This window comes from Hesperophylax consimilis, chromosome 14 (assembly GCF_061612785.1).
Source record: "Hesperophylax consimilis isolate HC1 chromosome 14, BYU_Hcon_1.0, whole genome shotgun sequence".
In the NCBI taxonomy this organism is placed as follows: Eukaryota; Metazoa; Arthropoda; class Insecta; order Trichoptera; family Limnephilidae; genus Hesperophylax; species Hesperophylax consimilis.
The window spans coordinates 35,496,828-35,568,916 of NC_142849.1; the positions used below are offsets into that span (position 1 = coordinate 35,496,828).

General features: G+C 34.1%; 2 protein-coding genes across 2 annotated transcripts; both read left to right on the forward strand.

The window, feature by feature from the left end:
- Positions 1–5,487: 5,487 nt before the first annotated feature.
- Positions 5,488–9,572, forward strand: LOC149418238 (protein CREG1-like). Its single transcript, XM_089639379.1, has 6 exons — positions 5,488–5,528; positions 6,532–6,722; positions 7,161–7,315; positions 7,530–7,649; positions 8,223–8,304; positions 8,990–9,572. Coding segments are annotated over exons 1-6 (657 nt in total). The 5' UTR covers positions 5,488–5,526; the 3' UTR covers positions 9,097–9,572.
- Positions 9,573–29,586: 20,014 nt separating this feature from the next.
- On the forward strand, positions 29,587–32,895 carry LOC149418239 (protein CREG1-like). The gene is made up of 5 exons (XM_089639392.1): positions 29,587–29,627; positions 30,981–31,171; positions 31,747–31,901; positions 32,120–32,239; positions 32,803–32,895. Coding segments are annotated over exons 1-5 (561 nt in total). The 5' UTR covers positions 29,587–29,625.
- Positions 32,896–72,089: the final 39,194 nt, after the last annotated feature.

Sequence of the window (72,089 nt, forward strand, 5' to 3'; positions counted from 1 at the left end):
GTTCGCCGATGATTGTAAGATTTTTAAAATTATCCACACATTACTTGATTCAATACTCCTTCAAAATGATATCAACAGAGTTTCTAAATGGTGCACTGACAATAGAATGTTTCTGAATTCTTTAAAATGTGTCCACATAACTTTTACACGTAAACGCAACTCAATCTCAACTCAATATTTTATCGACGGTACTAAACTCCAGGAAGTCACAACCATTCGGGACCTAGGCGTAATATTTGATAAAAAACTAACTTTCACACCTCATATCGACAGCATTATTTCTAGATCCCTAAAAATGCTAGGATTTATCAAACGAAATAGTAAAAATTTTCAGAATCCCAAATCAAAAATAACGCTATACAATTCCTTCACCCGCAACGTGTTGGAGTACGCAAGTTCTATATGGAGTCCAACCTACAAAGTTCATATTCAGCGAATAGAGCGGGTTCAAAAACATTTTATGTACCACCTAGCGTATTGTGATAAGCGAGCTCGATCACTTCCTCATTACACCGATAGACTAAATTTCTACAATGTACGCACCCTTGAACAGAGAAGACTAAATATTGATTTAAATTTCCTTTTCAAAATTATTAATGCTCTAATAAACTGCCCTTTTTTACTCTATCAAATTATGTTCAACGTTCCTAGAATTGGTTCCCGACTAATACATTATATTCCGTTACATATCAAAAAATATAAAACTAAGCTGGGGTATGACTCACCTTTACCAAGAATGTGCCGTTATTTTAACGAGACATATAAAAGTCATCCCATTGATTTGTCAATGTCATCACTGGCCACCTTCAAATCATACGTAAACAAGACTTAAAGCTACCTATCGTGTTGATCTATAAAATAATTACTGTTGCTGTTATGAAATGTATATGTAAGTGTATGTATTTGTGTATACATGTATGCATGTAGGTGCATACATGTACATTATTCTTTACGTATAGTTTTGTGTTCATCAATGTTGTGTTTGTCTGTAATTAGTGATAGTATCAACCAAGTTTAATTAGTGTAATTGAATTTCGAGAGCTTTGATATGAATCACTGTTGACAATCCTAAGAAAAAAAAAAAAAAAAAAAAAAAAAAACTGGTTTCAGAAAAATGCTACCCATAACGAGACATATAAAAGTCATCCCATTGATTTGTCAATGTCATCACTGGCCACCTTCAAATCATACGTAAACAAGACTTAAAGCTACCTATCGTGTTGATCTATAAAATAATTACTGTTGCTGTTATGAAATGTATATGTAAGTGTATGTATTTGTGTATACATGTATGCATGTAGGTGCATACATGTACATTATTCTTTACGTATAGTTTTGTGTTCATCAATGTTGTGTTTGTCTGTAATTAGTGATAGTATCAACCAAGTTTAATTAGTGTAATTGAATTTCGAGAGCTTTGATATGAATCACTGTTGACAATCCTAAGAAAAAAAAAAAAAAAAAAAAAAAAAAAACTGGTTTCAGAAAAATGCTACCCATAACGCGATATTTAACAAGTTTTAAAAGTAGGAAACCTTTTCATAACTTCCCATACTAAAATTTCCTATAGAAATTCCGTAATAATGTTTAAAAAATAACAAAGAAAAATTACGATATGTAAGTACGTCTTGCAACAGGTTTTTGGCTATTAATGCAATATTTAACACAATTAGCTGAACCCAGGAAAATATTAAACACATAGGGATGGCTAAAATAAGTCAATCTAGAATTTTATGCAAGGATTTTGGAATATGAAAATAGAATAACCAACACAAACATTACGTAGAACTGGAAACAAACAGGACAATAAATTAAAAATATTAATTTATCATAAAACTGCATGATAACCCTAATGATCCGTGTGGAGATATTTGGATATGCATAAATAAGTTGAGGAAAATGTAATTTTTTTACTTTTGTCCTTAAAGACCTTACCCGGCACAGGTGCCAATAACAATGTGTTTTTGTACTTACGTCTTCTTCCCACAGAATGAAGAGTTCTCATTTATTCTACCCATTTAACTTGTTTGTCATGTACCTTTGTATAAGCTTATTATTGTTTAATTTTATAATAATTATTATCCATTTCAAATCTTCAAGTTTGTAAGTTGTGGTCATCATACCTGTTTTATGCAATGACGTTTAAAAAAGGCAGGGTAAAACCTTGTAAGTTTTATTAATCCCTTGTTAATATTGAAGTGAGCTACAAACTCAAGGTTATAAGCCTACCGGAAATACCAAAATAATTAGATATTCGTCAGTCTTAAAGGACTTTGTAACAAAGGTAATTAATATAATTGATTAAATACCCAGTAGACCATCCATACCCCAAGAATAATTTCTACCAGTCTGAAGATGGCTTTAACGAGCTGAAAACGGTTACGGTCAATAAAATTAAAGTGGAAAAAAGTTTCATATTTGTTTTATTATAATATGTTATATTTAAATTCCACCATGAATTATCAGTTACAAAAATAGAAATATTTAAATTTATTATGTCATAACCTTCTTTGTTGTATTAAGTTGATGACGCTCATAAAATATGTTTTTTTTTTTCAATTTAATTTAATTTAAATTTTTTATTTTATTTAGGAAACAAACAGTTATTTATAGCAGCAATTATTTACAATATTATACCAATAATGTTTCATTAATTCTAGTCATTGATTCAATATTTGCACCCATCCAATATATTTATAAATTACGAAGAAATATAAAGAATAAACATTATATGGAATTACAAAATGTTATAAAAACAATTAAAGACAGTTAGTAGTAATTCAGTTTTCACATGATTATAATAAAAAAAATAGACAAAGATGATAAGATTATTTCACAAAATAAAAAATTGAGTTATCAGTTTAGTAATTTGCATTTTATATGTTTTCAAGAAAAAAAAATAAAAAAAATATATGATTTTAGATTTTCCCGGCCAAACGTATTTTTGTTATGTGTTTTTGGGGTGTTATGCCGTGTTTCGCTAACTCCTTCTTTAGCCAACGTTTCAATAATACATCTGCCCTGATGATGGACATTGCAATGCTCTCCGAAACGTTGGCTAAAGAAGGAGTTAGCGAAACACGGCATAACACCCCAAAAACAAATGGCAAAAAAACGTTTTATGTAGTTTATAAATAATGTAAACAAGAGAGGCCTTAGATGAGAACCATGAGGTACCCCTGAGGGAATAGTTATAATTTGTGACATGTAACCTTTTAAGGCAACAGCTTGACTTTTATTTGTAATATAAGCGGAGAACCATCTCAGAAAATTTCCACGTACACCAATTTTCAAGAGCTTATCTAATAGTATGTCGTGATTTACTTTGTCAAATGCTTTCGAATAATCTGTGTAAATGGAATCAACCTGTTTCCCACTATCCATAGAGTTGAGAACAAAATCAGTAAAATGTCCTAGATTCGATTCAACAGATCTGCCTTGAAAAACCCATGTTGGTTGAGGCTAATAATAGTATTTTTGCCAAAGTTTAAAAGTTGGTCATGTACGATTTTTTCCATGATTTTACTTAAGATACATAGTTTAGAGATAGGTCTATAATTTTCTATATCATGTTTATCCACTTTTTTAAAAACGGGCGATACAAATACTTTTTTCCAAATACTAGGAAATACACCTTCTTTAAAAGTTTTTTAAAAAGCACTGTTACGGGAGTAACTAGTTTTTCAGCACAATTAACAATGTAAATTGTGTATAATTACAAAATAATCATTTAGAACTTTTCAACTTAAAATATATATTTGTAGCGTCGAGAAAAATCTAGATTAACTAATTAATAATAAACCGCTCGACCTACTTAGTACCTACTCCCGAATTATGTACCTGCAGTCCAAACCGCAACGTAAACAAAGTAATCTACGTACTACAAGACCTACTTGTCTAACGACAACAATAATATCGCAAGTCGGTCTTATACATTACGAGAACTCGCCAGAAGGTTCGAGTCTACGGCCTATGCATAATTGCCGCGCTATCGAAGGTTCCTGAAACAAACAGTCTGTGCGAGTGCCTAGGATTTAGTTGCCGTCCATCTACCTACTGCTACCGTCGGCCGTGTAGTATAAATATGCCCGACGCAGCGAGTCAGTCAGTCAGTCATCTTTCAGCCGTCAGTTTACAAATTTCACGGGGGACAACTGGTGCGCCCCGCGCCCCTCCGCAAAGGACGTATACCCGGCTTCGCCCGTACCATCATGGACTCTATCGGGACATAATCTTAGCGCCTTGTCCAGATCGCCGTCCCTGGCAAGCGCCACTCGGATTACAAGCGCCCTGGTTCCAGCGTCTCTGACCAGCGCTTCTTCCACGCCATCATGACCATCACGAGGACACGCAGCATCCTCACTGGTCACGCCGTTCCCGTTCAACCGCCTACAAGGTCCGCCACACCTTCGGCCGTCTCGTCAGCACTGGAGTGCCTGAAGACCTACGTTCTTCGCCAGTGCCTGACCTTCATCGAGTCCCGGTCACCAGCGCCCGGCGTCGACTCACTGACCCGCGCTTGACCAGCACATCACCGCAGCGTCCGGAGAATACATCTGTCCTACGTCCACTCTCGTCACGGCTACCTGACTCATCAATAAAACACAATGACCTTCACTACACGCCTTTTATTTCGTGCCTTCACCACTGATCTCCAAATATTACTTATTATACACCCTGCATTTACTGTATACCTCTGTCTTAAGTCAGTTACTTAAGATATATATATGGTTACATATTTTTTTTTACACATGAGTTTATACATATTTTTTCCGTCCTATATTGTATTTCTTAAACAGGATCTCGATTTGCTTTGTCCTTTACTTATGTTTCTTATACTATTAGTATTGTATGCAAAAGCCGAAATGCGTTAATTATACATAAATAAATATTAAGAAATTATAACCATTAAACAGTTTTTTATATAATACTGCCGCCATGATGAGTTTTTACTTGTGACGGCATACTAACACATTCTTTTAATATGCGTACATACCTCAGCACAGGTTCTCGTAGTGAGGTGTTAACAAAACACTCCCACTAACCCACACAGGCACCGATTTTTAATATCCTTGATCCTTATTTAATCTTCACACCAAATGAAACTGTGCTGTCATTATTTTTTTTAAATATATATATTTTTTGTTTTCTAAGAAAACAAATTTGGAATAATACATTTATTTAGATAATAGATAGGTAGTCCCGCGAAACTGCCATATGGTTGATTTCTGCAGATTCTAACTCAATATAAATTCATTTAAATGTATATATATATATAAAGATATACATACTTTCAAAGCTAAAAAAATATTTTAATAGCCTTCCTGAAGATTAAATAATTTAGTAAATAAATAAATAAATTTAATTTTATTAACATTTTTAAAGAAATGGTTGTCAACGCATGTCTTTTTGTGAATAATATTATTATCGATATCTCTAACTCCACTATATATACCGTAATATTGGCTCTTTTTAAATCAGTTCGATAATTGGTCGATGGTTTGGACGTTTGGATAAATTACCAAAATGTAAGTTTTTGTCATTCCATTTCAAACCAATTTGCATAATTTTAGCCGAGTGCATTGCAATAGTTGGATCTCTCAAATACATATTTAAAAATAATTTTTAACTTTCCCTTGTTCTCACTGACTCTCTCAGTTCTCTCAAAAAACATAAACCCAGTCCTCTTTTTCATTCTGATGATCCCCTAGTAAGCCTTATTCGAATGCTGATAGCCTCCATTCAAAAACCGTAACTGTTTTATTGGTTTCCTGGACATGTTGACATCGTGCGGATTCCTTGGTAAAATAGGAACAAAATCCAACCTTTGTAAACCACATTTCTCTAGCTGAAATTTTTTCTTGTTTCTTGGCACATTGCTAGTCAATCCAATGGATGCCTCAATACAAAGGACTATCACATTAAAACCTTGATTTCAACGGTTTCAACAATTCCCCATTTCTCCAAAAACTAATTTAACGCACTTATTCGAATAAGGATTAGACGATGTTTTGTTCCTTCTCACCCATTTAAAATTATAGTGCTTGTTTTCTCATATTGTATATTCTGTGGGAACTTTAGATCACATATTTTCTGGTTTTCTCTCTCCAAAAAAATATCTTCTCTTCTATCTAGTTTTATCTTAAATTGCCTCCCCTCCATTCATTATTTCTATCCATATATTTTCTATGTATGAACTAGACTCCAATCTTCCAAATAATTTTAAAGTTTGTCAATTTAAACAAAATAGAAATGTAATTCATCTTCCGCCCCACAATAATTTGTTAATATGAAAGGTGAAAGCCAGAAAGAAAAATGATAATACACTATGAAAACTAGTTCATATTTATCAGAATATACAGAAAATATATTCATAATAGCATGTCTCTATTTATTACATATATAAATATAATCGGGATAGGAGGCAATCAAATTTGGTTTCATTGCTAAAAATTTTTATTATTATTGACCTTAAAATTTTGAACAGACCTTTTCACTAAACATAATCCATTTCCTCTAATGTTAATCCAGGCATTTAAAAATGTGGATCTTAAGCGTTGTCTTGCTGGCTTTTGTATCAATGGCAACCAGCGGAGGGACTAGTACTGAAACGCACTTGGAAGGAACCAACAGGGACAAGACGACAGGTGCCATTAATGCACCATCTCCACCCGACCACAATGATCTCGTCGCAATGGCAAGATACGTCATGCACCAAGCAGGTGATTTAGCTTTCTTGCTTATTCTTATGGTTTAATAGTAGGAATGCTGAGACTCTCCAGTCATTAGACAGCTTCTAGGATTGCATTTGGCAGTATCAATGAGCCCACGGGAACTGGCGAAGAAGAAGTATTCCTGTTGGCGTCATGTATCTTTTATCAGGAGATTTTTCAATGTGTATGAGTGTTTCAGGCTAATAATTATTGCTTTTAAAATTAGAAGAATTACTTTAACAATTCTCCGTGTTTAAACTTGTTCCACACTCATGCAATACACACACACAGTCTTAAACTTTTATCTATTCTTATTCTCTTTGTGCTAAGTGTGTAGGTGTCTTATAAATGGCTAATTAATATTTTCCAAAAATCTTTATCTTTCCTGCAACTTGTGTAATACATAAACTAGGTGCATTTAACTACATTTTTTTATACTTATTATAGATTGGACGTCTCTCGCCACTTTGTCAACAATATCGGAAGCACAAAACTACCCCTTTAGCAGCGTGGTGTCCATGAGTGATGGGACTGTACAAAACTCAACCGGAGTTCCATATTTTTACTTAACACTTCTGGACTTCCCAAGTAAAGACCTCGAAGTAAGTAATGCTTGCAAGCAAATTTTATATACAGTGAGAAGCAATAAATATATTGCCCTTTATTGATTCCTCGCAAGTATGATTTACATTGGTTAATGTATTAGGCAGCCTTTCAATTGACTCTTAAAATTTATGATCAGTTTCTGACCTCAGACTTGGCAGCCAACTCTGTTCTGGATACCTTGCATATACCTCAATGTATATTACTTTACAGATTGATAACAGATGTTCAATATCTGTATCCCTGATGCAAACTGACTTCTGCAAATCTAAGAACTACCAGGCTGATGATCCTAGGTGCGCGAGAGTAATGGTAACTGGACGAATGGAAAAGGTATATAATTTTATATTACTAACGCACACCCGTGAAAAATTTAATAAAAAGAAATACACATTTTAAATATAGAATTAAGAAAAAAATCTGGTAAAAAAATATTATTCACGGTGTCCGGAAACTCGTAGTACCAGTGGAAAATTGGTGAAATTACATCATGTAGAGATTAAAAAAAACTTTTTTGTTTCGAACTGAATATTTGGCTTTTTGTATGTTTTCGGCAAGTAAAAGGTAAAAAAAACCTTTTTGGGCCGAGTCAATATATATATATATATATATCATATTTATCCATTTAAAAATACATTAAACAGCTAATATTAACCCCCAGCGAGTGATTCTTTTGAAATTCCACCCAAAAAGTTACTCGAAAAGTTTTACTACCAAATAGATTCCAAAAGCGATGTAGATTTATCAATTTCCCATTTGTACTACGAGTTTGCGGACTTCGTTTGTTGGAGGTAGATATTTTTTTGTATGTAGATGTTCAAAATATAATATTGATTGATGAATTGTGATGGTTATTGTGCTGTGAAATAAGTTGTAGAATAATATTTTGTTTGTATTTGTTTTCAGATGATAAATGGAACAGCTGAATACGATTTTGCAAAGGAAGCATTATTCTCAAGACATCCCTTAATGCCACATTTACCAACAAGTAAGATTTAAAATAAAATATTATTTTGTGATTTACTCGGGCTGACTTTATTATTCGAGAAATGCGAATAAGAAAGTCCAAATAAACACTACAATTTCACATTTGAATAAAGAATCTTGAGAGAACCGTTTACCGTTTCGTAATACGGCCACCAACTTGGAACTGAAATAAAACTTACAAACAAATTTACAGTTTGTCAAAATGCCAAACGGTCGAGAGCCGAGATACATACGTGCGGAGCGACTGGCTATTGTCCTACTTTTTTGTCAAAACGAATTTAAACGCGGACAACGCGGCCGGGCGCGGTGGTAGGGGTAAGACACTATCCTGCGCAGATAGCTTTCCCATCAATCTCTGGGACAGTGTCTTGGTTCATTGTCCTGTCTTCCAAATTACTGTTCACCCTAGGACAGAAACAGAATTGTTCAATTCTCGTGTGATAGTTCCTTACTTGAGGACTGTTCAATAGCTTACGATGGAAATATTTGTATTGACCTAGAAATTCAGAACAGAAAAAAACGGGCAAATTTTATGACGAAATGATTTTTATTCTTTCTTAATTCCGTTTTCGGCCATAAGATTAGTGATACTGTTATCACAAACAGACCAATTCCCAAATAGGCGCACATTTGATTTGTCGGTGATTTAAGCGAAATTTTGGAATTGATTGTTTTTCTATTTTCAGATCATGGATTTTACGTTGCAAAGTTGGTCATGGAGCAAATTTTACTTATGGCCTGGTTCGGAGCACCTTCTCACATTCCTATTGAGCAATATTTAGCCTTCCAATAGAGACATTATAAAGGTACCTGTCTAACATGGTGACTAAAATATTTAATGACCTTAAAATTATAGCAACTATCCATATCCTTCTTATATTCCCATTGATACATATTTAGCCTTCTACTAATGATATTATAAAAATACTTGTCTGATAAAATGAAAACAAAATTGATTAACCTTAAAACACGATGTAACCATTCATATTTTGACCGGTCAGTGTGTGAGTTTACATCGTGTTTGAGTCCCAGGCGTGGTACGTTCAAGTCCTCAACTACACAAGCAACATTTTCCGCTTAGTGTGGTGGTAGTAGAAGATTTTCATAATATATTGTCAGGTTATTCGTAACTTGGAAATGTTTTTTTTTCTGTTATGAAAAAAAAATCAATATGTGTACATTTATATATATATTTATGTGTGTAATCGTTTTTTGTAAAACTAATATAAAATGTAATAAATGAAGAATCGTCTTTGTGCAAATGCATAATGTATTTTTTATTAATACCGCATAAGATACCCAAATTCCCGAAGCAAATGACATTGCATTGATATTCGAAGAAAAATCTATTTAATCTATAAAATCTATCAACTGCTGCCATCCGACAGGATCCAGTTAGACTATGGCATCCCCAATCGGGGTATGTTGTGAGACTGAAGATTACGAGGAAGGGGTTGTGATGGGGGGAGGAAGGTGGGGATATACGTGGCTTCTCAGATATTTTCACCAAACACGGCCAAAGCCATTTCAAACAAAATATCAATTCTGAATGGTGGTCTTATCCTAGAGCGAAACTGAGAGTCTCTTTCACTCTGGAAAGTGCAGCCAATAATTATTCCATACAGAGTACCCGGGGGTACAGTGCACCAATTTCGGCGGTTGATTTAACATGATTTTAGAAGTAGAAAAAAAAAAATAACTTTTTTCGAAACTCTTTTTATTTTAGAGTAGTTTTTAGGTACTTTAGTACTTCTACTATCATGTAGAATCAAATACCGAAGCTATCACACTTTCCCCCGGACACCCTGCATATTATTTTAATGCGTAAATTGTGAAATAACTCAAATTAATCAAATATATTTTATTGCGCACACCGGGATTTGAACCCGCGACCGCCAGCTTGCTTGTCGCAAGCCTTACTCTTCGACTACGGAGGCCGTCGAAATTATTAATTTAATTTATAAAAATGATAATTAATTATTTAACAACTATTATACCTATATAGCGTGACTTTAAAATCGTTCTTTGATTTAAAATAGTGAAAAAACATTTAAAAAAAAAACAAATGCTGTCGTCTTATATCAGTTAATAAAGTTTTTGTTTCATCATTTTCCATGACTTTATATAACTTTTTAAAGATGTGATGAATTACCATTGAGATGATATATCCGGTTACCGGTAAAAATATTTTCAAAATGCAAGTACGACTATTTGAGTACATGTACACTAATGTACATCATTGGGGGAAAACAATGAAGAATTAATAAATATTTTTAACAATCAATTGAACAATGTATTAAGATGGATGAAAATAAATATGAATAAATTTAATACAAAAACACAAAATGTATTATAATTGGACATAAGAACACATGCAGTAAAAGCAAAATTGAAATTGATGGTGAAATAATTGAAAATGTTACTGATATGAAATACTTCTTGGAAAGGAGTTGAGGAGTTTTAGGAAGGAATTTAGCTGCCAACGAGATGGACTTCCTATGGGGGCTCCCGTCAGCCCGCTTATTGCAGAAATTTTTATGAATAAATTTTGTAGACAATATTTTGATCTTAAATCGCCATTGTTAAAATATATATTACTATGGAAACGCGAAATGTAGATGATATTATTTGTACATGGACTGACACAGAGCCCCAGCTAAATTCCTTCCTAAGACTCCTCAACTCCTTAAATAATCAGATCTAATTCAGACTAGAAGTAGGTATAAAATAAACACTTAACTTTCTAGATCTCATCGCATCGATTGTTGATAATAGAATCCGTTTTAAAATATTTAAAAAAACCTACCTTCACAGACACTATAATCCATAATACGTCTTATCATCCAATCTCCCATAAACATTCAGCATTCCACTCTAAATGCTCGGCAATTGCCGATTTGTAAAGGTGGCCGAGTTTACATGCTTGAAATTGTTCTGATATTCTTTTGGAGATCGTCCGTTGTCTGGCCTACATAAACCCTGTCGCATCAGGAACAGCTGAGCTTATAAACTCCATCTGTTACAAGAGTAATTCTGTATCCACTGGTATCCAGTCTCGATGCTTTCTTTTCTCAGTACCTTGGAGATTCTGTCCGTCACATTGGGGTAGATTTGGTTTTTATGATTTGCCTTACCATTCCGCTCTGATGCGTAGGTTAGCTTTATAAGTTACTCTCCGATTTTTGGTTCTTCTCATATTCTGGTTGCTCGGGTAACCAATATGGATAAGTCCTCTTTTCTGCGCTGGGTGGTGTTCAAGGGCGGATCCAGCTTTGGCGCCAGGGGGGGGTCACGTAGTCGTGGTCAAGTTTTTTTTTTTTTTTTTAAAGAAAGACAAACATTCCCGGGTTACGAATAACCCAACAATAACTCCTACCACCACCACAGAAAGCCGAAAATGCTTGCTTGTGTTGTGATGGAGGACTTAGGTCCGGTCAGTTACAGTTACAAGAAGTTATAATTTAATTTTGATAATAATATATACAAGTAAAAAGTAGGTATTGTTGGATATGGTAACACTAGGTATATCATTAAGATTGTCTTTTGCTCCGCAAGCCCGGGCGGCGTAGGCTCGTGTAATGTCAATTGTCAACCAATACAGTACAGATTACAATTATTAATCGTGTTCTTATTTCACCACAATATAACATGGTGTCAGGTGTGTCTTCAACATAGTATTGTGTTTAGGAATCTTGCAACTTTTTGAATTTCCTTTTCCTCGTTGTAGTTATTCGCCATCATATATAAAAGAAATGATTGCTTAAAACGTTTCCATTCTGAAGAATTTGTTACAAATATTAAAAATGTGTCCACTTCCGAAGTTATTAATTCATCATCTAGAAAAATAAAATCTGGTACTTACCGCTAAGTCCGCTAACTTTATAGTTATACACGGGTTATAAAGTTTTAAAATCGTTGAACGTAAAATATATTAATTGTAAGGTATTGTTTTATTAATCTAAAATATAAATAACTTGCATCCCTCGTGCGGCATTATTTTATTTTTTTTAAATTCAATTATAATTTCGACGAAATAAATTAAAATGTTAGCCTTGGGCAAAACCTTGATGAACGAGGTTGTGTCTCGCCTTAAGAATTGCTTTAGGAAGTATAGGAAGGCTGGTAATTCGCGCGGGCGCGTTAGACCTGTCCAGACCTGTCAAAAAACTTCCGAAAGAATAAGTTCTGTAACTTACTAAAATTACGTTAAGTGACTTTTGGTGTCGTTTACATTGGGAATTTGGCCAAACTCGCCTCAAGAGCGATTTACAGGAAAAAAACTTACGAGTCTAACCCCAGCCTTAGAACATTAACAAATAACATTTGAGTTTAAACACACATACACTGGCATAATGAAGAAACTGATTTGATTACTTACCATTTCTTGTAATGAATTGAATTTGCAGCAACAATTTTTAAGAACACTATTACTTATATTGGAACTTATTGTTTTTAACTTAGTAAACAAATAAAAGTAAACACTTTATTAATAAAGTTTAGTCGTTCCGATTGAGGTTAGGTTTTGCTAGACGCTAGACGTTAAGGCGGCGATACACATGCCTGTAAAATGGAACAGTAGCTTGCATGCATGTTAATGGCATGTACAAGTTACTGGCGAAATGAGAATACACATGCAAGTTAAACTTGCATGCAAGTTGCGTCCTTGCATGCCTGTATTTGCAAGACGTATACACATGCCAGTCACTAGACAGTACGTGTCTCAAATCACTCTGAGACTGAGTAGTCTCAAGCTTTTTGGCAATGGAAAACATTCAAAGTGAATTAAATATCATCGTATTGCAATTGGCAGTACAATGTGTGTCTAATTTAATGAGAGAAAAGCTACTGGCATGCCCGTACCTGTCGCGACGTTCACACATGCCGGTTTCATAGCCCCCCTCGTCCCCTCCCTTAACTTGCATGCCAGTAAATCAAATGTTGTGCAATCTACTTGCAAGGCAGGTACAGGCATGCAAGTTAGCATATACACATGATAGTAGCTGGCATGTGCAAGGAGCTTGCATGCAAGTGTGCCAGCTACAGGCATGTGTATTCCCGGCTATAGTCGAAACAAAGCGCGCGCAAGCGTCACACGTGGTTACACGAAATGTGTCATAATAATATGAAAGGTGGCGGCCGAAGCGCGCGCCGGTGGCGGTGCGCGGTGACGCGGTAACATTCGAATTTTCGATGCGTTCGTTCCCGAATAATGCGTTTGCCGTCAAACAAAGTATTATATTAAATTAATTAAATATTGAAAGTACTTAAATAAAATTTATATTGTGACAAAAAATATATAAAAACATTATCTTTAACAATTTTAATTAGTGGTCCACCTAGGTCCTGGATGGGCCCAGGACCTAGGTAGTCATGACCCCCTCCTGAGCTGGGGCCCAGGGGGGGTCATGACCACCGTGACCCCCCCCCTGGATCCGCAACTGGTGGTGTTGCGATTCAGCGATTTGTATCTTCATTGACAAATTACAAAATTAATAACACTGAGGGATCTGTGATTTCCTCTCTCCGGTTGTAACAATGTGCTGTTATATTGTGATCGTTATTTCCTTACAACCACCCGTATATGTATAAGTTTCGACACCGCTTAGGTTTTGATTTGACTTCACTTAGGACAGGTTGTTTATTTGACAGGTCGTTATTTCCTAATATATAAATATATTTATGGTTAAGGTTTTCACGGGTGTAGATGATGATGATGATGTAGAATAATTTTCTCGGCTTACCCGCGTAACGTAGTCCCTAAAATGATTTTTTTTAATTCCTGACGTTTCGAAATCACTTAGGTTTTGATTTGACTTCACTTAGGTTTTGATTTCTGGATCGAACAATCGAGCGAAAGCGATCAGTTTGAGACAAAACCAGAAGTCTACCCGAATATAATATAACTACATTAAAAAAATATTTTTATGAATAAAACTTTTGTAGGTACATAATAATTCAGGTTTTGAATTAATTTTAAATAAAAAAAATATAATTTTAATTTTGTTTTTTATTAATGAAACTTTTGTATATAATACAATAAATCAGGTTTAACTATTTAATATTTATACTGTTCTTTCATTAGAAGCATTTGCTTGTGGACGGATTAGAAGTTTTCATTTGGAAAATAAATAACAGTTTAATAGTACAGTACGGTAGATGCGTAATTTTGTGAAATGCTTTACATTTCTGTTTGAATAAAGGATCTAAATATAAAATTATATTTTTTTATCTAGTAGGTCGAACAGAATCAAGTTACATCAAATGTGTCAAATGTACAGTTTGTTTGGTATATAAAGGTTCACACGGTCTGTTTGACAGACTGCAGTGGTCTCATATAAGGAGTACACGCCAAAGAGACCATGTACTTGGTCCCATACGTAAAACTACTGTATTTTAGAGTAGTTAAAGCTATTTCACGTCAAAATTGTGGAATGAAATAGTATATTTTAATATCGACATTGTCACAGTACTTCAAATGCAGAGAATGGTTGCTGACTGCACAGTCAAACGCACAACATAATTATTGATCGAATTAATAAAAGGGATACCTACTTATTTTTGTGATTATATTATTTAATTTGAATTTGAATTTATTTAATTATTATTTTTTTGGTAAACTAATGTTTAAGACAAATTTTTTATGCATAGCACAAAGGGTAACAATTATTTTATAAGCAATAATTATTTGCCTGAAACACTTATCCACATTGAAAAATTGGCGTCTTGTATCTTTTATCAGGAGATTTTTCAATGTGGATAAGTGTTTCAGGCTAATAATTATTGCTTATAAAATAATTGTTGAATTTATATCTTTTAATTTAAATTTAAATTTTGGGTTGTTAATTTAATTATAATTTCAATTTGATTATAGATGACGTATATTAGAGCCACTGCTGAAAACCAGCTGCAATCCCGGAGAAATCCGGAATGTACATCTGAGCAATGACCAACCCTCAATAGAATCAGTATTATCAAAGAAAATAAGATGTATGACACTCTACAATTTGTCTGAATTAACAAAATAAATGTGAAGGAGTGTACATATTACTTTCACATAAAAGTGGAAAATATTATTTGTAATGTTTCAACACCATAAGAATCAATAGTCCGCGGAATAAAAGTAATGGAATTATGTTTTAGGTTGTGTTATAAAATAATTTCACAAATACGTGGATTTTTCGTTTATTATCAATCGTATTAAGATTAACGTGATCGGTTTTTCATTTTCCACAAGTGGTAAATTCTTTTTTAATTGATTTTAATTAATCAGTTGTTTTTCTACAAACCAATTAGCTACTTAATTAAAGAGTCAAGTTCACCAGGTTATTATTATCTTAAGCAATTGTTATTTCGAAAGATTTGTGAATCACATTTGATACGTAGCTAACGTTTCATATCCACATAGAAACGCTATGAAGCGAAGCTTTAAGAGTGCTGGGATTTGTGGTGAGCAACTCCATATTATAGATTAGCTTTATACTACAGAATAGCAGGTAGCATTTTGGAAAGCTTCGCTGATAGAAGGAAAACTCTTTTACTGACAGCCACACATAATCTTCTGAACGGTGATATCTGTATTCCTGATATTATAAAAAATTACAGTTTTATGTTCCCGACAATATCAGGGTAGTTGGCAGGCACAGTCACATTAATTTTGTTGTTCCGAGATGCAGAACTAACCGACCATGGTAATGCCGCTCGGGAAAAAGATTTTTAATTACTTGTCCAATAGATATTTTTCAACTGAACATTAAAAATTGTATCATTAACTAACATTATATAATGATTTATATTTCTTATTGGCTATGTTAACTGTTAATGTACATTGAAACTAAAATAGAAATATGATTTACGCGATTCGAACCCGCGACCTCCAGTTTGCTAGTCGAGAGCCTTACTCCTTGACCACGGAGGCCGTCAAAATTAATGCTTAGTAATATTGAACTAGTTTCACTACGATGCTACCCGTAAATCGATATTTAAAGAGTTTTAAAAGTAGGAAACCTTTTCATAACTTCCCATACTAAAATTTCCTATAGAAATTCCGTAATAATGTTTAAAAAATAACAAAGAAAAGTTAGGATATGTAAGTACGTCTTGCAACAGGTTTCTGGCTAATAATGCAATATTTAACCCAATTAGCTGAACCCAGGAAATAACTAAACATATAGGGATGGCTAAAATAAGTCAATCTCGAATTTTTTGCAAGGCTTTTGGAATAAGAAAATAGAATAACCAACACAAATATTACGTAGAACTGGAAACAAACAGGAAAATAAATTTAAAATATTAATTTATTATAAAACTGCATGATAACCCTAATGATCCGTGTGGAGATATTTGGAAATGCATAAATAAGTTGAGGAAAATGTAATTTTTTTACTTTTGTCCTTAAAGACCTTACCCGGCACAGGTGCCAAATAACAATGTGTTTTTGTACTTACGTCTTCTTCCCACAGAATGAAGAGTTCTCATTTATTCTACCCATTTAACTTGTTTGTCATGTACCTTTGGATAAGCTTATTATTGTTTAATTTAATAATAATTATTATCCATTTCAAATCTTCAAGTTTGTAAGTTGTGGTCATCATACCTGTTTTATGCAATGACGTTTAAAAAAGGCAGGGTAAAACCTTGTAAGTTTTATTAATCCCTTGTTAATATTGAAGTGAGTTACAAACTCAAGGTAATAAGCCTACCGGAAATACCAAAATAATTAGATATTCGACAGTCTTAAAGGACTTAGTAACAAAGGTAATTGATATAATTGATTACATACCCTAGTAGACCATCCCTACCCCAAATGTTATGCATATAAACCGTAGACAAAGAATAATTTGTACCAGTCTGAAGATGGCTTTAACGAGATGAAAACGGTTACGGTCAATAAAATTAAAGCGGAAAAAAGTTTCATTTTTGTTTTATTATAATATATTATATTGAAATTCCACCATGAATTATCAGTTACAAAAATAGAAATATTCAAATTTATTATGTCCTAACCTTCTTTGTTGTATTAAGTTGATGACGCTCATAAAATATGTTTTTTTTATTTATTTTCAATTTAATTTAATTTTTATTTTTTATTTTATTTCGGAAACAAACAATTATTTTTATATTTAGCATAAATAGCAATTAATAATAATATTATACCAATAATGTTTCATTAATTCTAGTCGTTGATTCAATATTTGCACCCATACAATATATTTATAAAAAACGAAGAAATATAAAGAATAAACATTATATGGAATTACAAAATGTTATAAAAACAATTAAAGACAGTTAGTAGTAATACAGTTTTCACATTTTTTGTATTTCTTTGGCATTCACTATGTAACAATTTCTAGACATTTTTTGTTTTTAATGAGTTTTATTAATTCACAATGTACATTTGTTACGTATAAATTTTTATAAAATTAGCGACCGGTTTCGACACGTCCGTGTCATTAACTAGCTATTTTAAAACATTTAGTTTTAAAATAGCTAGTTAATGACACGGACGTGTCGAAACCGGTCGCTAATTTTATAAAAATTTATACGTAACAAATGTACATTGTGAATTAATAAAACTCAGTTTTCACATGATTATAATAAAAAAAATAGACAAAGATGATAGGATTATTTGACAAAATAAAAAATTAAGTTATCAGTTTAGTAATTTGCATTTTATATGTTTTCAAGTAACACTTGAAAATGTCTACATATCGTAAGGCATTGTGAGTTTTACAGATACGTCCTATTAAAGAGTTTTGCGCGTATTTGGCTTAACAGTGTTGTCTTCTAAATAAGTCGTTCGATCTGGTGTTGTGTTTAGGGCAACGAAATGCAATCTTTCCTAGCAGATATGATGATTAACAAGACTGTTTACGATTTTTTATAAGAATAGGGCATCAGAAATTTTTCTACGTTTATATAAAGCGGTGGGGTAAACCGATGATTGCTAAAGCGATACGATAGGTGTTTAATAAATTTGGATTGGATATTTTCAATACAATCAATATATATTTGATATTGAGGATTCCAAATGACCGAGGCAAACACGAGTTGTGACCTTACATATGACATATATAGCAGAATTGGTGTGTGTGCTATAGTGAAAGGCTTTGTAATGCGTATAATCAATCCCAATTAATTATAAGCTTTTTCTAAAATATGTTCAATATGGTCCTTAAATAACATTTTTGAATCTAGCAGTACTCCAAGATATCTGATTGATTCTAATCGTTGTAGGGGTACATGGTTTAATTTGTAAGTATTATTAATCGGCTGTTTTTAACGTGTAAATGTAATAACGTTACACTTTTCTGTATTTAAATAAAGTTGATTGATATCGCAATATTGTTTAATTTTGCTTACGTCTTCTTGTAACAGGTTGCAGTGATCTGTGGAGTCAATAAGTTTATATTATTTCATGTCATCTGCATAAAATAGGAAAGAAGAATGACTAATAACACGTTTTATGTAGTTTATAAATAATGTAAACAAGAGAGGCCTTAGATGAGAACCATGAGGTACCCCTGAGGGAATAGTTATAATTTGTGACATGTAACCTTTTAAGGCAACAGCTTGACTTTTATTTTTAATATAAGAGGAGAACCATTTCAGAAGATTTCCACATACGCCAATTTTCAAGAGCTTATTTAATAGTATGTCGTGATTTACTTTGTCAAATGCTTTCGAATAATCTGTGTAAATGGAATCAACCTGTTTCCCACTATTCCCAGTTGAGAAGAAAATCAGTAAACTGTCCTAGATTCGATTCAATAGATCTGCCTTGAAAAAACCATATTGGTTGGGGCTAATAATAGTATTTTTGCAAAAGTTAAAATGTTGGTCATGTACGATTTTTTCCATGATTTTACTTTAGATACATAGTTAAGAGATAGGTCCATAATTTTCAATATTATGTTTATCCACTTTTTAAAAACAGGTGACACAAATACTTTTTTCCGAATACTAGGAAATACACCTCCTTTAAAAGACTTTTTAAAATGCAGTGTTACAGGAGTAACTAGTTTTTCAGCACAATTAACAATGAAAATTGTGTGTAATTACAAAATAATCATTTGGAACTTTTCAACTTAAAATATACATTACTTTTTATACACCCTGCATTTACTGTATACCTTATCTGTCTTTAGTCAGTTACTTTAGATATATATATATATATATCTAAAGTAATATATATATATAGTAATATATATATATATATATATATATATATATATTGTCCTCTTCCCGTATTATGTTGATCCAGTAAGAAGTTGTTAGACTAAGTTGATCCACCTTTAACACCATATAACTTGGCTATTATGGAATACATCTGAATGAATTGACAACAGTGGTACAATAATTATCAATGTTGCCAGTTTGCCAGAAAAACCATTTGATATACTGTTAGTAAAATTTTCAAAATTTGTATGGAAATCGGATGCATAATTTATGTTGATCTACCCAAATTGGCATACTTATGTTGATCTCATATATATTGATCTATTCCCGTAGTATGTTGATCTACCCAAATTGGCATACTTATGTTGATCTCATATATATTGATCTATTCCCGTAGTATGTTGATCCAGGTAAGAAGTTATAAGACAAAGTTGATCTGTGTCCCTATATATGGTTTTACTAAATGAACCAATCAAGGGGCAATCGGTGGACTGTTCATCACAAGGTTTTATGTGATTCCGTAATCTTTTGTGGTATTGAACTCAAAGTATTAGTCTCTAGAGTCGAATATCGCATGAAATAACTGTGAAATGGTACCGTTTCAAATCAAAATGACGTGTGTTGCTTGAATTGTTTATAAGAAATGTATGCGTATTTAGATCGAAACGAAAATTTCGCAAAAACAAATCCATAAAAAAATCATAACTTAGCAGGGGTACACGGGTTCATAGGGTGAGGTTTGTCTAGGTCCTGGCGGCGGATGCGTTTTCCCATCTACTGCGTGGCGGGCCGGATCGAAATAAACTGGTTGAGGGATACCTTTCGAACATAAAAATCCAAAATGGCGGCAAAAGGAATAATGTTATGTAGGAAATTTTGAACCTGTATCTTTTACCATCTCTCCTGATTACGCTTCGTGACTTAGTAGGTGAGGCCGGGTTCTTGGTTATAATGGGTAATTAATGGATGATTGGACGCGGTTGGAGCTAACTAAAATCTGTCCAAAGAAGCGAAGCTAGCAGTCCACAATGGAGTGCTGGTACCTACCCTAATATATGTTGCTTGAATTGTTTATAAGAAATGTATGCGTATTTAGATTGAAACGAAACTTTCGCAAAAATCAAATCCATAAAAAATACCTACTGCGTGGCGGGCCGGATCGAAAGAGACTGGTTGAGGGATACCTTTTGACCATAAAAATCCAAAATGGCGGCAAAAGGCATAATGTTATATGGGAAATTTTGAACTTGCATCTATTACCATCTCTCCTGATTACGCTTCGTGACTTAGTAGGGGTGGCCGGGTTCTTGGTTATAATGGGTATTTAACGGATGATTGGACGAGGTTGGAGCTAACAAAAAAACTGTCCAAAGAAGCGAAGCTAGCAGTCCACAATGGAGTGCTGGTACCTACCCTAATATACGGAAGTGAGGCATGGAACTGGCAGAAGAAGGCTGAAAGTAGACTGAATACTGTAGAAATGAGATCCCTGAGGCATATGTACGGTAAAATCATGTATGACGAAATGTGCGTATGCTGTGTCTATTCTACAGATATTTTATTAGAGCCTGTTAAAAGGAGCTAGCAGCATTGATCCCCGGTGCACCGTGCACGTGCTTGATACTCGACGGAAACGAGCGGAACACAGGTTCACAGTAAAGTTGATGTTACCTATGTATGAACGGGTCGTTTCTCCGACTCGTTTTACCGTAAGTCGGCTCGCATGTGGAACGAGCTATCAGCATCTGTTTTTCCTCGTCCATATAATTCGCGCCTCTTTAAGACCAGCATTAATAAATTCATTCCTACAGCCCCTACCTTAACCCGCCTCATAACGCTGCCCAACCGGTTGGCGACATAGTTTCTATGTATTTAACGTGTAAAGACAGGGGCGCTCTAGTGAGAGGTGTCACATAAAAAAATCATACCGCCGAATTTGAATATGGAGACTTACAAAAACTTCCGTCTGGAGCCAGTGAGACTATGGCATCCTCAAAGGAGACCTCAAAGGAGATGACGAGGAGGAAGGTGGGAGAGTACCTGGCTATTCAGATATAACCAAACACTAATTGTAAAATAGTGCAAATTAATTTTAATAAAATTTATTTGAACCCGCGACCTTCGGATTGCTAGTCGAGAGCCACCTCAAGTAGTTTGATATGTTTGGTGACTTAGCAGGCGTGCCCGGGTTTATGGGGTGAGGTTTGTTCGGTTCTTGGCGGCGGATGCGCTTGCCTACCAAATGCGTGGTGGGCCGGATCGATTAATCCTCTTTCAACGCATCGCCTTGCAACGCAGTAGGAGAGTTGGAATCTTATGTTTATCACTCGAACACACTGACCCCCAGAATACTACCCACCCATCCATACCTATTTCCTTCCCAGAACTCACTGACCTTCCTTTCTTTCAAAATACCCCCAACACAGCATTCACAAAGATGACATAGGTCTTGAGGGTTACGATTTTCCTTAGGGCCTCCTGTGTGGAGACGATGTAAAAAAATACAAAAAATAAACAACTATCTCGCTAAATCGTTGGCGGTGACTAATGGTAGGTATATTGGTTATCTAATAAATGGCTCCCGGGGCGGCGGTACACATAATTGTAATAATTCTCGAGGGCTCTGATGTACAGACATTATGGCTCCTGTTGATTGACGAACATATACTAAAACATCGTTGGTTGGAATCGGTGCTTGAAATGACTTTAGCCATGTTTAGTAAAAAACAAATTGGAATAAATTTTTCAACAATTTCAATTTAAAATTTGAAAAATTAAATTCTCACCAATCTAATCACCACAATTTTAATAGGCACATATTATGGATATTACGCTTTGTTTCAACTTAATCATTACAAGAAACTTACGTCGGGAGAGATAGTAAAAAATACATTAAAATAAAATTTTATTCAATCAATGTTCAAAATTTCTCTTATTAAATGACTTAGACAAATCTCACCCCATGAACCCGGGCACCCCTGCTAAGTCACGAAACGTAGTAAATGATGCATTAAAGTTAAATTTTTGTTTAATCAAGTTCAAAAGATTTTTTAAGCATGGATTTGACGTTTTTGAAAGTTTCATTTCAATATAAATACGCGTGAGGCAGTCTATCCTCTTTAAGTACAGAGTCATTTTCATAGAATATCGATGTTCTAACGGAATCTAAAAAGTACCACAACGCGCGCGAAATTGGCGGTTACAAGTTACAACACATGCAAGCGGTCAAGTTTGTCAGAAATATATAGATCAACAAAATAAATCGTGTAAAATGTATATGCGACCGAAAAATGGGCGTGGCTTACAGCAAAATCTCGATGACACAAGTTGATCTGTAGGGATTTACATATGTATGCCAGCTTGGGTAGTGGATCAACATATCCGGGGTGGATCAACAAATGCAAACGGATCAACATATACCTGGCGTACCGTCGCGCGAGATCAACATAGTACGAGAGGGGATAAATATTTATATATATATATATATATATATATATATATATATATATATGGTTACATTTTTATATATATATATACTTACTTTAGATATATTTATCCCCTCTCGTACTATGTTGATCTCGCGCGACGGTACGCCAGGTATATGTTGATCCGTTTGCATTTGTTGATCCACCCCGGATATGTTGATCCACTACCCAAGCTGGCATACATATGTAAATCCCTACAGATCAACTTGTGTCATCGAGATTTTGCTGTAAGCCACGCCCATTTTTCGGTCGCATATACATTTTACACGATTTATTTTGTTGATCTATATATTTCTGACAAACTTGACCGCTTGCATGTGTTGTAACTTGTAACCGCCAATTTCGCGCGCGTTGTGGTACTTTTTAGATTCCGTTAGAACATCCATATTCTATGAAAATGACTCTGTACTTAAAGAGGATAGACTGCCTCACGCGTATTTATATTGAAATGGAACTTTCAAAAACATCAAATCCATGCTTAAAAAATCTTTTGAACTTGATTAAACAAATATGTAATTTTAATGCATCATTTCCTACGTTTCGTGACTTAGCAGGGGTGCCCGGGTTCATGGGGTGAGATTTGTCTTAGTCATTTTATAAGAGAAATTTTGAACATTGATTGAATAAAATTTTATTTTAATGTATCTTTTACCATCTCTCCCGACGTAAGTTTCTTGTAATGATTAAGTTGAAACAAAGCGTAATATCCATAATATGTGCCTATTAAAATTGCGGTGATTAGATTGGTGAGAATTTAATTTTTCAAATTTTAAATTGAAATTGCTGAAAAATTTATTCCAATTTGTTTTTTACTAAACATGGCTAAAGTCATTTCAAGCACCGATTCCAACCAACGATGTTTTAGTATATGTTCGTCAATCAACAGGAGCCATAATGTCTGTACATCAGAGCCCTCGAGAATTATTACAATTATGTGTACCGCCGCCCCGGGAGCCATTTATTAGATAACCAATACACATACCATTAGTCACCGCCAACGATTTAGCGAGATAGTCGTTTATTTTTTGTATTTTTTTACATCGTCTCCACACAGGAGGCCCTAAGGAAAATCGTAACTCTCAAGGCCTATGTCATCTTTGTGAATGCTGTGTTGGGGGTATTTTGAAAGAAATGAAGGTCAGTGAGTTCTGGGAAGGAAATAGGTATGGATGGGTGGGTAGTATTCTGGAGGTCAGTGTGTTCGAGTGATAAACATAAGATTCCAACTCTCCTACTGCGTTGCAAGGCGATGCGTTGAAAGAGGATTAATCGATCCGGCCCACCACGCATTTGGTAGGCAAGCGCATCCGCCGCCAAGAACCGAACAAACCTCACCCCATAAACCCGGGCACTCCTGCTAAGTCACCAAACATATCAAACTACTTGAGGTGGCTCTCGACTAGCAATCCGTAGGTCGCGGGTCCAAATAAATTTTATTAAAATTAATTTGCACTATTTTACAATTTGTGTTTGGTTATATCTGAATAGCCAGGTACTCTCCCACCTTCCACCTCGTCATCTCCTTTGAGGTCACCTTTGAGGATGCCATAGTCTCACTGGCTCCAGACGGAAGTTTTTGTAAGTCTCCATATTCAAATTCGGCGGTATGATTTTTTTATGTGACACCTCTCACTAGAGCGCCCCTGTCTTTACACGTTAAATACATAGAAACTATGTCGCCAACCGGTTGGGCAGCGTTATGAGGCGGGTTAAGGTAGGGGCTGTAGGAATGAATTTATTAATGCGGGTCTTAAAAGGCCCGGATTATATTGATAGCTCGTTCCACATGCGAGCCGACTTACGATAAAACGAGTCGGAGAAACGACCCGTTCATATATGTATAGATAACATCAACTTAACTGTGAACGTGTATTCCGCTCGGTCCGTCGAGTATCAAGCACGTGCACGGTGCACCGGGGATCAATGCTGCTAGCTCCTTTTAACAGGCTCTAATAAAATATCTGTAGAATAGACACAGCATACGCACATTTCGTCATACATGATTTTATCGCACATATGCCTCAGGGATCTCATTTCTACAGTATTCTGTCTACTTTCAGCCTTCTTCTGCCAATTCCATGCCTCATTTCCATATATTAGGGTAGGTACCAGCACTCCATTGTGGACTGCTAGCTTCGCTTCTTTGGACAGTTTTTAGTTAGCTCCAACCGCGTCCAATCATCCATTAATTACCCATTATAACCAAGAACCCGGCCTCCCCTACTAAGTCACGAAGCGTAATCAGGAGAGATGGTAAAAGATAGAAGTTCAAAATTTTCTACATAACATTATTCCTTTTGCCGCCATTTTGGATTTTTATGGTCGAAAGGTATCCCTCAACCAGTTTCTTTCGATCCGGCCCGCCACGCAGTAGATGGGCAAACGCATCCGCCGCCAGGACTTAGACAAACCTCACCCTATGAACCCGTGTACCCCTGCTAAGTTATGATTTTTTTATGGATTTGTTTTTGCGAAATTTTCGTTTCAATCTAAATACGCATACATTTCTTATAAACAATTCAAGAAACACACGTCATTTTGATTTGAAACGGTACCATCTCACAGTCATTTCATGCGATATTCGACTCTAGAGACTAATACTTTGAGTTCAATATCACAAAAGATTACGGAATCACATAAAACCTTGTGATGAACAGTCCACCGATTGCCCCCTTGATTGGTTCATTTAGTAAAACCATATATAGGGACACAGATCAACTTTGTCTAATAACTTCTTACCTGGATCAACATACTACGGGAATAGATCAATATATATGAGATCAACAAAATCTTTTGAACTTGACTAAACAAAAATGTAACTTTAATGCATCATTTACTACGTTTCGTGACTTAGCAGGTGAGCCCGGGTTCATGGGGTGAGATTTGTCTATGTCATTTTATAAGAGAAATTTTGAACATTGATTGAATAAAATTTTATTTTAATGTATCTTTTACCATCTCTCCCGACGTAAGTTTCTTGTAATGATTAAGTTGAAACAAAGCGTAATATCCATAATATGTGCCTATTAAAATTGCGGTGATTAGATTGGTGAGAATTTAATTTTTCAAATTTTAAATTGAAATTGCTGAAAAATTTATTCCAATTTGTTTTTTACTAAACATGGCTAAAGTCATTTCAAGCACCGATTCCAACCAACGATGTTTTAGTATATGTTCGTCAATCAACAGGAGCCATAATGTCTGTACATCAGAGCCCTCGAGAATTATTACAATTATGTGTACCGCCTCCCCGGGAGCCATTTATTAGATAACCGATACACCTACCATTAGTCAACGCCAACGATTTAGCGAGATAGTTGTTTATTTTTTGTATTTTTTTACATCGTCTCCACACAGGAGGCCCTAAGGAAAATCGTAACTCTCAAGGCCTATGTCATCTTTGTGAATGCTGTGTTGGGGGTATTTTGAAAGAAAGGAAGGTCAGTGACTTCTGGGAAGGAAAGAGGTATGGATGGGTGGGTAGTATTCTGGAGGTCAGTGTGTTCGAGTGATAAACATAAGATTCCAACTCTCCTACTGCGTTGCAAGGCGATGCGTTGAAAGAGGATTAATCGATCCGGCCCACCACGCATTTGGTAGGCAAGCGCATCCGCCGCCAAGAACCGAACAAACCTCACCCCATAAACCCGGACACTCCTGCTAAGTCACCAAACATATCAAACTACTTGAGGTGGCTCTCGACTAGCAATCCGTAGGTCGCGGGTTCAAATAAATTTTATTAAAATTAATTTGCACTATTTTACAATTAGTGTTTGGTTATATCTGAATAGCCAGGTACTCTCCCACCTTCCTCCTCGTCATCTCCTTTGAGGTCTCCTTTGAGGATGCCATAGTCTCACTGGCTCCAGACGGAAGTTTTTGTAAGTCTCCATATTCAAATTCGGCGGTATGATTTTTTTATGTGACACCTCTCACTAGAGCGCCCCTGTCTTTACACGTTAAATACATAGAAACTATGTCGCCAACCGGTTGGGCAGCGTTATGAGGCGGGTTAAGGTAGGGGCTGTAGGAATGAATTTATTAATGCGGGTCTTAAAGAGGCCCGGATTATATTGATAGCTCGTTCCACATGCGAGCCGACTTACGATAAAACGAGTCGGAGAAACGACCCGTTCATATATGTATAGATAACATCAACTTAACTGTGAACGTGTATTCCGCTCGGTCCGTCGAGTATCAAGCACGTGCACGGTGCACCGGGGATCAATGCTGCTAGCTCCTTTTAACAGGCTCTAATAAAATATCTGTAGAATAGACACAGCATACGCACAATTTGTCATACATGATTTTACCGTACATATGCCTCAGGGATCTCATTTCTACAGTATTCAGTCTACTTTCAGCCTTCTTCTGCCAGTTCCATGCCTCACTTCCGTATATTAGGGTAGGTACCAGCACTCCATTGTGGACTGCTAGCTTCGCTTCTTTGGACAGTTTTTTGTTAGCTCCAACCTCGTCCAATCATCCATTAATTACCCATTATAACCAAGAACCCGGCCACCCCTACTAAGTCACGAAGCGTAATCAGGAGAGATGGTAATAGATGCAAGTTCAAAATTTCCCATATAACATTATGCCTTTTGCTGCCATTTTGGATTTTGATGGTCGAAAGGTATCCCTCAACCAGTCTCTTTCAATCCGGCCCGCCACGCAGTAGGTATTTTTTATGGATTTGATTTTTGCGAAAGTTTCGTTTCAATCTAAATACGCATACATTTCTTATAAACAATTCAAGCAATATATATTAGGGTAGGTACCAGCACTCCATTGTGGACTGCTAGCTTCGCTTCTTCGGACAGTTTTTAGTTAGCTCCAACCGCGTCCAATCATCCATTAATTACCCATTATAACCAAGAACCCGGCCTCCCCTACTAAGTCACGAAGCGTAATCAGGAGAGATGGTAAAAGATACAGGTTCAAAATTTCCTACATAACATTATTCCTTTTGCCGCCATTTTGGATTTTTATGGTCGAAAGGTATCCCTCAACCAGTTTATTTCGATCCGGCCCGCCACGCAGTAGATGGGAAAACGCATCCGCCGCCAGGACCTAGACAAACCTCACCCTATGAACCCGTGTACCCCTGCTAAGTTATGATTTTTTTATGGATTTGTTTTTGCGAAATTTTCGTTTCGATCTAAATACGCATACATTTCTTATAAACAATTCAAGCAACACACGTCATTTTGATTTGAAACAGTACCATTTCACAGTCATTTCATGCGATATTCGACTCTAGAGACTAATACTTTGAGTTCAATATCACAAAAGATTACGGAATCACATAAAACCTTGTGATGAACAGTCCACCGATTGCCCCTTGATTGGTTCATTTAGTAAAACCATATATAGGGACACAGATCAACTTTATCTAATAACTTCTTACCTGGATCAACATACTACGGGAATAGATCAATATATATGAGATCAACATACATAAGTATGCCAATTTGGGTAGATCAACATACTACGGGAATAGATCAATATATATGAGATCAACATAAGTATGCCAATTTGGGTAGATCAACATTAATTATGCATCCGATTTCCATACAAAATTTGAAAATTTTATTAACAGTATATCAAATGGTTTTTCTGGCAAACTGGCAACATTGATAATTATTGTACCACTGTTGTCAGTTCATACAGATGTATTCCATAATAGCCAAGTTATTTGGTGTTAAAGGTGGATCAACTTAGTCTAACAACTTCTTACTGGATCAACATACTACGGGAAGAGGACAATATATATATATATATATATATATATATATATATATATATATATATATATATATGGTTACATTTTTTTTTACGCATGAGTTTATACATATTTTATCCTTCCAATATTGTATTTCTTAAACAGGATCTCGATTTGCTTTGTCCTTTACTTATGTTTCTTATACTATTAGTATTGTATGCAAAAGCCGAAATGCGTTTATTATACATAAATAAATATTAAGAAATTATAACCATTTAACTGTTTTTTATACAATACTGCCGCCATGATGTGTTTTTACTTATGACGGCATACTAACACTTTCTTACAATATGCGTACATACCTCAGCACAGGTTCTCGTAGTGAGGTGTTAACAAAACACTCCCACTAACCCACATAGGCATCGATTTTTAATATCCTTGATCCTTATTTAATCTTCACACCAAAGTGAAACTGTGCTGTAATTATTTTTTAAAAATATATTTTCATTTTTCTAAGAAAACAAATTTGGCATAATACATATATTTAGATAATATATAGGCAGTCCCGCGAAAGTGCCATATGGTTGATTCCTGCAGATTCTAACTCAATATAAATTCATTTAAATGTATATATATAAAGATATGCATACTTTCAAAGCTACAAAAATATTTTAATAGCGTTCCTGAAGATTAAATAATTTAGTAAATAAATAAATAAATTTTATTTTATTAACATTTTTAAAGAAATGGTTGTCAACGCATGTCTTTTTGTGAATGATATTATTATCGATATCTCTATATATACCGTAATAATATATAACTCCACTATATATACTCTATATATACCCGTATAACTCCACTATATATACCGTAATATTGACTCTTTTTAAATCAGTTCGATAGTTGGTCGATGGTTGGGACGTTTGGATAAATTACCAAAATGTAAGTTTTTGTCATTCTATTTCAAACCAATTTGCATAATTTTAGTCGAGTGCATTGCAATAGTTGGATCTCTCAAATAAATATTTAAAAATAATTTTTAACATTCCCTTGTTCTCACTGACTCTCTCAGTTCTCTCAAAAAACATAAACCCAGTCCTCTTCTTCATTCTGATGATCCCCTAGTTAGCCTTATTCGAATGCTAATAGCCTCCATTGAAAAACCGTAACTTTTGAAGTGAAACTTCTTTAGGCGCGTAATGGATTTTCGATGGACGGAGTAAAACCGAGTCAGGATCGACACGAAAATGCGGGTACCCCCACCACCGCTCACCGTTCACTGTCCCTCTCTCACCATATGCGCTTGTTGAGGTGGGGGAGCCGCTCACGAACGTTCTCTCTCTTCTCTTCTTTCCTCTCTCTCAGACACCAGCGAACTGCGCCACGCCAAGCATCAGCTGCTTGGTTAGTATTTAGTATACTGCGTCGTGAGTGTAATACGAGTGAAATACGTAATTGATTGTGGTTCATACGGTTTAACAAAAGAAGTTTCACTTCTGTCTTGCGTAGGCTTGACACACCCACTTTTATTTTATTGGTTTCCTGGACATGTTGACATCGTGCGAATTCCTTGGTAAAATAGGAACAACATCCAACCTTCGTAAACCACATTTCTCTAGCTGGAATTTTTTCTTGTGTCTTGGCGCATTGCTAGTCAATCCAATGGATGCCTCAATACAAAGGACTATCCCATTAAAACCTTGATTTCAACGGTTTCAACAATTCCCCATTTTTCCAAAAACTAATTTAACGCACTAATTCGAATAAGGATTGGACGATGTTTTGTTCCTTCTCACCTATTGAAAATTATAGTGCTTGCTTTCTCATATTGTATATTCTGTGGGAACTTTAGATGACATATTTTCTGGTTTTCTCTCTCTAAACAAATAATCTTCTCTTCTATCAAGCTTTATCTCAAATTGCCTCCCCTCCATTCATTATATCATCTTTTCTATGTCTGATCTGGACTCCAGTCTTCCAAATAATTTTGAAATGTTTGTCAATTTAAACAAAATAGAAATGTAAATTCATCTTCCGCCTCTCCATAATTTGTTAATATGAAAGGTGAAAGCCAGAAAGAAAAATGATAATAAACTATGAAAACTAATTCATATTTCTCAGAATATACAGAAAATATATTCATAATAGCATGTCTCTATATATTATATAAATATAATCGGGATACGAGGCAATTATATTTTGTTTCATTGCTAAAAAAATTAATTATTATTGACCTTAAAATTTTAAACAGACCTTTTCACTAAAAATAATCCATTTCCTCTTATGTTAATCCAGGCATTTAAATATGTGGATCTTAAGCATTGTCTTGCTGGCTTTCGTATCAATGGCAACCAGCGGAGGGACTAGCACTAAAACGCACTTGGAAGGAACCAACAGGGACAAGACGACAGGTGCCATTAATGCACCATCTCCACCCGACCACAATGATCTCGTCGCAATGGCAAGATACGTCATGCACCAAGCAGGTGATTTAGCTTTCTTGCTTCTTCTTATGGTTTAATAGTAGGAATGTTGAGACTCTCTTGTCATTAGACAGCTTCTGGGATTGCATATGGCAGTATAAATGAGCCCACGGGAACTGGTGAAGAAGAAGTACTTTAAAAATTCTCCGTGTTTAAACCTGTTCCACACTCATGCAATACACACACACACACAGTCTTGCACACTCATGCAATACACACACCATGCACCAAGCAGGTGATTTAGCTTTCTTGCTTCTTCTTATGGTTTAATAGTAGGAATGTTGAGACTCTCTTGTCATTAGACAGCTTCTGGGATTGCATTTGGCAGTATAAATGAGCCCACGGGAACTGGTGAAGAAGAAGTACTTTAACAATTCTCCGTGTTTAAACCTGTTCCACACTCATGCAATACACACACACAGTCTTAAACTTTTATCTATTCTTATTCTCTTTGTGCTAGGTGTGTAGGTGTCTTATAAATGGCTAATTAATATTGTAGAAAAATCTTTATCTTTCCTGCAACTTGTGTAATACATAAACTAGGTGCATTTTGCTACATTTTTTAATAATTATTACAGATTGGACGTCTCTCGCCACTTTGTCAACAATACCGGAAGTACGAACCTACCCCTTTAGCAGCGTGGTGTCCATGAGTGATGGGACTGTACAAAACTCAACCGGAGTTCCATATTTTTACTTAACACTTCTGGACTTCCCAAGTAAAGACCTCGAAGTAAGTAATGTTTAAAATTATATTTTATTTACAGTGAGAAGCAATAAATACATTGCCCTTAATTGATTCCTCGCAAGCATGATTTACATTGGTTAATGTATTAGGCAGCCTTTCAATTGACTGACTCTTAAAATTTATGATCAGTTTCTGACCTCAGACTTGGCAGCCAACTCTGGTCTGGAGCCCTTGTATAAACCTAAATGTATATTATTTTACAGATTGATAACAGATGTTCAATATCTGTATCCCTGATGCAAACTGACTTCTGCAAATCTAAGAACTACCAGGCTGATGATCCTAGGTGCGCGAGAGTAATGGTAACTGGACGAATGGAAAAGGTTTATAATTTTATATTACTAACGCACACCCGTGAAAATTTTAATCAAAAGAAATACACATTTTAAATATAGAATTAAAAAAAAATCTGATAAAAAATATTATTTATGGTGTCCGGAAACTCGCAGTACCAGTGGAAAATTGGTGAAATTACATCATGTAGAGATTAAAAAAAAACTTTTTTGTTTCGAACTGAATATTTGTTTTTTTTTTGTATGTTTTCGGCAAATAAAAGGTTAAAAAAATCTTTTTGGGCCGAGTCAATATATATTATATTAATTCATTTAAAAATACATTAAACAGCTAATATTAACCCCCAGCGACTGATTCTGTTGAAATTCCACCAAAAAAGTTACTCGAAAACATTTACTACTAAATAGATTCCAAAAGCGATGTAGATTTATCAATTTCCCATTTGTACTACGAGTTTGCGGACTTCGTTTGTTGGAGGTAGATATTTTTTTGTATGTAGATGTTCAAAATATAATATTGATTGATGAATTGTGATGATTATTGTGCTGTGAAATAAGTTGTAGAATAATATTTTGTTCTTATTTATTTTCAGATGATAAATGGAACAGCTGAATACGATTTTGCAAAGGAAGCATTATTCTCAAGACATCCCTTAATGCCACATTTACCAACAAGTAAGATTTAAAATAACATATTATTGTGTGATTTACCCGGGCTGACTTTATTATTCGAGAAATGCGAATAAGAAAGTCCAAATAAACACTACAATTTCACATTTGAATAAAGAATCTTGAGTGAACCGTTTACCGTTTCGTAATACGGCCACCAACTGGGAACTGAAATGGAACTTACATAAAAATTTAAAGTTTGACAAAATGCCAAACGGTCGAGAGCCGAGGTACATACGTGCGGAGCGACTGGCTATTGTCCTACTGTTTTGTCAAAACGAATTTATACGCGGACAACGCGGCCGGGCGCGGTGGTAGGGGTAAGACACTATCCTGCGCAGATAGCTTTCCCATCAATCTCTGGGACAGTGTCTTGGTTCATTGTCCTGTCTTCCAAATTACTGTTCACCCTAGGACAGAAACAGAATTGTTCAATTCTCGTGTGATAGTTCCTTACTTGAGGACTGTTCAATAGCTTACGATGGAAATATTTGTATTGACCTAGAAATTCAGAACAGAAAAAACGGGCAAATTTTATGACGAAATGATTTTTATTCTTTCTTAATTCCGTTTTCGGCCATAAGATAAGTCTTTAATCACAAACAGACTAATTCCCAAATAGGCTCACATTTGATTTGTCGGTGATTTAAGCGAAATTTTGGATTTGATTGTTTTTGTATTTTCAAATCATGGATTTTACGTTGCAAAGTTGGTCATGGAGCAAATTGTTCTTATGGCCTGGTTCGGAGCACCTTCTCACATTCCCATTGATCAATATTTAGCCTTCCAATAATGACATTATAAAGGTACCTGTCTAACATGGTGACTAAAATATTAAATAAACTTAAAGTTATAGTAACTATCCATATCCTTCTTATATTCCAACATTGATAAATATTTAGCCTTCTAATAATGATATTATAAAAATACTTGTCTAATAAAATGAAAACAAAATTGATTAACCTTAAAACATAATGTAACCATTCATATTTTGACCAGTCAGTGTGTGAGTTTACATCGTGTGTGGGTCCCAGGCGTCGTACGTTCAAGTCCTCAACGACACAAGCAACATTTCCCGCTTAGTGTGGTGGTAGTAGAAGATTTTCATATATTGTCAGGTTATTCGTATCTTGGAAATGTTTGTCTTTCCGTTATGAAAAAAAAATCAATATGTGTACATGTATATATATTTATGTGTGTAATCGTTTGTTGTAAAACTAATATAAAATGTAATAAATGAAGGATTATCTTTGGGCAAATGCATTATGTATTTTTTATTAATACCGCATAAGATACCCAAATTCCCGAAGCAAATGACATTGCATTGATATTCGAAGAAAAATATATTTTTCTAAAATTTTTTTATTAATGTGAAACCGCACAAGAGTCCCAAATGCTGCCATCCGTCTGGAGCCAGTGAGACTATGGCATCCCCAATCGGGGTATGTTGCGAGGCTGACGATTACGTGTAGGGGAAGGAGATGGGGGGGAGTTCCATACAGAGTACCCGGGGGTAAAGTGCACCAATTTCGGTGGTTGATTCGATATTATTTTAGAAGTAGAAAAGATAAATAAATTTTTTCGAAACTCTTTTTATTTTAGGGTAGTTTTTAGGTACTTCAGTACTCCTACTATCATATAGAATCAACTCCCGAAGTTATTGCACTTTATCCTGGACACCCTATATTTTTAATGCGTTAATTGTAAAATAACTCAATTTAATAAAATATATTTTACTGCGCAAGCCGGGATCTGAACCCGCGACCTCCAGCTTGCTTGTCGCAAGCCCCACTCTTCGACCGCGGAGGCCGTCGAAATTATGAATTTAATTTTAGAAAATAATATATAATTATTTTACAATCATTATGCCTATATAGCAAAACTCTAAAATCGTTCTTTGATTTGAAATAGTAAAAATAAAATATATACAAAAAAACAAATGCTGTCGTCTTATACACATTTATTAGTTTACATTTATGATTATTATATTTATTTATAAGCATAAAGAGGATTTTAAATAAGGGTACACGTGTAAATTATATCATAAATACCTAACTATCAACACATTACCGAAATATGAATTGGTTACTCAGCTTGGATCCATTAAATTAATAAATAATACGTATATAGAAAAACCGGAAAAAAGTTACTAGAGTACATAACCAATGCAGACTAAATTAGGAGTTCCACAGGGAACAGTCCTCGGAACTTCATTAATAATATGGTAAAAATATTTTCAAAATGCAAGTTCGACTATTTGAGTATATGTACACTAATGTACATTATTGGGGAAAACAATGAAGAATCAATAATTTTTTTAAACAATTGAGTGAATTATGCACTATGATGGATGGAAATAAATATGATTAAATTTAAGACAAAATGTATTATAACTGGACATAAGAACACATGAAGTAAAAGCAAAATTGAAATTGATGGTGAAATAATTGAAAATGTTACTGATGTGAAATACTTCTTGGAAAGGAGTTGAGGCGTTTTAGGAAGGAATTTAGCTGCCAACGAGATGGACTTCCGATGAGGGCACCCGTCAGCCCGCTTATTGCAGAAATTTTTAAGAATAAATTTTGTAAACAATATTTTGATCTTAAATCACCATTGTTAAAAAATATATTACTATGGAAACGCTATGTAGATGATATTATGAGTATATGGACTGGCACAAAGCGCCAGCTAAATTCCTTCCTTAAACTCCTCAACTCCTTACATAATCAGATCCAATTCACACTAGAAGTAGGTATAAAATCAACACTTTACTTTCTAGATCTCACCTTATTGATTGTTGATATTAAAATCCATTTTAATATTTTTAGAAAACCTACCTTCACAGACACTATAATCCTTAATACGTCCAACCATCCAATCTCCCATAAACATTAGCATTTCTACTCATTGTCTCTACTCCTATATCAAATATTAATTATCCAAATGAATTAAGTACAATCAAACGAATAGCTCATAATAATGGACATGAAACGTGCCTTATTGAACAAATCCTAGCAAAAAAATTAATATTGATTTCCATAAACAAATACATTTACAATAGTCCACCAAATATCAATAATAATAACCTTTATCCCTGTTGGGAAGTAAGAGCTTCATAGATGCACGCACAAATGGCAGTGCATAGAACTTACGTGAAAGTCCGCAAGATGGAGCCAGTGGCCAGTAGTCGCCAGGGCCAGTGGGTAGGCTCTCAGAGAAACTAACTGTTTCAGATTCCAATTAGTCAGCTTCTAGTTAGGTCGACTATCGAGTCACCATAGTAATAATAAATCACTGATTAATCTAAAACAACCTATTATTTATTTACTCCTTCCAAGACGAGTTGGAGACCTGTTTGTATGAATACGAATACAAAAATGGCGGAGAATTGTATATATTAATAATCTTCAATCCCATCAGAAATAAAATCAGCCAATAACAACTTAGGAAAAATCTTAATAAACGCTAAAGACAAAGAGGATATTTTAAGCCACTCGGACATTTATAAAATTAGTTGTAATGATTGTCCAGCCTTCTATATTGGACAAACATTACGTAATGTAGAAAACCAAACAAAAGAACACTTCAGATGCTTAACAAGTTGACGTTTTTAAGAGTTCGCGGAACATTTATTTAATGAAGACTATACTTTTGATCGTGATACAGGTATCAGAGTCCTACATAAGAATGGAATAGGTTTAAGACTAAACAATTTAGAAGCTTTGGAAATAAAAAATCACTAAATTCAAAAATGAAAATTATTAATAACCAATTAAATTTAACTGTCAGCCCAATTCTTAGTATGTTCCCCATTACTCTTGTACTAACTTATCCCAAGTTACCCTACCCCACCTCTCTCCCACAACTGATCCGCTGTCTCTTTCTTTTTTATTAATTTATGTATATATGTTAGGGCGTCCCTTATGTGGTTGAAAAAAATTTTTTTTTTGATATCAAAATGCATACCCACTATTTCTTTTTGAACTACCCAGACTTACTTAAATACAAAATTTTATCTTCCTACGTCAACATTAACCCGTGCCGAAAGAGCTCTGAAGATTTTGAAAATTGCTGTTTTTAACCCTTTCCGTTATGTATTGAAATCAATTGAAATAATGATAATAATAATAAACTTTTATTACACACAGGGAGTACACAGAAGGAATAAATCATGAACAGTACAAAGTAAGCAGTTTAAATATTTATATTTAAAAGAATATTTATTAAAAGAAGATAAAATTACACATCAGGCAGGATATTTTCCTTTGAGGGTCTCTTTTTTACAATCTGGATACAGATTTCTATGCTCTTGCACACAGCGCCAGCGTAGCAAACATTGCATTTGTTCTTCATTTGCAGTGATGGAAATGAAGAACAAAAGCAATTTTTGAAGATGAACCATGGAAATCTTGCATAAGTTTTACAGCTCTTTCAGCTGTATCATTAACTGCCCTTAAAGAAAAAACTTTTCGTTTTGCCTCTATATAGGCAACATCTTCGTCCCACCTAGAAACGGGTCTCTGGAGGAAGTTCTCATCAATTTTTAATCGAGAAAATAAATTTGTGCTTTTGACAGACACAAAATCACTTAATAATTTTCCTGCAATAATAAATAAGTTTTATTATCAGTTTAGTGAAAACAGTATAAAAAATAAAACTATGTATTCCTACTTACCATACAAAAAATCAGACATATCTTCTTTCGATGGAATGTATCTCTTCCCAGAATCATACAAACTCTCTCTTTGTAAGTTCACTACAATGTTTCCCTTGGTTTGTGTATTAACTTCATCATCAAAGAGTGACAAAACGGCAATTTCTTCTGACAAGTACCAAAGATGTTGACTAAACTTGCTCAGGGCTGCTTTGGAGATCAATTTGTCAACAGTTTCATATTCCTTAAGCCTCTTTAAAAAGCACAAATCTTGATTTGGTGCCTTTACCGCCAGACTACATCCAAGCCATGGTTTCACATATATAACCGCAATGAATAAACAAACGTCTTGAAGTGCTCGTTTATCCTTGGTGCTAATTTTGAACTGGGATTGCAACAAACATATCTTTAAAGAGTAAATAGCTCTAGCCATCCACCTTGCTTGATGCATCGCTCCAGGAGGTCTGATATTAAGTTTTTTCTCATTATCTCCTCCTAAGAAAATAATAGATAGTTCAATCAGCTCACGATAATCGTCACGTACAATGGTTTTTTGCAGTTCTTGATTATAAAATGTCAACAGTTCTTCTATTGTTGTATTACAAAAATGTTGTGTGACGATATCGGTGTATGTTTCAATAGCAGCAGGATTAATAGTTTTCCAGTTGTCTCTAAACTTTTTGAACATTGGAATATCAGGGCTACTAGTAACTTTTTTTTTATTTATTTTTTTTTTTTTTTTATTTTTTTTTTTTTATTTATTTTTTTTTTTTTTATTTTTTTTTTATAAATTTAATTTAGATTAAATTTGATAATATTATTATTAAGTTCTGCAAGTTTTTTAGTTTTTTATTATTGTGACAGCTGTTTCGGCTTACAAGGCCATTTTCAAACTGTGGTTAGTCCAATTACCACTAGATTCCAAGAACATATACGATGTTATAATAATAAAAACACATCCTCAAAATTCGCAGAACATCTCTTGGTGAATAATCATACCCCACTTAACAACAAGGGTCCTAAACCATTGCATATAGAAAAAAAGGGCATTAGATTAAATTTACTTGAACAATTAGAAATCAATAAACGAACGAATGACCCAAATTTAACACTAATTAATAAAGTACGGAAAATAATTTACTCACCACTTCTTAGTATTTTCACAAAACCCAAGCAGTATAATGCACCCAAATAATTCATAGCAATAAAGTCATTAGTAAATAATTAAGAACCCATTACCATTTACTGAGGGGAAAACATAGATTGGTTTAACCAACAATAGATCATGTCATCGGTGTAACCAGTAATAAATCAATGTATGCACCTTCAAAATTTACATTTGAAATAGTATAAAAACGTCGTCTCAATGTGGACTAACCACAGTTTGAAAATGGCCTTGTAAGCCGAAACAGCTGTCACAATAATAAAAAACTAAAACACTTGCAGAACTTAATAATAATATTATCAAATTTAATCTAAATTAAATTTATAAAAAATTAAATGGAGTTCTACGAATTAAACACAAAAACAATAAATACTAGTAACTTGTTGGATTTTTGTTTCAAACACACATTTCAAAACCAGTTCGTAAACGTGATGGCGGCAAGCAAAGAGTAGTAATTCCCTGTCTAGTCTTTGTTCCAAAAATACACAGGCTCCTTTCAATCGCCCTGTATTAGACGCAGTTGTGTCACAACACATTATTTGAACTTTGTCATCGATGTTCCAGTCATGAAGTGCGTTTAACACAGCTTTAGCTTGATCCTGGCCGGAAGAGCTCTCCAGTTTGGGTACAGCCAGCAGTTGTTCCTTTTCTCCAAATGAAATAAGAATTGGCAGGCGTTCTTCTTTAGAACTTCTCACGTCCAGTCCAGGTAATAATTTCCCATCCCAGTGAACGGTCACCATTTCAGGCATATTATCCTGAAAATCTGATTTTATAGATTCCGCTCTATCTTTTCTACTCTGTGTGCGAATGCGTTGAATGGACGATTTGTTTATCGGAAAATCATCACAGCTAAGGTCTAGCGCTTCTACTACAGCATGAAGAATATAGACATAATCCCTTATGCTTAATTGACATCTATCTAAAGCTGCAACTAACTTAGGCGTGATAAAGTTTTTCCGTCCTCTTTTTGTAGTAGTTTCAGAAACCGTTTGAGAGGTGGTTGGCAAGGGTTCCTCGAGGCTTTCTTCAGAGCTGGTATGTTGATCGGTATGTCCTTGTGTTTGTATAAAATCTTGTGTAGTAAGAGATGACGATAAACTCGCGAAACACATTTGCTCATGTCTTTTCTTCTCTTTTAATTTTCTCTCTCTTGTCCTTTCTTCTTTTTCGGCTAACTTTTTGTCTACACCCGCTAAGCATCCTGGACGGCCTGGTTCTCTTTGTTTTTGTAAAAATATTTTGTCTTCTTCTATTTTCATCCGTTCCAAATCATCAACGTGTGCTATATCGAATATATTGTTTTAATTGTTTTGAAAGTCCTCCTCACGGCGCTTGTAAACAAGTGTTTTTTTTTTTAATTTTTTTGCAACTCCCTCCAAGCATGGTGAAGATTCACAAGTTTTTTACACAGTTAGGTATAGCTCTGGTAGGGATTCTAGCTTTTTCCCAAAATATAATACACTCTCGAATGACGAGATTCGCGCTTTCACTAACAGTCAATTTAACTTCGCGAATGATAAAAAAAGTACTGCAAGAACTTGCCGGTTAGACGGTAACTTTGCGCCTGTTATTTGATAATTTACGTCACCAACTAAGAAAATACTTTTTTTATTGCTTCTTAATTCCACTGCCATCTTTTAAATGTAAAACAATACGTGATAATCACGAGAATAACTGAACACAAATGACAGATACCGCGAGTGCGCGCCGCTACTTCCGCGCAACTTGTATGAACATGATTCGGTGCAAGTCGGCACGGGTTATCGTGCTCCGAATAAGGTAAAAAAAAATCCGAGTGTTTTAGAAGCAAAGGAACAAAACTAAGACCTATGCATTAGAAAATAAAAACTTTGAAATATAAGGGACACCCTAATATATGTGTACTTCTGTATTTAATAGCATATTTTTTTATAACTGTCCTGATGATGGTACGGAGGTACAGAAACCGGTAGACAATACAATTTATCAATAAAGTGACCTAAAACCAAGTATTTTCATTTAATTTCTTTAAAATGTCAAGTTACAATGTTTGCTTCTTTTGAAAAATTAAATAAATAGTTTTCAGATTGGCTTTTTTGAAATCAACAAGTACAAAACTAATAAATATCAAAAAAATCAAAACATAATTCATTGGATCTGGGACACGGGAAGACATAAAATTTATAGAATATTGGAACCAAACACATTAGTTAAATCAATATAAACTATGTTAGCCTTTGTAGACTTTGTTAGACTATGTACGTTGTAAAGTATTTAGAAATACTAAACAATTTTAGCACACATCCTAACAAGTGTAATAAGTATTAGATTATATTGTACCTAATGTAAATTGAATGAAATAAAATAAAATAAGGAAAATGTATTCCCCAGCACTGGAAATTATGTCAATACGAATCGTGGTAGATAAAATAAATAAAAGGGGCAAAAGTATTATTGGATAATACATCTAGACAACAGCGCCACCTATCGGGTCCAAAAGTAGTATTGGATAATACATCTATACAACAGCGCCACCTATCGGGTCCAAAAGTAGTATTGGATAATACATCTAGACAACAGCGCCAACTATCGGGTCCAAAAGTAGTATTGGATAATACATCTATACAACAGCGTTACCTATCAGGTCAAAAACTATCCCATATTTCAAGCTGGAACCAACCATACACATTCACAAAATTTCATTGAAATCGGTTTCGGAGGTTAGCGTAAACGAACACAGTTATATTTGATTTTTATAGATTACCTGGTATTTCAATACAGTTTTCAAAAACATCACTTTGTAAAAAAACAAGTAAATTGTTACGAAAATAGTGTCACGGTGATTGAAATTTTACCTTTGGAATTCCCAGGGGTTAATTAATCCAAAATAATATTTTATCATATTCCAGAGTAGTTACTATCTACTTTTAATATTGCCCTAGTGAGAAATCAAACATACATTTGAAATGGATTTAGCCGTGTATGGTGACCAGATCTTAATAGCCAGGTACTTTCCAATCTATAACTTTCTCCATATCCTTCTCATCCCCAATCCCCCCAGACTCACAATTTACCCCAATTGAGGATGCATAGTCCCACTGGTTTGGGATAAATAAAGTGAAAGAAAATATTATACTAAATGTATTCTTCTTTGTATGGGTATTTCAGGCGGATAAATAATGCTAATAATAATGTGTTATCCTGTGTGAGTTATCGATGAAACTCTTAGTACCTACCGAAGATAATGAAGAAAAAGTTTTCTGGCGATTAAAAAAAAGAGAATATAATAGAGATAAAATGAATCACCCAAAAGCCAAAGAACACAAGTCGATCCATAATCTGCCTGAGCGACGCAGTTAATGGTTTGAAATGGAAATCCCCTAATAAAACATTCGATAATTACGTGTAAAATTCCACTGTAGTAGTAAAATATTAAAGAGATTAGGGCGAGTCGGATTTACGAAGGCATAAGTCACATTTCAGGCGGGAATAAAGTTAAAATGATTGTCCTTTTCGCCCTTTTCGTCACATCTGTTGTCCTTCCCGCTCCCCTAATCCCTACAATGGGAGGTCGTCTCCAAATAAAGGATAATCGTGACATTAACAGATCCTTTCCCGAAACCTGAAGGAAAACCTTTCAGGGAACAAAGGGATTGGACCAAATTGTAGGCAATCTTATGTACTTTATGTTTTGTCTACAAACTTTTATATCTAGTTTTCCCATTCATTAGAGCAAACCCAGTTCTCAAATGGCAGCAATAATATTGAGAACGGATGAGCAGTAATAATTGTATTAAATTCGATTCTGTTATAATCATTATTTGCTCAGGCACAAATATACAACTGTGAATTATCCAATATTTTCATTATTTGCTCAGGCCTAACTATAAATCATCCAATATTTTCTTCCACTTTTATTTTAGTTCTCTGATTTTTACCTCAATAAAAAAATATCAGTAGGTAAAAAAATCATCTCCTCTTAAATGGCTTTTATCTGCCCCAAATCCTCTGGTGTATGTAAAGAATGAGGTGTACATACAAATCAATTAAAAAATCTGATAAATCATATGACGTATTTAAAAGTATAGAGAATAAGCAATAGCAACTCATTTTTTTATACAGGCTTCTAATGATGTGTTGTTTTATTTCTTTGCAACCAGGAGCGATGTAATATTTTCACATTCAATTCGATTTGTGTTGATATGGAAAAACTTTTGTATTTGCAAACAAAAGTTGTACACGGCAAGGAAAGTTTTTATGTCCAATTATATTCCAATACATAGTACAAATAGTAACCCATTTCCAAACGGGTTTGATCAATTACCATAGAAAAATAAATAATCTCCTTCAATAATGTAACGGGTGGTCAAAAATAATAATTCTCAAAAAAATAAATGACTCCCACTGTTTGAAGAAAAGCGGTAATTCCAGAAGAACGACGATCAGTTGGCCAATCCAAACAAAGTTGAATAAAACAATCTTGAAGGCTGTGCGAGGAGAGGCTAGGCTTATAGTGAACGGATGCCGCTGAAGTAACCCAGGACAGAGATACCTGGAGCCCTAGAACGGTCAATCGATGATACTCTTAATGAATCCATATTGGAATAATCCAATAGTCCCAATAAAAACCACGACGTCCCTTGGGCAACGGTAATTCTCGTACTTAGGACCTAAATTATTTAATATCATTCCTAATGCTTGGAAAACGAAAAGTACAAATGTTTTGCGCAAATTGGTCAACGACTGGCTCCTTACAAATCATTTGTTTGCGCCCGTATATACGCAATACGAATATGAATCAATAGTTTTGTTCGTTTAAAGACTTAATTCTTTCGAGAAAGGCACACAAATACAATATTTTACCGATGATTCAATCCAATATTGTATTTGTATGCCTTTCTCGATAGAATTGAGTTTTTATATGGACAAAACTATTTATTCATATTCATATTGCGTATATGAGGGCGCAAACAAATAATTTGTCTTAATACTGTAAAGCAATACCTTGCAAAAGCGTATTTAAACAAAATAAATTAATTAACGCCATCTGTGAACACGTAGAATACAACGAGCGTTGCGTTTAACCTTAAACGTTGGAAGGTATAGAGACAAGACCTTTTTTTAAAAAAAGCTAATAAATCATACAGTTAATAACTAGCAAATAGTTCTGAAATTAGTTGTCTTTTGAAATTTAAAAAATTATTAACACCAAATATATCACTAAGTTCACAGTATTTGTTTGCAAGGTGATAAATTCTTGGAATTGATGAATACATAGAGTAGTTAGTATTGCGGTTATTTTTACATTGAAAAGTGTATTTGCTTCGAGTTTGTCTGGCAGGTACATTCATATAAATTAATTCCAATAATTCAGGGCTGTCAATTAGAGAATTTATAATTTTGAATAAAAATAAAATATCAGTTAAAACTCTTGTACCCATTGACTAAATACTACATCAATGCATATATAACCTGATAGTTTAAGAAGTCTGGTTTCGGTACCTAAGTTATTATAATTTATAAATTCGATGGAAATATTCATTTTAAAATTGATTTATTTATGTTATCCTTTATCTATTTTAAAAAACCTTGTCTATTATATTAAAAGAACTGTGCCACTAGTCTTGCGTATCCACTACATTTTATTTTCAACCAGTCATTAGAAACAAAATACTTTCCTGAAAAATGGAAATACAGTTTCTTGACCCCGATATTTAAAAAAGGAGACAAAAATGAGGTGAGCAGTTATAGACCGATATGCATTTATATCAACTATTCCAAAAAATTTTAAATTTAAATTATTAGAAACTTATTTTAAATAAAACCATTCACTATATTAAGCCAGTAATTTCACCTAACCAACGTGGTTTCACTTCAGAAAAATCTACTTTGTCCAATCTTTTAATTTACAAAAACTATATATCCAAATCCATGTCTAAGAAGATACAAGTTGATTTAGTGTATATTGATATCAGCGAAGCATTCGACAAAGTTAATAATGATCTGTTGTTAAAAAACCTTCATAAATTAGGAATAGCTGGGTATTTATACGTGTGGTTTAAACTTATTTAAGTAATAGGCAATTGGCCGTTAAAATTTATGGCTTTATTTCATATAAATTTATTGCTACCAGCGGTGTCCCCCAAGGGTCACATTTGGGAACAATTTTATTTTTGATATTTGTGAACGATGTGCTCACTATCTTCAACGGTGTCGAAGTTTCAATGTTTGCGGACGATATGAAAATATACAAAGCTATAAGAAATATTAATAACTGTCAACAATTGTCATATAACTTGTTTGCACTTTTTTTTGGTGCCAAGAGAACTATCCACAACTAAATATAAGCAAATGTCTAATTTTGAGATTTATAGAATAAAAAATAAAAATAATTTATGATTACTCCATCAATAATATAGTTCTAACCGTCGTAACCGAGGTGAATGATTTAGGTGTAAACTTTGATCAGAAAATTAATTTTATAAACCATATTGAAATTACATCAAATAAAGCTTTGAAAATGTTGGGTTGCGTAATAAGAATTTGCATCCAATTTAAAAATATTCAAACCTATAAAAAATTGTAAATGTCAACTGCGCTATATAAATGCCATGTTATTATTATAGGTTAAGAGTCAAATTGAGTACAACTCGACAGTGTGGACTCACGATAGAAATAATTAAAAATAAATTAAGTAGTAAAATTTATTAATTTCAAAATGGGTATTACAAAGGAATGTGTCAACTATGATTATCTACTATGTCAACTCAATTTATTAAAATTATCTGAATGTAGAATAATAGTTAATGACCTAACAAGTTTATATAAAATCATAAATTCAATAATTGACAGCCCTGAACTATTAAACTTGATTTTTTTACATATAACTCGCGAACCAACATCGAGGCATTATCTACCATTCTATTGTGATAACTCCAACACAGAATCACAATTCTGTACCCCGTTCGCCGTATACAAAATTTGGGTACTGACTATAAAGATGTTTTTTTTATATATTCAACACACCATTCACCAAATATAAACAAGTGATTACCCAATTTATTTCAGAAAGAAGAACATCAAATTTAATATAATTTAATTATACAAACTACGTGGCTCTGTTTATCTTACCAACGGATCTTTCGAATGTATTGTAATTTTCCTAGTGGTGTATTTTTTTCATCTTGCATGGTTGAGTATCTAGTTTCGATTTTATTTAGTTTTTGACTTTATTTTTGTCTTAGAAGTTGTTTTTTATTTTGTCTTCTATTTTATTTTTGATTTTGTTTTTTTTTTTTTGCTTTGATTTTTTTTCATCTTGCTTTGATTTTGTTGTGCTTATATGTTCTTTGTAATAAATAAATAAAAAATAACACGTCAAAGCCCAGCCGGACGTGAAATTAGGAATAAATTAGTTTATCATTAAAAACCATTTACTATTTATTCCGTTTTCAATATCGGCTTGGCTTTCGACAGGCCTAATGAGCGCAACTATGCTCGGGAAATCGATGTAAAATGGTCGTCAGTCAACCCTTTTGACCGTGCTAGACCTCCCGGAGATGGTTTGTCGAAGCGATGGTTCCTTGACCCAAATAGGACAAGGGGAAGAAGGTGATAAATTGAGACGAATCTTCACAAGCACTTCTGAAAAATTGAGAATTTCCCGCGTATGTTTCGCTACTGATATAATTAAAAATTAATTCTGGTCACCCCTTATAAAACTTTTCATTTCACTCAGCCTCAATTCCACGCCTGAGCGGTTTTTTCATTATTTCATTATTTTCTTGTATGGAACCTGAACCCAAATTTAATGTTTTGTGGTTTCAATGAAATGATTTCACAAGGCAGACATTCCTAGTATCCAGATATAATAAAGTACATTATTAAAGTTCGCATGTCGCTCAGGATACGATTTATTATTTTTTGGGCGCGCGTTCCTTTTATGGAGGCTTACTTTATCTTGGTTTTCTGATAATATAAATCACAATCTTCGTGACATAGTTCTCAGATTTATTTTATTTCTGTGAATTCCGCACAAGAGTTCCATATGTCTAAAACCAGTGGGCTATGGCATCCCCAACTTGGGCAGGTTGGCTGAAAGAAGTAGGCACTGGGAGGAAAAAGGGAAGAAGAGTTTTGTTTTGGAATCTGTTGGAAACCATCAATCTTATCATGATTCCGAAATTCCAAATTACCTTATGATTCTGACAAAAAGTTTTAAATTTTTAGCAAATTTCAAGTTTTTTTAACTTTACATGTAAAGACTAATAATCTTTTCTGAAATCCAAAATTTTGCTACATTCTGACCCGTAGAGTAGTAAAATATAGCTTTCTCGTTATTCTCAACCAACGCGACATTTGACCCTCCGATGGGCGATGTTGTGTTGAAAAAAAAAAATAGTTAGCCTACATATTTCCTTAAAATCGCCACCGTTAAGTCTAAAGGTTAAAAATACAGGAATAACTTTAAAATATTGAACAAAAAATCGAATGAGTGCGTTTAATAGGTACCTACCGATTTGAAATAAAGCTGATGTCACCAATTTGCATTAAAACCTTCGCCTTTAGGTTATCCGGAAAATATGCTACACCAGCATAACCCTACAAATTATGCGCGATTAGTTCCACAGTCGTCATCGTTGGTTATGTCGACATAGCTCAGTGGTTTCGGGGCACCTGACAGGACATCAGAAGGCACGGGTTCAATTCCCGTTGGGGGCATTTATTTTTACTCAGGAGATATTTTCAATTTGTATTGATATTATTGCTTATAATTATTTGTTATCCTTTATGCTATCCATAAAACTTTGTCTTATAAACATGAGTTTGTCATTAAAAGATAAGTCATCGTTAGTCGCTATCCTCTTCTTTCCATAGGAAGGACTAGGAAAGACGATCATCTATTATTTTACAGCAGTAATGGTATTTAGTTTCACGTTGCCGTTGCTATCCCTTTCTTTCCTTCGTTTCTGCAGAAGATAAAGGGTTTTTTCAGGTATTTCGGGGCTGCAGACCTTCACATGTGGCTGTCAAATGCAACAATGGGGTACAATTTACGGTTTTTACAGGGACATAATGTTTTTTTACGTTAACTCCATGTAATTTTTTTTCCCTGAGGGCCTATGACTATCTCTGAGGATGCTGTGTGGAGGATTTTTTTGAGGAGAGGAAGGTGTGAAAATGGGTCTTGAAGAGATCCATTTTGTGCGAGGGAGGAAATACAGAGGCTGGCAAATCATTCCACAACCGAACTGTTGAACTCAAGAACGAGTTGCAGATGCGACCCGTTCTCATGTGACAAATGTCAACTGTGTATACATGTTGGGCGCGCGTTTGGCGTATTTTTCGACTATGCACCGGTGCCACTGGGATCAATGACGCTGGTTCCTGGAGCATCTTCCATTGTAATACCGGTAGAACAAGGACAGCATACCTAACTGATGCCTGTGCTCTAAAGCTCCAATCTGCCTGTAAAGATAAGTGAAATTCTGCACAGAGTCAAGGGTATTTTCAGATATTTTACCAGAGGTGGCTGCCAACTTCAACAGTGGGGCGCATTTGCGATTTATACAGGGTCATCAGTTGTATACTATCTGCAGTAGCAGTATCTGTAGGCTAACTTAACTGTGGCTTCGATGGAGCTCCCTTGCCTTTGTATGGACAAAACATGTACACTATCATGTAAAAAAATAACACAAGAGTATAAATGAAACCAGAGGAATATAAAATTTACATTCTTCATTTGAATGAAGCAATAAATAAGTGTATTTGTCTAGACAGAGTTGTGGCTGTCTATCTTCCCTGCATCCCCTTTAGGTACTTTAGCTTTTGAATACAATGTTACCACTTGTAACCGCTTCGCTATTTTTATGTTTTGTTCTGTGGCAGGGACAGAATGAATAAAGTTTGAATAAAGGAATTCATTTAAGCCGTTGAAATTCTCATCTAAAATAAGATTGTAATGAAGTGGATGATACTCGTATCCACATGCGTTAGCGCTATGCATTTTCATCGTATTTTTACCAAATATTAGGCATTTAAAAATTGCAGTATGCAACATACCAATTGTTCGAGGAACGAACAAGGGTTGGGATAGCCGTACTTTAAAGGGCTATTCCACACAGATAAAGCATGGATGAAGCCTATGGCTTATGACAGGCGAATGAGAAAACACAATTCGTAAGGTTAATTCACAATCAACTTACCCGGTGGCGAATGAAATCTGCATCTCGAGAATCATTTGTCAGCACTGGAACGGTGATCGTTGTACGGTAGCACTCGTTATTTTTAATTGGATGGCGATAAAATATGTATTTAGGGAGTATTCCGATAAATAACCGGCGATAGTATACACATTGGTTTTGACAGGACGAACGTTTTTTGTGCGATTGTTCGGCTCAAAGCACTCCGTGGTTATAGCTGACGTGTGTGAATTTAAACTACACAGTTAAAATTCTGACCATACTATTGGTTAGCACACGGCCTGTCAAAAGCAAACGGCGTGACGGAACACCAATATTGGTGATTTAGGTAATATCTGTACAATTTATTCTACGTCCGCAACGTCTATATATCTCAAGTTAATTTGTAGGAATGGAACATTCCAACGTTGATGAAGAAATTTTCTAAATGTAAGTGAAAATCCAATCAAGCTCCCCTGCATAGTTTAGAAGAACTACGTGCACAAACATACTGTGCTTTATACTATTTAAAGATTAAAATTTAGATCCTGTAAAAGAACTTCTGCAGTTTTTCTTTTTAAAGATGATCCGTTCGAATGTATTTGTGCACATTGATAGTATCGAAAGTTTGGAAAAAGTTTTTCGAACTTGAAATGTTTGGTCAATTTCATTCCAAGTAAGATAATATTGACTTCAGGTAAACATTAGCAAAATTACAAAAAATCGAAGACAAATTAATAGCTTCGCAAATCATTTTCCAATCTCTAATTATTATTTTTTTCGACCGTCGATTAACAATGTTAAGCAACCTGCATTGTAAGATATCTTCGTATCTCAGCATCGATTAAAATATGAAGTAACCTTTATTGTAAAATATCTGCGTATCTAAACGTAGATCAAAAATGTGAAGAAACTTCCGTTGTAAAATATCTCCGTATCTCAACATCGATTAACGAAGGGAATAAACCACCATTGTAAAATATCTCCGTATCTCAGACCAACGCCAGTTAATTGTTTTCGTGGAAGAGGAGGAGGGGGGAGTGGAAGGGAAGAGTATCTTTGGGAATTCTGTATTAAAATTTATCTACCCGCAAATTGGAAAGCATATTTCCCTCCTTACGTTCCTGATTTCATTTGATCGTATTGATCAATATGCGGTCCGTCCTGCTTCCTTATGCAGGGTGGTCACAATTACCTCAAAATTTCTCTTTGTTTGGTTACAATTAGCATTGTTATTTCGTTCAGTTTCATTGGAAAATTAGTTTATTTTCAAAAATCTTGATAGCTTCTTTCACGTAGTTAAGATATACATCCCACTTTAATGGTAACTTGTGTATGTTTTTTTATTAGAGAACATGTGTTCTACCAAACCTTTTGTCTGGTTTGGTAGAAAAACACATTAAACTGAATCATGTAGGGTCTCTTATCATACTTCAAATTTAATAATTGAACATATCACAAAAACTATCCAACCAGTTTTTTATTCTTATAACAATTTAAAATATTATAATTTTAATTAACTAGGATAAAAATGATATTTTAAACAAATCAGGTGCTTATATATTAATTTGTAATGTTTGTAACTTTTAAAAGTGTTAACGAGCACCTCAAATGTGTGAATAATAATAATTATTCTGAATATGCCAACCACATTTTGGAAACAAATCATTCTTATGATATAAATAAAGGATTGAAATTAAAAATAGGGGTTAAATAAAGGGTTAAAACTTTGACATAAGAATACAATGGGTTTAAAATTAGATAACTTTGAAATTTAGAAAATGGAAAAAGTGTTAATAGTCAATTAAATATTATTAAAAACCAAATATTGTATTAAAATAGCCATTTCTTATATTTGTTTTCGTTTTGCTATCTTTATTGATAATAATATTTGGATGATTTTATAGCGCTGTTTTTGTGCGAAATCACCTCAAGGGCGCTGTGCAAATATATGATACAATTATATTTCTTATTACTAACTTATAGACTAGTCAAACTATTATCAATTTATGGCTAACAGATTGCAACTACTGGTTCGTCGATCACCAAATACAAAGCCATATGTACAATGCATTTGATTGATGAACGTGATGCTAGAATGTTCATATGTTATTATTTTATTTGTTTTTGTATACGGGCAGATAATATACAGTACCATATTTACCTGGTAGGTCACTTGAGATTAACACTGTTTATTGTTTGTTAGAAAAATCTAGATACGGTTCGAGCTCACTGGACGTAATTAGAAAATTGACTTTCCAATATTTATCTTAGTTAATCCTTGATTATTTTATGATGAATTAATGTAGTTGGATCTTCCAGAATGCGACTTTTACATATTGCTCAATAAAATTTAGCCTTCAGGCCAGTTCTCACAGTTCGTCTTTTCAAAGTTAGTGTAGTTTCCCACATTTGCAGATTCGACCCTACAATAAAATAATTCATTAGCCTGGTATTTTTATAAAAAATATTGTCTTGTTTGTATCATTTATGATTTAAGAATTCGTGACATTTTACTTCAAGCGGTGGTGGCTTTCAAATAGAGCTGTTCGCTCTCTATTTTATGATCACCCTAGTTAAACCATTATGCCTAAAAATATTTTCCAATATCTTTCCCACCCCTGTCCCATAGTAATAAAAACCCCAAATAAAGTTTCATCTCCCTTAAAATAATTCCTTTAAAATATTTGTATTGTTTAAGTCACGTTTGTATCATTTAGGATAGTTAAGTGCATTATTTTTTTATGTTTAAGAATGTTGTTTTCCGACAAGCGGGTGGAACATCTTTATTTTTGTAATATGTCCTTCAAGAATTTAGTTTAAATACAGATACCTCCCAGAAAAAGGACAGTATTCATATAACTGGTAGGTACAGGCGTACCTACGCAGGAGCTAGTATTGCTATAACTGGTAGGTACAGGCGTACCTAGGCAGGAGCTAGTGTTGAAATAACTGGTAGGTACGTGCGTACCTACGCAGTCAGTCGTGAGATAATTACTAGGTTTATGTAAACCTAGGGAAAACTGAAGAATAAAGGAAACTAGACCTTTATTTCTTTCAGTTTAAGTTTGTAATGTTTTCGCCTTTTCGCCATTCTTTTATTTTGTTTCAAACAATATAGAATTTTCTTCTCTCTTGGCTATGACCGATGTTTAATTTTTTTTTTCTAAGGCTTTGCATATGTGTTCGCAGGGATGGAAAATTCCTCCCCTACAACACATAAGCCTCCATGAAAATTGGACCCTCTTCTTTGATATCTACAGAAAGCTACTTAAAGCTCTCTTGTACTATATATCTTTATAGACATATGTACTTAACTAATTAATACGTTATTTACGATCTTGAACGCAAATATACCCGTATTTATATTGTAATTAAATTCCATCAAACGTTGTGTAATTTTTTTGATTTATGATATAGGATTTTAATTACTTTCATTTTTGTGGTAACCCTCTTGGTTCTGATCGAGGTGTTGAGTTCAAAGTTGAATTAGTCTTTCTATTGCAAACCTAGACTTAAATGAATTTTCTGAATGAGCTAACTTTCCTATTGTAATTATTCTGATTCCCTGCACCCTAACAAAATCGTAGTTAAACGCTGATAAAAGATATTATACATGTTTATTTGGACAGGTAATTTAATATAACTCAAATGGTTAATTGTTAGTAAATTTGATTTTGGTGAACTTTTGTGTCTGTGTGGCACCACTCCTTTATGATTCTGCTGCTATAAGGTACATGTAAAGATTGATTTAGTAGGTTAATGTAATTAGTTAATTGCATATTTGACGAACTCGGAATAGCCCATTTGCTGGCATAATTTGGCTCCAATCCTCCATCAAGTAAACGAGATGATCGGGAGTGGACTAGAAATTTGCACAATCCTTTGACACGGCTCTTTGATTGATACCTAAGTTATCGTGTCCCAAAAAGCCTTCCACGTCATCATGTACTGCATTCAAGTTTCCCCCCGGGTCCCGATACCCCCAAATTCCGACACCTCCTTGGACTACAATTTACTTAGGGCGAACCGGTTTCGTCCTACATACAATCATATACTCACGGTTTGTGTGGACTTACGGGTCGTGAATCCTCATTCCACGTCTAAGAGAAGATGCGAGAGTAGTCCATAGGACCTAAAATGCAAGCTGTATGCAGGTCCGCATCCTCCAATAGACAGTACATACGAATAAATATATGTATACATACAGTTTGGGAAAGGCTTATAACTCGCAATACGAGGCTATCTACCTCGCATCCCGAGCTCGGATCTCGCGCCAAGAACTCTGCGAAGCTCTAGGTCTGGTAACCGAATATATACGTAAGAATAAGGTGATACTAATAAATACTAGTAAAATAAGATCATATTTGATAGTTTGTTTTGGAGAGCTATCGAACTCCAGGCTTTTGTTTGTTTGGTTTTGACGTTTTTATTTAAGAGAATCGCCATCTCTATTGGATTTGGTTAATGGTCTTGTTATAGGAGCGACCACTGCCTCCTATTGATGAACTGTATTTGTTTTAAATTTTACCTCCAGGGTTCAACATTAATTTTTGTTCATCCTATCCCGTGATTTTCCAATTGTTTCAAGTAGTTGATTGCCACATTAGAGAGTACTCGACCCTCAAATATCTCAGGCAACTGATGGGGTTTTGTATGAGCACCCAATCAATAATATTCAAATGTTTCGTATAATTATTCGATATAAATCTTCCTAACCCGTGATTTTTCAATTGTCGTTTGTGATTGATAGGTATTTGAGCGCACGCAGCTTCCAGCTGGTTCAGATAACTAATAAAAATCTATGCGACTATCTAATCAATGATATTTAAATGTTTCATGTAATATTTCGATATAAATCTGGCTAACCCGTGATTTTTCAATTGTCGTTTGTGATTGATAAGTATTTGAGAACACGCATCTTCCAGCTGTTTCGGGTAATTAATAAAATCCTTTGTGACTAACTAATTATGGCCAAGGACGTTTCCAAACTATGCGGTTGACCCAATTCTCCAGTGTCTTTATTTGTAAACAAATAATATAAACATCTCCTGACACACTAACCTAAATGTGAGATTTGTTTATTTTAAAATTCCTTAGAAGTCATTTGTGCCTCTTTACTTTTATTGCGCACTATTTATTAAAATATTTTTAAATCCTTTATAGAAGTTAAACTATTTTTCATTTTCCGAATTTAGTAAATTTACTAGGTTTAATTGAAGAGTAAATATACATATATAAGTACACATATCTCGATTATCAAAATATGTTAACTAAGAGTACATATATTAATAAATAAATATAAAATATATGATTCTACATAGTCTGGAATATTAATAAATACATATTTTCCTTTTCAATAATATAGATATATCCTCGGGTAGGTATTAAAAATCGCTACCATTTCGATGCTTCGATTAATAAATAAAATACATATATATAATTACATTACTCATATATATATTCTTTATATACAATATTTTACTTTACTTTTATATAGATAAATATATATACAAATATACAATATACATATATTAATGTGTAATTCTTTGTTTTGTTGTTTTAATTTAATATTCAATTGATATACTTCCACTTCACAGCCCTTCTGTGTCTCCTGGGACCTGAAAATTATTTATAAAAGGAAAACTCACCCACGTCAAGGTATTTCCGGTCGGGTAGTACACAACAACCTTGATGAAGAAATCCTACCTAATTAATTGTATTTTTCAACTAATTTCAAAATAAATCTTTTCGACTATTTATTCCTATTTAATATTTTATTCTCGCTTGAATCGTATAAATTAGCTGATATTTAATTTTTCTTCCGAACGAAATCCTAATTCAGAAAACCCGTTGATTCAATAACACTTTTCTAGTTTAGGCTTTTGAATGATAGCTGTTAAAATACTTTTTTCGAAATGATAGACTGATGATTAAAATTCCGGTTAAAACGACAAACACTTTTAACACTGTCGCTATACGCACGATGGATTTTAATTGAACAATTTATTAATTCTAAATTTCTTTTTATATAAATTGATAAGAAAATTTATTCCAAATTGTGCAAACTTTTAATTTACTCGACTATTAATAAATTAAATTTTTTCTAACTGTTAATTTTAGAACAAAGATTTAAACGTTTATTATTATCGAATCCTTTTTTTTTTGTTTTTGTGTTTCTTTTAACCTAAGATGAAGTATTTATTACTATTATTATTATTTTTTTAACCAAATTGACGTTAAATTATAATCTATTTTTAAATATCAATACGCGATCACGTTCACTTTAGATTAACGATAGCAAACTCTTAAATTTAATTTGAATGTTTTCACTTTGAATGAAATAATTATTTTTAAATTTTTAATTAATTCACAATTCACTTTTTGCACTTCACTTAACACTTTTAAGCACTGAGTTTAAATTATATTTATTTTCACTGTTTAACCAAATTAAACTGATTTAACAAAACTTCACTGGTGGGGTTTTCAGAATTTAGAAACTGAATTTAAGACTTTTTACAAAACTTTCTAAGTCCAGGGACTTGTTCAGAATTTAACACTTAGATTATTTCACTAGAATTTTACCAATAGACGTAGTACTGCCATGTAACAACTTTTCAAACCCTCGGCGCGACTGCCTCCTGACTGATGAGTTCCATCTTTTATACCCCTCTCAGGTTCCAAAAGACGTATCTGAATTTCCTTTGGTAATCAATTCTATCTTTTACCAACTCGCAAATCCGAACATCCCTCCCATCAATATCGATTGTGGTTCCATAAGATGTTCTGCTTTCCGGCTCAAGGCGGTGTTCAGTTTCCATCTCACAAATCTAAGTCGATAGGGTCCGAATCAGGTAAGTCTGTGTTAATCGCCCAAGCTCCCTTTGTCCTCTGTTCATACAAAAATGTAGTTAGAATCTCATGATTTTGCGTTCCTTTTTTTTCTCAATTCGCGATAGGTCCGTCCTCAATAACATATATACAGATCTCAATTTTATGCATCTCGTGCGAAAATTGTTTAAATCCATGTCGAAATCTTTACTACGCATTTTTGAATTTCGATTTGTTTAAATTCTACTTTATTGTTACTTATATGAGCTTTTCCATTTCCACTCGTACTTTCTATCTCCATGACGCAGATTTGAGTTTTTCCTTTATCTTTGAATTTTATTTTTATCCGCGACGTTTTCTTGCACAAATTCTTCTTGATTCTTATGTCATTTCTCATAACTCTTATAATTACTCATTTTCCAAGTCGTATTTATTAATTTCACGGATAAATTCGAATTGTATCACTTTTTTCCACTTGGATTATTCTTTATCTCCGTTCTTTACCCTTCCTTTTATCTTTTCTCCACTTTTCCCGATGTGTGTAGTCTGCTGGGAAATTTCATACTTCATTTATTATTAATTAATATATAGTTTTCCACACTTCCATGGGAGATATACCTAATTAGACTCTGGGATATCTGTCATTTTTATTGCCTGACCCAATCTCCGCCCAATTTTCTATCTTTCTCATACCAGGATTCACATAAAACATATGCATTGACATCTGTTTATGTTTAAAATTTTGGTACTAGACTCGTAAATCTAGTTTAATTTCAAACCTATTAATTTTAATCTCTTTTGTCTAATCTAAATACTTCCATAAGGTCCACGTTAAAGTTAATCGCTTTTCTAATCGTTTATTACCTTAACGTAAATAAAAATCATGTTCGGATTTTGATTGTTTATCCTTCAAAATATACATGAGACCGCCAACCTTTTATCTTGTTTCGATCCCTCCGTAATATTGGGTAACTCTAATATATATCTAACCTAATAATTATGTAAAATGTCTACTTTTCCTGAATCTAATCTATCGCTATTATGTTTAGTTTTACTGTCTTCTTCTGCTACTCGATTTTCACGTCCCTAGAACCTTCGTAGCAGTCCAAAATCTCTGTATTATCCTTCCATTCGGTCGCCGCACTTTTCTAAAATGTCTATTTTTTTTGCGAGATTTTCATTCAAAATTGATTTACCAATATGTCCGTTTCATCTTAAATTGATAACGATTAATTTCCATTGTTTCCAAAACTCTCACCTCTCTTTAGTATGATTTTTATCGAACATGACACCCTCCTCCTATCATAAATAATTGTACTACAGTTGAAAATCCTGCCAGTGATTTTCCTTCGCTTTTCCCGTCCTTTTTTTATACTATCACGTTTATAATTTTTTTCATTGCATTTTTGTGTGTGCGCTTTACAACTTGTAAGACTTCCAAGCACCCGATTTCAATGGTTCGATACCCCATAAACGTCTCAGTTATTGTAAACATTTCCAGGAGTTTGTCACCTTGAAAGTCGATGTTGACCCTAAAGTGCGTTCACCTCTAATTTCTGTGGGAAAGAAGAAGCCATTAATTATCTTTTTTAATGTCGGGTCCAAGGTTCAATCCTTTGTCTTTCGTAGACACACCCCCCTTCGTTCACTGATTGGTTACTCAAAATTTTATAGCTCTTTGTTCAGATCTATTGGTTGACAAAATTCAATTTTTATTTATAGGCCTAGGAAAGGGGAAGTACCAGTCGTCCTAGACGATTTTACGACCTCTCTGCTTTCGTCCCGGAACCTAGATTTAATTTCAACTATTACAGGTGTCTACTGCAAGCAAGCTGGATCAATTCTTTCTCCGCCAGATGTCGTTAGCATGTCCGTTTTCATAAATAATTTGCATATTTTCTTGCAGCTATGGTTTATCTGTTTTTCTTTCACTGTGATTTAAAGCCTTTCATCACAAGTTTGAGCAGAGGAAAATAAGATCCTCTGCAATTATATTGTGAATTAATAAATTTATATGTCAAGAAAAAGAATTGTTTTCCTGCATTCCATCTGACAGCGTGTTCTCGTACCACGATAGCAGAAACAGCAATTTTGCTGTAAACATAAATATAATGATTAATTATTTTATGATAATATATTTTTTTACATAATTTAATTTTTTTTTAATAAAGGTATCTAACTAATCACCTCTAATTATAATATTTTTCCACATATACTTATTTGTCTATGCTTGTCTATTTATAAATTCCTTAATTTTCACTATCCTGATGGATAAGCAATCGGCTTTGAAACATGTAGATTATTATTAACTAATTTTTTGAAGAAAATTTCTTCTGAAAGCTTATCACTTTGTGATGACAATTCCTAATTCAGAAAAACTCTGCCTACTCTTACCCCTCTCCACTCTTTCCACTGTTCAATTGTAATCGATATTTAATTTTTGACTTTTGTATATACTTACTTCTGATGAGGTGAACTTTGTTCATGAAACATGTTGAGGTTATATATATTAAAGTGATGTAAACAAAGTTATTTGTAATTTAATATAATATTATATAAATAAATAAGTATAATAAAATAAAAAATTGGAAAATCTATTAAGAATCGATCTTTTTTTTGAGGCTACAATAATTAATTTATTTCTGATAGAGTATCACAGGCATCTTTAATAAAAATAATAACACGAAATTTGCATAAAGCAGTTTTGTTGCTTTTCACTTCAAGTGGGCTTTATCTTAATAAACTTAAAAAATATAATATTGTATTCAGTGATCATATTCATAACATTACTCCGCAGGATCACAAGGAGCGGAGGGAAGAAAAACAATTACAGTTCCATGTCAAGCAAATTCCGGAAGATTTCTCGAATCTTAAATGACACTTGGTGGTATTCTTGAGGTGTTAGTCTTTCAGAAGAATGGAGTATCTTGCCACATTACGCAACAATTGTTCGCGCCACTTCAACAGGTTACTCGGGCGTTGGATTGGCCGCTAGGGACCTTAATAATGGGAAGCACGTTCACCCGATTTTACGCCCTGATTTTTTGTATTAGGATTCAATGAGGCTGATGAATACAGCAAAAGAATACGGATTTAATCGAACTTCGATATCAATTAATGGTTCCACCGAGTTTCTACATAAATAATGTATATAAATAAAAATGTAAATGTTTGTTTGTTAAAAATCTTAAATCTCCGGAAGTTCTACACCGATTTATTTAATTTTGACACAAAGTTGCATTTAAAAATTTGCGTGTGTTTTTATAAAGCTATATTATATAGATGTCAACTATGTGAAAAACAGCGCCATCTGTTGGACAAACATTTTTTTTAAAAACAACTTTCTCTATCTGCACAGACAGCAACGCGTGGCGGTGTGCAGATAGTAATTGTTTTGATTTTAGTTAATCTTCAGTTAACACTTGAATTCACTGATTTTGAAGCTATTTTACATTTTATAAAGTCACCATAGAATTTCTAACAAAGTTTTTCTTTTACCCTGATATTATCATAACCCATTTCAAATTTATCCAAGTGCATGTAGTTATTTTTATATCATTTTGTATCCATGTAAAAGTACCTATTTGAAAATTTGCTCTTCCGATATTTAGATAGGACGTGAAAATCAAAATTCATTCGCACAAATATCTCTTTTAATATATATTTAGGTTTAAATAGTTTATTAGCGCCCTTTGTGGAAGCAAGACGCGTCCTAATGCGTCTTCCAACCGCTTTGTGTTTTTTTTTAGTATTTTCAAGGAAAATGAAGCAACATCCGTTTAAAATCATTTTATAATCAATCAATCAACATTTTAAATAAACTTATCAATCAGAGTGCAGTGTGTTAAAAGTGAATATTCGGATATTTTGCTCAAAGTATTCGACATTCCAAACGAAAGTCGATCGGTAAATGCACCCCAGATGTTTTCAACGGAATTCTCGGAAACTCTGAAGGGCCTAGCAAGTGTTATCAAGCTAAGCCCAGAGTAATTTACTATCCCGACCGTCACCTTTTATTGCGGGCAGAATGCACTGCTTCAATAATCACCAGGATGTTCTCGCCGAACGTCTATGTGAGGTGTCAGCGCTTTATTAGCAGCAGAAACATACCTCGACAGCGGTGCTGCCAAGGTCTGGTATCTGGTTACTTGAGCAAAGTTTTTCCATATGGGGATCAATATGGAAGTTAGTAGGTATTGTAAAGCTTATAAGTGTATGGTTGTGTAGTAGTTATTTAAACTAAGAGTTGCTATATGTGGATCGGTACGGAAATGAGTAAGGATTGTGTTATCTTATTAGCGTATGGTTATTTAGTAGTAATTTAAACAAAGAGTTGCCATATGTTTCTTCACCACCTAGGATTCTTGCTGCAGAGTCTCCATCTTCATTCTTCTCCGAACATCACATCAGTACTGCCAAGGTCTGGTATCTGTGAGAGGATATTGTGACAGCGCTTTATTATAAGCAGACACATACCTGGAAGGATGACGAACCTCGTGCTGGCACTGTTGGTGGACGCGGTGGACTCTTTCGCTGCAGCAGGTGGTCCAGTTTCTTCACCATCTAGGAATCTTGCTGCAGCGTCTCCATCTTTTCAGCTTAACTTAATTTTACTTTTGTAATATTTATATATTTTGTAATACCTGCATCAACTGTAAAGCGCCCCTGAGGTAATATCTCAGAAAAGCGGCGCTATACAAATTGTCCAATAAAAAAATAAATAATATGGGGATCAGTATGGAAACTAGTAGGTATTGTGTAAGTTTTTTAGCGTATGGTTATAATAAAATAAAATTATCATGGAGCATGAACATTTATCTTCTAAAATTCTTCTTCTTTTAAAAATAAATAACCACGTTTTGTTAACCACGGTTCGTTCCAATTTTTCATAATTATTGTAATCAGCATGATATTAGGAAAATGAATCGATTTTCCTTTTACTTCAAAACAGTAATTGATTATTCATTTCTAATTTGCCAGGTAATGAATGTGAAACGTAGAATTGTGGAATAAATTGGCGAAGACTTTCCTTGTTCCACCGAGTTTTATTTCCAAAAGACGAGTTAACTTTTCAGGAAGTGACAAAGTCGCCCAAAGGTCGGCAAACTGTACTTTCCAATTGCTAAAAAAGGAGGGTCATTGAAATGTAGAGAAGGCTATTGCAACGATCAAATTGTGAAACTGAAACACTTTTTTATGAGAACTCTTGTTCTGTTATTATTTCAATTTTTTTCCCCAATTATTTCTGGATTTCACCCTTATCTTTTTATGATTTATCTGTTTCAGATTTTCGTTTAGAAATCGCAAATATTGTCTTCAATAATTAAATATTATATTTTAAATGATATTTCACTACCGGGAAATAATTTGTCAAAGTAGAAGTTATATGGAAATCTCAACAAAACCTCTGTGTTTATTTCATAACTTCCACCAAGTCAGCCCACGATGTTCCCAACTTATCATCTGAAGAGGAATAATAATTGAATAATATAGGGAATGCCGGGAGCATTATTTACGGAACCTGTTCCTGGGCAATTCGCAACTTCGCTAACCGCGGGAAGTCGCGACGGAAGTCGACTTGTTTGCCCGACTCACCTTTTCCCGCGTCATTCATTCCCCAACTCATGAATTATGATTATTCTAATGCGGTTGGAGTTTCGAGTAATTTATGACTAGTCAAATTAAATTATTTCTTTCCGTTCCTCATCCCCGTAAAGACCATTGCTTTATCAAGTCGATTGCTATCTTGGACTGCATTACGGTTTTAGAGAGATCACCTCTAATTCCCTTTTCTAGGCTGTCCGGATATATTCCGTTCACTATACCTACTTGAAAAATACTTGAATCTGTGTAGAAACGAGTGGGCCGTTTGATAGATTCCTCCATATTCTACAAACATAACAAACGGATCGCAATCTTTACTTTTTTCCAAGAGAAAAATTACAAAAAAATCAATATTGCTAATTTATTAAGAATCTTTTCAAATTGTTCTTCATCGGATTAAAAACGGGATCGCAGACCCTCAGCGAATGAATAGGCCACTTGCATGGATTTCATAACGACTTGGAAAAAATCGCGTGGATAGATCTTTTTACTAAGATTACGAAAATGTTAGTAAAATTTTGTGGAAATGTACTTTTATTTTTATTTTTAAATAAATAAATCCATTATTTGGGCTCGTGTCGTCACTACATGAAAATGTCCCGTCTACTGAAAATGTTCCTATTAATTTTGTAAAATTCCACACTGATTTAATTTTTTTATATGGCATCACTTTGATTTCAGGCGAATTTTTGAATTCGTTCACTAGATTTATTGTTTGTTCTCTGCGAACTTTTCATTTGGTTTGAATTTTTGACAGATGTGAAGAGAACCCCGTACAATTTAGATGTCGGTACGTGTTTTAGAGGTATAATGGTTATGGTGCTGATTTTATCAAAATCAAATTTTATAATATTCTTATTATTATTATAATTTACAAGTACAAGTATATTACATTGGATTTATTAATATAGACGTTGTACATTATAATGATTTATGATCAATAAGATGGATCAAGGAAAAAAATATTTATGAGATGTAATATTTTTGGTATGCCTCGTTATTCTGCTGTGTCATTCGTGTGGAAAACGTTCTTTTTTTTTAAAATGATTTTCGGCTATGTAATCATTGTTTTTTCTCACCTATAAAATTATGTCCCGTCTTTCCGGTTTATAAAAAAAGGTCTGATTTTTCGGATTGAAATTTTCAAAAAATCCCCAGGGTTTCAAAAATACGATTAAAAAAATAATAATAATACAGAATGTCTTAGAATATTTTCCTTAACCGGAAAAAAAAATTAAAAAATATGATGCAAGTGGCCTATTGATAGGTTTCCTAATAAACTTTTAGTAAACTTCAAATGTGTTATCACGGTGCTGTTCATAAAAATCATAATATTTTCGCATTTCGTCATTGTATATTATCAAGTCAAGAACACTTGTTCCGATATATTAGGAAATGACTAAAAGTTTATCAGGAAACGGCCTGCAATCCGGTTTCTAACCGAATTACGAAATATTTGAAAAGATTTTTAATGAATCAGCAATACTAATTTTTCTCCGTGTAACACAATAACAATCACATGAGTCGTTGCTTTCAATTCTCCGGTGCTAGGGGGACTATGGCATCCCCAGTGAAGGTATGTGGGAAGTGAAGAAGATGGAGAAGTGCCTGGCTATGGAGATGATTGTTATCAGATTTTGGAGGAATAAAAGTTCAAAATCAAGTTTCCTTTTGCCTTGCATTCTTAACCAATCACCTCATCGTGGTTTACGACACACACGCCTTAGGGATCTTATTTATATTTTGTTCAGTATACTTTGGTCCTTCAGTGACATGCCTCATTGACCTAGACATCGGATTATTTTTTATAATTATCCGACTACCAGACTAGGCACAAGACACATTACAATAAACCACAACCAAAAAACGAATTTATTCTTTTTGTGTGCTGTTTACATTTCCGACTAAGGCCCTTCCTACACAGATATACTTATACCCACGAGACTGTGATGCAACCATAAGTCGCCTACTGGTATGTTACTCTTTAAATATGGTTTCCGCCCGGAGAAAAATGAGTAATGCTGATTTATTGAAGATCTCTTCAAATTATTAATCATCCTGTTAAAAACGGGACTAGAGCCGCTTTCCCGTAGAGTTTTCGTAATAATATCGGAACACGTGTTCATCCGCCTGTGTTTGTCTTAATAATATATCAGGACAAATTGCAAAAATGTGAGGACTTATACGAAGACGTGTTCGAACATGGTGACAAAATATTAATATTTTACTTAATGTTTTTTAAAATTCATTCGTTAATGGCCTGAATTTTAACCAGGAATACTAATTATAATTTGAGGAGATTTTTACCTACACAACGAAAAAAATATTAACTCTAGGGCGTGGTTCGCCTCCAAGGAACTAACTACATGAGAATGCAAGAATCAAATTGACTTTTTTTCCAACCTCAATTCACGCCTTCTCCGTTAAATCCTTTCTTACATAATCCGGTAACATGGATTTTTTTCCACGACAAGAACTCAATTTTTCAGATGCCTTTTCTGTAAAACAAGTAGTAGATTCTCGCCAGTAAACCAGTAGTAAACGCGTCACGTCGCGTACAAATATTTTGTATGTATGGTGGATAAGAATACGCATTCAAAAAGAAGCTCAATGAAGAGTGTACATATTATATTATATATGACGAGTAATTGAAAAATATTTCATAAATACATAAGGCGAAGCTTAATGCCAAATCACTATTTATAATCTTCATAACGAATTGGTGTACATTATGAATACCAAAAAAATATGCTTTAGATAAATTTAAGGTTTTCCTATCGTTTCGCTTTTGTGCTTGAAATCCAACGTTTCTAGACTTCATTTAACAAGCGATTTTAATACCTAACAGGAGTATACCAAGAATATAAACATTTTTGGTTGTTGCTTCCTCTTAAGTAAGATGTACAAAAGATAGAGAGTTCCAAAGAAATATATGTGTCACTGGTTAATAAAGATTCTGGGACAATATCCTTTAAGAGCTTTTGCCAATGTTTTTTTGTTTGTTAATTCAAAATTTAGTCTTGTAAGTAGATGGTGATAAGTGTATTTGATTTTGTGATCGTCTTTTGTGTTGGCGTATGTCGGAATTAGAGGCTGGTTTAGTGTGGGTGTTTGCTGAGAGTTGAATTATTTGTAGAATGGCAGTTGTGATGTGTTATTTTGGGATAATCGTAAAAGTAAGTATTTGTGTCTGTGATATTTTCGACAAGTGTATCCCATGGTAGATGATATTATGCTGTGTATACATTCAAAAACCGAAATGCGAGCTGTTGCTTCGTCCCTTTCCCATAATTCTAGACTCGGCTGCGCGTTTCTGTTCGCAAATGTATCCTTACCTCTATATTCCTTTATTGCGTGATTTTTCACGGATGATTAAAAAACAATAACATAAGCTCCAGACAGGAGGCCCAGGGGAAAAAAAATTCGGTCGTCTTTGGGGATGGTGTGTGGGGGTCTTGTTAGTGAAAAGAAGGATAGAAATTTCGGGGAAGGAAAAAGGTATGATGGGTGGGTAGGAATTTGGGAGTCAACGTATCCAGGAGTGACAGACGGATGCATCCATCCCTCCCACTACGGTGCAAGTCATTGGGTCGAGAGGGGGTCCGGCTGGAGAGGTCACAAGGTCTCCAGTCTCTCCCGACCCAACCCGCAATGCATTAGGTAGGCGAACGCATCCGCCACCGAGACCTAGACAAACCGCACTCATGAACTTGGCATCGCGGCTAAGTCACCAAACGTAGCAACCACTTTGGTTGACCTATGGCAGGGTGTTGGTTATCCAGTAAATGGTTCCCGGGGCGGCGGTACCCGTGCCCACCTCCCAAATTGTATTGGGTCTGCGCTAGTAAAGAAATATGTGATTGGTGAGACCCGAGCATTGCGACGAGCTACCTAAGCATTGTTTATGAAAGTGTTCTCCTACCCTGTCCAATGTCCCCAAGTCCGTTCCACAGCTCAGGAATAATCCCAAATCCCGGTAATAAACAGATTTACAAGCATTGCTTGACTCCGGCTTAGGTTGCGAACACCGCGGCATTCTTACACATTCTTGTCGCCCGTCATTACAGCGGGCGTGTTGGTTGAGGTGGCGAGCGAGTGCGGTGAACGGAGTTTAGTAATCTCCTGGAACTTATGTACTCCTGCTCGTAATAAACTTAAGCCGGGAAAATTTGTATCGTTTTACATTTAAAGGAATCAAAGTATTTTAATCTATTGCGAAGAATTAATTAATGATGTCTATTAGGTACATGTTATATTATAATTAAGAAGCTGAATTTTTTTTTGTTTAAAATAAAAACATATAAATGCAATTTTCGTTGGAACTGAAATCAGGGTAATGCCATCGATTTAACCCTTAGTGTGCCAAGACGTGCTCGGTGGATTTCTTAGTAAATCACCGCACTTCCTTAATTTTATGGTATTTTGGACCTTAATGCTCCCAGCATACAAATTTTTTTTTCAAAGCTTGGCAGGGATAAAATGTTTCTTTTTATTATTCTAACATGATTGTTTGTCATAAATATATTTATTTTATCAGCTCTTCAAAAATTCCATGTTTAATAATCAAATAATTTATCATTTCCAAAGGATTGTATATATTAACAATTAATCCTCATGACTTAAAGCTTATTAAACTGGAAAATATAAAAAATCACGAGAATATTTTCGAATGTCTTCATTACGTAATATTTTTTTGTAACATTAGAGATAAAAAAACATATCTCTGAATGTAAGTATCTTTTCTGTAGAAACTACATAGGATAGATATTTAATATTAAAGACGTTATAAAAAAATACAAAAACATAATTTAGCAAACAAAACACTTTAATGTTATTACGAAAATAGAGTCAGTCGGTATAATGCAGGCGATTGGCATTTTAACCTAGTCAACCTGAGTGTTGTCCAGCCCCCTTACTTATAAACGTGTTTTAAATTTTACTCATCTGAAAAACAAGCGTTTACAAGCATTGATCGTTGTTGAAATTTAATGTACACTTTGAAACTCGTTTGTTAGTAAGACTCAAGTCAGTTCTTTCTTAGCTGAACTAAACAAAGATTATTTAATACAGTATTTGACTCTTTGACTCCGCTCGACTTTTCACTGTTACGTAAGAGCGCCAGCCATTAAATAAGGAAACAAAGCACGTTTATATTCACCGCGGCGCACGGAACCGTGATGCCGTCCCTCGTACCGCACCCGCCCCCCCCCGGGCTGCATCGCTCACAGCGCTGTCTCTACGTGTGTAATCTCGTTATGGAGGGGGGACGGTGCGGTAGGCGTAGTCCATAGCCACCCGTAGCAATACTAGATGCCTACGAACTTTAATTTGCATACGCCAGAGGTCATCATGAACTTTTTGCGAAACGATTCGATACTTTTATAAAAAACATTCGATATTGTGAGTTTTTTGAAGTGAAACTTCTTTACGCGCGTCATGCATTTTCGAGGACCGGAGTAAAACCGACTCATGACCGTCACGAAAAACCGTGATCATTTGGTGGTGGGGGTACGGGACCCCCACCACCGCTCACCGTTCACTGTCGCTCTCTCACCGTAGTCGCTTACTGAGGTGAGGGAGCCACTGACGAACGTTCTCTCTCTCTCTTCTCTCTTTTCCTCTCTCTCTCTAGCCAACGACGCCACGCCAGGCATCAGACAAAATACAGTAACTAATTGACAATTCAGTAACTATCTTAGAACGCATGTGACAAAATAGTAAAACTGCCTGTGTAAACCTTTTAATTTGTAATCTTCTCCATGATATATTGGTGTATAACCGTTTCATGGAGAACATGAAAAAAAAAAAATCAGTTGCTTGCTTCGTGTACTGCGCGGTGAGTGTAATACGATTGAAATACGTAATTGATTGTGGTTTATTTGATTTGAAACAGAGTTTTAGTGTCAAAAAATGAGTAGTGACGAGATAGAAGTGAGAAAAACATTCGTGGCACAAGAGGAAATATCCCCTGAAAATCACCAAAGAAGAAGAGAGTCTGATTCACACAGTGATGATATTAAAAGAAGGTAAACATAACCAAGAAGAGTGGATAAATATCTCACAAAATAGTATTGTTGTTGTAATAGCATGATAGGATTGTTTGACATATTGGCGAGATTATACTAACAGTGAAATATGATGTAATGATCTATAATAATAATGCAAAGTATGTTAATAATTATAAAATTGATAATAAATAATGGGCATGTACACACAAACAGTGTGTACAAAAACTTATTAATACTTAGAAATGAAAAGAGAGAGAGAAGAATACTAAAAGTATCACTTCCGTCGTGCGTAGGCTTGCCACACACTGTATTTTTTTTTGACAAACAGGTGTGTAATTTAATAACTCATAAATTTTTATGACTCATAAATCAAGCACGTTTGAACAAAGTATCTACGCGAGCTTCAATCTGCATTCGCCAGCGGCCATCGTGAAACTTTTACAAATGGACTTATTATTTATCTTTATTGCATAGTATTAACGCCAGTGTTAATAATTCAGTTAAAAATGTTATTAAAATGCTTGAAATTCATCAAGAAAACTACAAATAAAACATTTGGGCAAAAAAGCTTCCTATGGTACTAAATTAACAACAAAATCCCACTCTCATTCAAAACTCACAACAATATTATAAAATTTAAATTTTAAATAAAAAGCTGGATACAAAACATAGGGAGATCAGAAATAGAAATTATACTGACACCAAATACAAACAGAAACCAAAACCTCTCAACTACACTAAACAACACCATGAAATGAATTTATAATTATTTCAGGAAATAAACACTACATAATATTATCAATTCTACAAAATTTTAATACCTTGTAAATAAAATCCTCAGCACTGGAGATCCCAGTGACGATATCATAAAATTTGTCACAATAAAAGAAGATAATGAAACAAATATTATTATACATATTACATAGTTACGATGTATCTTTAACTTTTTTTATTTTTTTATTATTTGGTTTTATTATAGCGACCATTTTAACACTGTACATACAAAATATAATATTAAATATATCTATAGAAAATTATATTTCTGAGACCTCATCACTAGGGTGACCTGTGAGGAAGCGAACTAAAGTAATTCATTTCTGTTTTATTAGATTTCTATGTCATTAATCTCTTTCAGCCAGATTTTTTTTCTTGATTTGTAATCATTAAAATTTCCCAATCGCTTTTTACCATGGGGAAGGATGTTGTGGAGTTTAAATATAATTCCTTTGTCCGAATGTGGTTTTATGATCTGAAATATTTTTTATGTTATTGTGATTTGACCTTGTTTGATGAATACGCGGTATTGTAAAGGATTCAATATTTTTGAATAGTTTCAATCGTATAATTTTAGCATATATTTGTTGTGCATTTGGTACATCAACTATTGGTACTATCAGTATGGTCTTTATGATTCCTTTTTGAATTGTGTTCAGGTTATGTTTATACCTACATACCGCAGATCCCCATCATTACGAGAATGACATAAAGCGTAATAGATTTTTTTCATGTAATTTTTACTTACTTAGTTGTAAACTGTAACTATGTTTACGTAGTAAACAATAAGTAGAAAAAAAAACGAAATATAATACAATAATATAATAAAGTAATATAAGGTATGAAAAAGAAAGTAAATTCTCCCTGAGAGAGAAATATTCACATAACGTTGTCGCAAAACTATTTTCTTCCTTAGAATCTTAGATTATATACATTATACAGTCAGGCAGATGTCATCAAGGGTTATGCTTGATATCCGCTAAAATACATTATGATAAAGATGCTGTATTAGCATACCTTTTTACTTTATAGATGTTTATCTCGTATATTCCTCTAGAAATATTCCAAAAAATAAAAATAGAATAAAAGCCACTTGGTTATGTAGATAAAGAGTAAATTTCTGGAGCGGAAATAAGTTTTCTCGGCAGAAAGAAACGCACAAGAGGAAATTCCCCTCGCTGTGTGCTCGTGACACGGTGATGGATGTCTTTTTTCTTCCTTTGATCACTGCATCAGCTTTACCAAAAACAAGAATAAACAAACTCTATGAATATTTTTTTGTGAAAGATGTTGTAGGTTACAGAGTTAAGTATCAATGATATTTTCTGTCTTTGACACAACATGTTATTCTCTGGCTGGAATTTGTGTTTCATTTATTATTATTCACAATTTAAATTAAGCCCCTTGAGGCAATGGCATTACAACACATCTAGGCTCGTTATTGTCTCACAAAATTTCGAGAAAATGTGACAAGTAAGAAACACTTTTAAGGCGATTCCATGCGTAGTAATGCAAAATCGTGTGTTTTTGGTTTGAAAATTTGGTAGCCTAGAAATGTTTCAGATGCTTTAAATAAATACCGCGAGTATAATACATCTTGGCCTTTGAAATAATCGAGTATTTTTTACATAAGTTTTTTTATAAGCCCAGAAAAAAATAATTTATAAGGCCAATGAAAACTGCTTTAAAGTTCAAAATCTCCTACTTACGAACCCATTTTCGGTTTTGGTTTTATTGTATAATGTGGAAAATTAAGTTATTTATAAAATGATCGAAAGAAATTAAAATATTTATGCCTGAAAATCCACAAAATAAAATAAAAGCACTTTTTGGCCGTGTTTTTTTCTTGCATAAATCACAACAGGAGGATTGTGTTAAGCGGGAATTTAAACCTTATCGCCATCTACGTAAGGGTTGTTATTGATAGCGGCTCAATTTTAAATATTACACGACGTAGTGCATTGCCTTAAGTTTTCAGTATTTGATACGTTGTTCATGTATAACAATATTAACGTGTGTATGAACGAAATAGATAATACGGCAGCGTTTACGTATTTCAAAGTTGCGGCGAATACTATATTCTACATCGAGATAATAATATACGCTTACTAGCTTAGACGAACACGGATTTGACTACTACCTTATGCCAGTAGATTGTCTTCCTTATACTTGTGTGTTGCTACTTTCGTTATCTAACTTTCTAATAACGCTGAAAATCTTCGGAAAATAATATGTTATTTTTTATTAAAAGTAAACCAATGTTTACAAGAAAAGGTTTTTATGCAAAGCACAAAGAATAAACAATTATTATTAGACTAAAATACAAATATAAATTGAAATAATCTTCGAATAAAAATAAATGCCTCCGTATTATTTGGAGGTTCCGTGCACCTGACCGGCAATCAGAAGGTGCTGGTTCAATTCCCTAATATAATAATAACTAATTTGGTTGCATTTATGAATGAAATGTTTGTTTTTCTTTTGCTTTTTATAATGTTTGTCATGTAATGCAAACACTTTATTATCACACAATAGGGCATTTCGGCTATTTTTATGCAATCTAATTAGAGTTATCCCGCGACATTATACGACGCGACTAAAACCTTTAAATTGAAAGTACGACAATTAACGTTTCTTTCGGTCGCCACTTTTGAGATCTCTACAACATGTCTATATTGCCTCGAGATAATTGTATCAGTAAACGGCGCCATATAATGTTGAAGTTTAATTTTCATAATATGCCTTAATCTACGAGCTATGTAGCTGCAACATGTTTTTTTTATTATTTTTTTGGTAAACTAATGTTTAAGACAAGATTTCTTATGCATAGTCCAACGGGTAACAATTATTTTATAAGCAATAATTATTAGCCTGAAACACTCATCCACATTGAAAAATCTCCTGATAAAATATACATAAGTATATCTAGTGAGAGAGTTAGCATTTACAATGCCTTTCTCATTTAAAATAAAGTTGGTTGTTTCAGGTGAAAAAAATGTAACAAGCAGTAATTGTTGAATGAAACACTAGTATATATTGAATTATTTCGCGGATAAGAGAGAAGCCGCCATAGCTCAGTGGTCAGAGCTGTCGACCGGAAATCGAAAGGACACGAGTTCGAGTCCCGTTGGCGTCATGTATCTTTTATCAGGAGATTTTTAAATGTGGATGAGTGTTTCAGGCTAATAATTATTGCTTAAAAAATGTTTTTTTTTTTAAATGAATATTATGGTTCATAGTGTTAAGTGATTTGCTTGAGAAATATAGAAATAGTAACGTTATTTTGATTTTGAAATTTTGTGGATTATTAGTGCTTCCTTCAGTGAAATCATTTATCTTACTGTAGTGTTTAATATTTTGGTGGAATTCAGAAGTCAGTGAAAAAAATGAAGAAACACAATATTAAAAAACCTTGTAAATGTATAGAAGCGTATATCAGCCCCAATTCGGCACATTGACACCGCATTCAGCAACCAAAACATGTAACTATTCTACTAATTTAATTATTATCTACATAATAATAAAGAGAGTGTCTGAGACCTGCGGTGGGCAGACCTGACTGTGTGGATTTTATTTCTATACAAATCTACAGTTTTACTCCGAGGTTGATATAAAGTTTTGCACACTTGACCTTCACGAGAGGAACATCCCTGTTGATACGAGATTTATGAAAACCATCCCCAGCCCCAATTCCTACCCCTTCTTGATGAAAATTTGCACAATTTACGTTAAAAATTAAAGAAAACTTCTGTCTACATTTGAATTCAAAAAACTCTACGGTAATTTTAGATAGAAATATTATAAAAATCAAAAATAATATCAAATCTCATTATGAATATTGACACTTAAAGAAAACGTTGTTTAAACAGAAATGAAATTTGAAAGTTTTCGGCCTGGAATAAATGCAAAATATATATTTTAAGAGTGCAACATAACGTGGATAGTTAGGAAAGTCTTAAATTGCGCTGGAACTGACATTGCGAAATTGGCTCTCTCTTATCTTTTAATA

Coding starts and splice junctions, on each gene's coding strand:
- LOC149418238 (XM_089639379.1), top strand. Junction 7,650..8,222: donor TAACTGGACGAATGGAAAAG/GTATATAATTTT, acceptor ATTTGTTTTCAG/ATGATAAATGGAACAGCTGA. Junction 8,305..8,989: donor AATGCCACATTTACCAACAA/GTAAGATTTAAA, acceptor TTCTATTTTCAG/ATCATGGATTTTACGTTGCA.
- LOC149418239 (XM_089639392.1), top strand. Junction 31,172..31,746: donor ATACGTCATGCACCAAGCAG/GTGATTTAGCTT, acceptor TAATTATTACAG/ATTGGACGTCTCTCGCCACT. Junction 32,240..32,802: donor TAACTGGACGAATGGAAAAG/GTTTATAATTTT, acceptor ATTTATTTTCAG/ATGATAAATGGAACAGCTGA.